Source organism: Globicephala melas, chromosome 3 (assembly GCF_963455315.2).
Source record: "Globicephala melas chromosome 3, mGloMel1.2, whole genome shotgun sequence".
Lineage (NCBI taxonomy): Eukaryota > Metazoa > Chordata > Mammalia > Artiodactyla > Delphinidae > Globicephala > Globicephala melas.
Window position 1 is genome coordinate 96,005,374 of NC_083316.1, and position 72,089 is coordinate 96,077,462.

Consider the following 72,089-nt stretch of genomic DNA (forward strand, 5'->3'; position numbering starts at 1 on the left):
TTTGTAAAGCAATTAATGGTGGAAATGTAATTGTCTCATGCTTTTTTGAGTGCTTGATCCTCAGCCTTTACTATATATTTGCTTTACTAGTGGGATTTTCCCTTTTCTGTAGATACTTACTTCTTGTTGTAGCCTTTTCTTTCCCACTTAGAGAAGACCTTTTAACATTTCTTTTAGGGTTGGTTTAGTATTGACCAACTCTTTTAGTTTTTGCTTGCCCGAGGAGTTCTTTCTCTCTCCTTCAATTCTAAACTATAGTCTTGTTGCATTGAGTATCCTAGGTTGCAGGGTTTTCCCTTACAGCACTTTGAATATATCAGGCCATTCCCTTCTGGCCCGCAAAACTTCTGCAGAGAAATGAGCTGATAGCTTTATGGGGTTCCCTTGTTTATGAGTCTTTGTTTTTCTCTTGCTGCCTTTACATTCTCTCTTTAACTTTTGCCATTTTACCTCTTATATGTCTTGATGTGGGTCGCTTTGGGCTCAACTTGTTTGGAACTCTCTGTGTTTTCTGTACCTGGACATCTGTTTCCTTCTTCAGGTTTGGGACATTTTCAGCCATAATTTCATCAAAATGCGTTTTCAACCCCCTTCTTTCTCTCTCTCTCTCTCTCTCTCTCTCTCCTCCTTCTAGGACCCCTGTAATGTGAATGTTGGTACTCTTGATTGTCCTAGAGGTCCCTTAAAATGTTCTCTATTTTTTTTTTTTTGCGGTACGCGGGCCTCTCACTGTTGTGGCCTCTCCCGTTGCGGAGCACAGGCTCCGGACGCGCAGGCTCAGCGGCCATGGCTCACGGGCCTAGCTGCTCCGTGGCATGTGGGATCTTCCCGGACCGGGGCACGAACCCGTGTCCCCTGCATCGGCAGGCGGACTCTCAATGACTGCGCCACCAGGGAAGCCCTCATATTTTTTTTAAACAATTTTTTTCATTTTGCTCTTCTGATTGTGTGATTTTTGTTATTCTATCTTCCAGATCACATATACTTTCTTCTGCGTCACCTTGTTGGCTGTTCATTCCTTCTAGGGTGTTTTTTTATTTCAGTTTTTGTATTCTTCAGTGCTGATCGCTTCTTTTTTATACTTTCTAGTTCTTTGTTAAAATTATCACTGTGTTCATATATTATTTGCCCTAATTCAGTGAGCGTTCTTACTGCTAATGCTTTGAACTCTTTATCTGGTAAATTGATTATTCTGTTTCATTAGTTGTTTTTCCAGATGTTTTCTCTTGGTCTTTCATTGGAAACAAATTCCTCTGTGTTCTCATTTTACTTAACTTTCTCTGTCTCTATGAAATTGGGTAAAAATGTCACTTGTGGTCTTGAAGGGGCATCCTTTTGTGGTAGCATGCCTATACAGTCTGTGTGTGCCCAGTGTCTTTGGTGGGAGAGCTGGATTTGACGTGAACACAAGTCATGTCTTTCCTGGGGTGGGCTGGCAGCTACTACCTTGGTAGGAGGCGGGGTTGGAGATGGAGGGACTAAGTCCAGAACCAGGTGTGAGCCAGGACTTCTCCTCTGCTCAGTAGCCATCACTGCCCTATCGGGTGGGGTTCCAAGTTGTGGGAACAGAAGCCCTCAGGGGTGGGTCTAAGCTGACTCCATTCCCTTTAAGTATGTGCTCTACACCCTCCTGACACTGGCACTGTTGCCTCAGAGGGAGGCAGTGCTGGAGCAAGAGGGCCTGGTGTGGGCACTTGGCGTGGGTCTGGATGTGGGCTGTGGCAGTCCAGGTTGCCGTCAGAGACCTGGAGAGCTTCTGATGCGCTGCCTACGTAAGAGCCAGTAATGGCCGCCCCCACCCCACTCAGATGCTGTTCCAGGTCTGAACCACCTTCATGTCTCACAGCCGAGATTTTCCCTTGACCATGGCAGTCATTGCCTCAGTGTGGAGCTGTGTTGTGTAGCAAGTGGGGCTGGAGTGGGTGCTCAGCTCAGACTGGGGTATGCACCATGGTGGTCCTGGAAACCAGCCAGCGACCCACGCGGTTAACGCACCCTATTCGGGGAGTAAGCAAGCTCGGGCAAGCTCCTCATGTGCAGAGTTCAGCCTTCCTACAGCCTTCCTGTTAGTCCCACTGGCCCTCCAACCAGCCGAGGGGGCTCGTCTTCCAGATGTTGAACCCCAGGGCTGGGCGCCCAGTATGTGGCTGAACTGCTCACTCCCAGGACATTACCCTTGTGATCCCTCTCCTCTGCTGACTCACCTCCCAGGGGCACGTGTTATGACCCGATCGGTTCTCTTCTCTTCATAACGGATCCCGTGTGGATCTTTCTTGCAGTCTTTAGCTGTACAGGAGTCTTCCTGCCAGACTCCACTTAGTTTTCAGTGAGAATTGCTCCCCATGTAGATGTATATATATATATATTTTTGTGATACACGGGCCTCTCACTGCTGTGGCCTCTCCCGTTGCGGAGCACAGGCTCCGGACGCACAGGCTCAGCGGCCACGGCTCACGGGCCCAGCCGCTCCACGGCATGTGGGATCCTTCCGGACCGGGGCACGAACCCGGGTCCCCTGCATCGGCAGGCGGACTCTCAACCACTGCACCACCAGGGAAGCCCCCTCTAGATGTATTTTTGATGTGCTAGTTGGTGGAGGTAAGCTCCGAGTCCTCCCACTCCACAGTCTGGATCACCTCCTTGTCTCATGCCTTTTTGAAACTATAAAATATGAGTATTTTAGTAGAGAAAATTATAATAAGAAGCCCATAATCTTACCTTTCATATAAAATAAACTGGCATGTTATTTGTATGTGTTTTTATGTCTATCTCTAAATATCTGTGTTTAGATAAGCCATACAGAAGGGTGATATATGAAGAGAGAGGCCTCTTTTCTCATACCCCAAAGTGCCTTTATCAAATATAGCCACTGTTAATCATTACTTGTGATTTCTTCCTGAAAAACATTTTGCGAATTTATGATAAGGATTGAACAAGTTTTACTTGTCTGCTGCTGAAAGTTTGTTTATTAAAATATCAAATATTTTTCATTATTAATACATAGAAATGTACCTCCACCTTTTAAATGTCTGCTTCTTATTCCTTAATTTGGACGTGTCATAATTAAATGGATTAGTATCAATTAGTGGACATTTAGGTTGTTTGTAAGTTTTCATTTTTTCTGAGCAAAAGATCCTGCAAAGGGCTTCCCTGGTGGCGCAGTGGTTGAGAGTCTGCCTGACGATGCAGGGGACACGGGTTCGTGCCCCGGTCTGGGAAGATCCCACATGCCGTGGAGCGGCTGGGCCCGTGAGCCTGCGCATCCGGAGCCTGTGCTCCGCAACGGGAGAGGCCACAACAGTGAGAGGCCCAGGTAGCGCAAAGAAAAAAAAAAAAAAATCCTGCAAAGAATATCCTTTCACATATATCTTGAAATAATTTTGTATGTAAATTCTTAGGCATGGCGTTGCTGTGTGTGTCTAAAAATTGAATAGGTATCATCAAATTGCTTTACAAAAACATGCAATTTATTTTACATCAGAGTATGAGATTGGCTATTTTCCTACAACTTGCTGGTATTGTACATTATAACTTAATGTGTCATTCTGATAGATGGAAGAATATTATCTTGTTTTAGTTTTCATTAATAATTCCACTAACCAAGCTATGACCCATTTTTTTTGGTGTATCATTGTTTTGTACCTCTTTGTTCCATAAAGCATCTTCTCACATTTTCACCATCTTTTCCCTATTGTGTTATTCATCTTTTTTCATACTCATTTTTATGGGCCCTTCATAAATTAAAGAAAATAAGCCTTTGTTATTTATTGCTAACTTTTTCTGGTTTATTAAGTCTTTTGACTGTATTTTTCATACCACATGGAAGATTTTTATTTTCTAGATTAAAAAAATAACACCTTTATTGAGGTATAATTTATATACTAGAAAGCTGGATGTATTTAATGGATAGAATTTTATGAGTTTGGAGATAGGCATAAACCCATGAAACCATCACCATAATCAAGGTGATAAACACACTCATGTTCTATTTAGAAAAAAACCCCTCTATTAAAAAATAGTAAATAAATTAATAATTTAAATAAATTAAATTGTAATAGAATGCCAGATTAGTTTCCTAGGGCTGTCACAACAAAATACTGCAAACTTAGAGGCCTAAAATAACAATTTTTTCTATCACAATTTCGAAGTTTAGACATCTGAAATTAAGGAGTTGGCTGGGCTTTGCCCTTTAGGAAGCATCCTTTCTTGCCTTTTCCTAGCTTCTGGTGGTTGTCAGACAATCCCTGATGTTCTTTGCTTGTAGAGACACCACCTCAGTCTCTGCCTCCATCCTTGCATGGCACTCTTTCTTGGTTCTGTCTGTGTCTTTGTTTTCTCTCCTATAAGGGCACCAGTCATTGGATTAGGACTCACTGTAATCCAGTATGACCTCATCTTTTCCCCAGTGGTTTGCAATACCATCCTTAGGGTTAACCAAAATCCCCTATTTATTAGAATTTATTGTGGCCTCTTTTCTGGTCCATTGAACCGCTTTTTATTTATAGAGCTCCAAAGTCCTCTAACATGTTAGTATAGGGTGGATTTAATAATGTTAATATGTCAAAAGTTTTAAAATTTATTGATATTTTACTGTCTAATAGGATTATTCCCTTTTCATCTGTATTCTTTTCTCAGAATTGATTTTGATATTTCCCTTTTTTCCCAAATGGGAACTTGATAACATTTTGCCTTTTGTTGTTTAATTATAATCACATTTCATTACATGTTAGTTTGGAGAGAATTAGTAATTTTACAGTGTTCCTAACCAAGAACACATGATATCTTTGCACTTACTTACATAATTTTATGACATTTAGCGTATTTTTATAGTTTCCTCCATATATGTCTTGCACATCATTGCTATCTTTATTTCACTGTATTGTATTTTTTCTTTGTATCATTGAAAATGGATATCCTTTTCTATTATAGCACTTATGTGGTTCATTTTTACATATGAATATGTGTATGTAATGATTGTATTACTATTAATGACTTCTATTATTTTTCCTAATATTTGTCACTTGACTCGAGATTATTAGGTAGACAATTGCTCGTCTTTTAAGCTTTTGTCCTCCAGTTCAGTATTTATTACTTTATCATTTTCTCTTGTCAGTTGGTGCCAGCTAGTTGTATCAATCACTGTTCTTAGATAAACATTAGCAACTGATACTGGTTCCTTTAATCACAAGAAGAACTTAGATAATTTAGATGATAGATTAAATGGAAGACTAGCAAAACCTGCCAGAACGACCAAAGTAAAATCATACCACACAATCGTTTTGGTGACAGCCCAGCTGCCATGGCTTAAACTGTCAATAAATACTGCCAGAACTTGATACACTACTTCTGAACCTGGAATTGCTAGTTTGCTGCCACTGCCTGCTTCATTTTCCACATCTTGCTTAATTTTCCACTCCCCTTGCTTTTTTTTGCATTGCAAACTCCTGCCAAAGTCGTGTGTCTCTTTTCTGTTGGTCACAAGGACTAAGGAAGACAGAAACTAGTTCTGCTAAGTGATGTGGGCTCTGCTTCATCAGGCGTTGGGTAGCTGAAACAAATAGCAAGTGCCCATTACATTAGTACTTCTAGGTTAGTGCTAACTAACTGTGGTAATAAAGCAGCATTAGAGCTACTTTCCTCTTTATTTTTTGGTTCTTGGCTTCAGTAGAAGAATTCTCATTTTTACCATGAAAAATCATGTTAACTTTGGTTGAAATACACATTTGTATCCTGCTAAGGATTTAGTCCTTTATTTGTAGTTTACTATTTTTTCTCTTTAAATCAGGAATGTATTTCAATTCTGACAAACGTCTGACTGACACTTATTGAGAAGATCATATGTTCATTTTCACTTGACATATTAACATTGCGTATTTCATTAATAAACTTCTTATTATTTACTTACCTTTGTATTTCTGTGAGAAACTTCCCATGATTCTGAATTATTCTTTTCATGTGCCACTGATTCCATATTTCTAATATTTAAAAAATTACCTTTAAAACTAATATTTATTTGTGAGACTAGTCAATAATTATATATGGTGTATTTGTCACATATTATATCAGTTTACATGGCTTCAGAAGGAAAGTATGAAGATGTACTTTTTTCTCTGTAATATGATACTATGTCAGAATTATTTATTGTTTGAAACCTTGAAGAAATTTTTGTGATAAACCACTTCTTTTGAAGTTTTGTTCACATGCTTCCACGATCAATTGTGACTTATTGTTGTTTCCATAGAAAGTAATTTATTTAATTCAGCTTTAAAAATTTTAATATAAAACTTTAAAATAGATCCATTATGATTATTTTAATTTCTTCAAGATCTATGGTCAGAGTCCTGTTTATTACCATTAATTTAGTGATTTTATTGTATTTCCCTTTATTCTTAATTATTGCTTTCCATGATTCATTATATACTTTTTTCTAAAACTACTATTCCTTGATGCAGACCCTTAGTTGACTCATTTTAATTTATCTGGTTCAGTTACACATGTACTTCTGGAGCATATCATTACCCATATCATATATAATGTGATATGTATCATTAGTTGGTAGCAATTTTGCAATTTGGGATTTGGTTTCTTCTTAAACCTAGGGATTGTTTGAAATGTATTTTGCCATATTATTTTTGCTTACCCTTTTGTTGTTATTAGAGAAAATTTTTACATTGAAGTATAATTTACAAAGTAATTACAACGTATTATTACAAATATAATACCTACACTTTGGGAAATAGGTGAACATTTCCATTATGTCCAAAAATATGGTCAGTTTAAAAAATACCTTATGGATACTAGAAAAGAATGTATATCATTTATTTGGGAGGCATAGAATTTAATCTGGACATTAGTATGTACATATACAAATAAAATAAATATAATTAAATAACATGTAACAAATATCAAAAAATATAAGTATAAATAAACACATACCTTTAAAAGTGCTACATGCTTTTTAGTTTACTAGATTTTTCACAATCTTATTGATATAAATTAATATCTGATATTGATATAAATATTGATATAAATATAAATATTGATATAAATTAATACATTGATATAAATTAATATTAATTAAATCAATATCTATTGATTTTTTGCATATTTCCTATATTTCAATACTTAGGTGTTGTGACACTTTATTTGTTGTATAAAGATTTATTAGAGTTATAATCTCATTGTTCTCCTTGCTTTGTTAACACCTTTTGCCCTGTATTAAACTTTCTCAAAATCAGTAATATTGCTATTTCTTTCTAAGAATTTGTTTGGTCTAAATCTGTCCATCTTTCTACTTTCACCTTTTCTTAAGCAGCTTGTTTCGTTACATGTTTTGTATAAAATATAGGGTGAATTTTATGTTTTTGAACCAACTTGAGTCTTTCTATAATGTTAGGATATTTTATGCCTCTTTGTCATCAGATTTTTATGTGCTTTTTCTTCATCAAGTTTTAGAACATCTTTTAAAATTTTATTTTCCATGTAGATTAGTCTTCAGATATGGGTGTGTGTGTATGCGTATATATATTTTGTGTATATATATATATATATATATATATATATACACACACACATATATATATATACATTTTCCCTTGCTGTGTTCAGTTGAATTCTAAGCTTTATTTTTCTCTCATCTTTTCCATTTATACTTTGTCTGAATCAATTATGTTGTTGTATTGTTTTCAAAAAGGGATCATAATTTCCCATATTGTTCATTTTGTTAAACGTTTTCTTTACATTTGACAATGTAAAACAATTTTTGGTTAGAACTATTCTTTTTCCCTCCAAATGTTGATACTGTTGCTATGGAGAAATTGGAGCTAGCAGCCCCGACACTACCCCTATCCCACCCTTCCCACAGCACCTTCTTGAAGTTTCTCAATTTTTTTCTGCCTTAAAACAGGAAAAAGAATATTTTTCCTGTTGTTCAAACCAGATGTGTCTTCACTGATTATTTTTTATAATTTGTTTTTCCTGTTAATTAAATTTTCATTTCTCTTTCAGTTAGCAATTTTGGTTATTTCTTTTTTTCCAGCAAATTTTGTTCTCATCTATCTTTGCATATTCTATTTTAACTTTTCCTTTTCCATTCATTGAGTTGTCTTCTGCAGAAACACTGATTAGGCTGATGTTTAATTGACTTTGCCTCACATATCTAAAGATTTGGTCCATCTTCTATTCTATTTTTTTTTTTTGGAGAGGGGATGAAAGGAGCAAAAGGGAAGTGAGAGCTGGGAAGAGCTTTGAGGCCTCAGGTCTAATGCCTTCAATTTTCAAAGCAGAAGTCTGAAGTTAAGAATTTAATGATTTGCCCAAAGACACATACTTTGAGAAAAGCTTTTGGGGAATTTGGACGAAGTCTTCTCACCCCTAACCCATGCTGTTGCTACATAATTTACAATTTTCATAACACTCTGTTCCTTTATCTGTCAAAGAGGGAAAAAATCTTTCATAGAATTGATGTGATCCTTACATGGGACAGTATATATTAATTTATTATCACAGGGCATAGCCTATAATTGGTGGTCTATAAAAATTATTGATATGAAGGTGGCAGGGAAGAAACTGCCATTGAAATATTGGCATATTGCTACTCCATTGACTAATGTGTATTCCATCCATTTGAGGCCAAAACACAAGCCTGATTTAATCTTTCATTTAATTGGAACATGTTACTTCAGCATCTCAGGTATCTCACTACTTCTTAGTCTTCTGACTTGAGTAATGCTACATTTTCCTCTTGAGTATAGCATCCAGTTTATTCTTCATTAATGCACTAATATAATTTTCATCCAACCAAAGTCGAGACCCTGCAGCAGATGACCTTCATGACTCACCATTTTGCCAGTGCAGTTAATACTCTTACCCAGCTGGCAGAATGTTAACTTGTTTCTATTCTCCATGTATATTTTCATGTTTGCTTTGTCTTCCTGAACACTATTTTAATTTTACTAAGAGTAGAAGCCCTGTATTCTTGTTTTGTGTTTCTTACACTGCCTAGTACAGTTCAATCCCTATTGTCAGTACTGGGCAAGAACTTCTAGAAGATGGAATAGCTACTTTTTCCCTTTCCTATGGATTTGCCCTCTCACTACTACATGATAATAAGGCACTGAGTGAATTGTCATTTTTATACAGATTTACACAGTTGAATATAAAAATTTATGTGTTTTAATATAGCACTTGTACAGAATCTCCCCTCAAATTTTCTTCTTTGCTGCAACAGTTAGAGTATCTCCAGGTAAGCTATTTTTATCCCTTTTAGGCTATACTGAATGCTCATTAAATGTGGATATATGTTTTATCCAAAACATTTATTTTTAAAATTCCTTATAGCTATAAGACAACTCTTAACCAGTTGACTTTTGATCTTATGTCCCTTGTAGGGTTCAGAGTAAGAGCACACAGCCAGACCGGTTGAGACCGTGCAGCTTTAAGTTGAGTGCTTTTGTCACTCTAGATAGGTCCTAATTTATGCTTTTGTTTACTTTATAATATTTACCTCCAAATTAACTTTAAACTTCGAAAATTAGAGGGTTCATTACAAATCTTTAATATCCCAAATTTTATCTCTACTAGTAAAAAAAAATCCAAGAATGGTTTAGAGAATTTGGCATTTAAACAGGATCATACTGACTTTCATAGGATTAATAATTCATATATTTTATCACATTTGGGGCATTTCAGTAAGTCTGTTTATACTTATATTTTCTGTGTAGTCAGTAAATTCTGTAGCTCTTAAAACCCACGACATAAAATATAGGTTTGAAAAGCCATAACACTATCAATACATTAATATTTATGTAGCTCTTTTCATGACAAACATTCTAAAATGCTCTCCAGCAAAATAAAATGAAATAAAGCATGAAGAGAATGTAGATTACAAGTCAAAGGGTCACTTTAAAAGGCAAATCAAGTGAATTTGGTTGGCAAAGTGATTGACCAGTTTACACAAAAGGAAGCAACTCCCGTTAGGTGACCTCAAGCTTGCGAAACTAGAGAATTAGAAGCAGTCTCTCAACAATCAGGAAAGTCAAATGGAGCAAAGCCTTTCTACTCGCTTAGGTAAGATAGTACCATTCCTATTGTACTGGAAACCACTAGGGCTTCAGCCTGTGGGCCATTTTCATAACTCTATTAATATGACTTTGCAGCTCTAAATATAAATAAGAGTAAATAAGCTGATAAAATGCAGTCGTAAAGGCATCTTTAATTTATTATAAGGTATTATTTTCTTCACACATCACAGAAACAAATTATTGATATAAATTATGCTAATTTCTTTCTGTGATGGGGTCATCCATGAGTGAAAGATAAATCTGGAGGACAAATACCCTTTAACGCATACCCACTGCTTCTCTAATTGTTTGTTGTCTCCACCTAATTTCCTTTTAAAATGAATGGTTCTACGGAAAGATATTCTTCAATTTAAGATGCTTTTAGTTCTAATTTGAATAGAATGTTCATCTCATGATGAAAACGGGGAAAACGAGTGGAGTAATAACACAGGTTGCTACCAAAATACATAGTATGGAGACGCAGGAATGAAAGAGGCTGGAAGAGCATATAATCATAAAATATTATTGCTAGAACATTTCAAAGAACTAAAATTCTCCTAATGATTATGAAAATTTACTTCTTCTTTCCTAGGTTTGACCCCATCATTTTGCAAAAAAGTTATTTTAAATATTGGTTGCTGACTTTTTCCCTTAATATGGGAAGCCCTAGAAAATAGGTGACCAATAACCGTTTATTAGCTACATATCCATTTATCTCTAGAGGAAGGACTAGAAATGAGAACCAAGAATGATCATCACACTTCATGATTCTGGCTTATTCCACCAAGTATCAGGGTTTTTTTCCTGATATAATTGCACATTTTAGCAATAAAACCTATTAGCTTAATTATCTCCCTTTCTTGTGAGCCAACATTCCTAAATGAAAATTGTATTCATGATAGGTCATACTTTCCTAATTAAAATAGGTTTCTAATACGTTGTCCTTGCAATGATTCCCTGTTTTACTGAGAATTCCAGTATCTGTTATTAATATTTCAAAGGCTTAGAAGATAAAATACACCATGATCTGGTTCCTTTATGAGTTTCCATCCTCATGTCTCATCACTCAGTTATTCCTATGTTACGCTCCAATAACATAATACTGATGTAAGTCCATGAATCTTCCATGCTGTTCCTCCCTCTATTTATCTGCTCCCTATCTGGAATGCCTTATGTTATCTTCCCCACCCCCTCCTATCTAACTCCTATTCTGCCTTTAAGACTTAATTGCAGTTATCACCTCTTCTAGGGTTATTTTATTACATTCCTTTCTTTAAGCCTGAGGTAGTGCCACTCTTGGGTAGGTAGTTTCACAATGCCTTAGGCAGTGTGTGCCTATATCATGTTATTATAACTGAGTCACAGAATGTGAGCTTTTGAAAGTAGGGACTTGAGTTGATTCACCTTTGCATTTGAAGCACCTACCAGAGTTTTTGATATTTAATAGAAGCTCAACACTTATTTGATGTCACCAGGCATAGAATTTAACTTCCCTTAGTTGCTACATAGGAAGACTTATTGCATCAGAGTTGTCTTTCCAGAGACACTCATATGCTTCTAATAGTCACCTATGACTGATAGCATTTCCAAACTTTTTGTATTTGGCCCCTAAAATTAAAGGAGTTTCAGTTTCTTCCCTAACAGTATTTACATTAGAACCAATACATAACCCCAGAGGCTATTTGGGTATTAAATTAAGATGCAAAACAAAACAAAATCTTGGGAACGATAAATCTATGTAAGGCATTTGGATTTGGCTGAAAGTTCTGCTCATGTTCTTAAATTTGTGGATCCCAGGCAGCCTTTTTGCTGGGTTATCATAATACTTGTTTATAAATCCAGAATGTAATTAAGCCTCTTTTTTAGCTAGGTATACCCTTTATTTATTGCAAATTATACACTTACTAGTTTAACATCTCTTCCTTCTGAAATGCTTTGCTTGGTAAATTATAAGCCTGAGTTTTTCAGGCAAGTTTTTACAAAAGAAGCATCGATTTTTGACACAGGTACTGACCTCTGTTTTATACTGACCTCTGTTTTACTGACTTCTGTTTTATACTTTACCAACTTGAGGAGTAATTGTTAATATTAACAAGATTGTTTAAACATTTTATTGAGCCCTATAGTCCTTTGATCAAGGATAGGAACTGGATATGGGCTAAAAACGTGGGTTGATGGTATTCATGGAGAACATACATTAACATCTACTGCAGTGGTTTTCAAACTTTAATTCCTGCATCTCTTCAATCCATATTACCTGGGATGACTGTTAAAAGGCAGACATTGGAACCCCACCAGAAACTAAATAGATCATAATTTCTAAGTGCAAGCCAAGGAACATACATGTTTATCAAGGGACTTTTAAAACTGTACCATTAATCTAGAAAGGCAAGATCCTTTATGTAATAGTAAGTATTTTCAGTGGAGTAAATTATGAATGTCTTATTTGGACATATATATCATTCAGTAAGTATTTGCTGACGATTTTCTAAGTGCCAACCTGTTTTAGTAGTAGGGGATATGGAGGTGAAAGAGGGAATTAAGAACCTTAGGGTTTGGGGAGTTCCCAGACAACATATGAATAAACAACTGAGTACATATTAAAAATAGTCTGTCACCCACACCCCATACACTTTCCCTAAAATAATGGAAGGTAAGCGTTTTCTTACGGGCAGATGGCAAGGTTGTAATACCAGACTAGAAACAGCCTTCTTAGTGGAAGGGATCACATATTAACTCTTCTAAAACTAAGATGTTATGTTTGTTTCAAAAGAACTCTATTTCCAAACTGTGTATAAGTAATAATGCTGATCTATAACAGGCCGTCTCCTCCAGCTCATGCCTAGGAATCCAGTGCAATAATTTCACCTTTCTAGGGCATATTAGGAAGTTCTATTGCACAAAGGTCTAGACTTAAAATGGATGCTTTCTAGAGATTTATTATTAATGGGCAAGGTAGGATGTTTGGCTTAAGATGCTTTGAAATTTTCACAGACTTAAACTGCAGTTCTGTTTTGTGGCAGAGAATTCGGGGCTCTCATCTGCCCTGTTGTCTGTTGTGGTAACGACTCTTCCCAAGGAGACCTTTTGTCCTGCTGGTGGGGTCTCCGGTAAGTACACTTAGAGCATGAGTGGCTTGGTTTTCCACACAAGCAGTCGCCGTTTACATCCTCAGTTTTGATAAAAGAATGGCAGTTCTTCTCCTGGCTTGGCAAGTTGATAACTTTTGGCTGTTCACTTAACTATCACCCTGCAGTTCAGGTACGTATTTGAGCACATCATTTGAACTGCACTGCCACATACTAGCTATTGAAAACCTGGTTGAAAGACAAACTATTCTCAGTAATGTAAAATATATCTTTGGATTAAAACAGATCACTACATTTTATCAACATCCGTGTGTTATCGATTTTATTATGATGCCCCTTTGACTTGTCATTAGCTTGTATTGAAAGATGTCATCAGAAACAACACGCTGGGCTCTGTGACATATGTGTTTACTGTAGGAATTAAATTGCTGGTTCATCCCATGATAGAGTATCCTTTGCATAGGGGTCTGGGAGAGAGATTGTTCTGTGCCTCTCCAGAGCAATTGGTGTATCTTTATCTTACAAACACTGTAAATTACATCACTAGCTATATTTTCCTCTTCCTGCTGACTGATAGAAAGAAAGTGACAAATTTGAGATCTCCCTTTACTGTGTGCATAGGATTTTACAGCATAAATGTTAACTTATCTCCTGGCACGTTCACATTTATTAACCTTAGTTTTTCATTGCCTCAACTTTCTTCCCAACTAAAAACATATTTTATTTTTCTACTCTATGTGTTTCTTCATGAAATGCCCTAAACTGTTTCTGAAACAATGCAAAATATACAGTTAGGTTTTGTTTGTTGGTTGGTTTGTTGAAAGAAGAGTGGTCAGTAAAGATTAAAAGTCTTCAACCTGTGATAGCAAAGAATCCAAAGATTAGTGAGATAAGAAGATGGGTGGAAGAGAAAATGAAGAGAACTGGGAACTTTTATAAAAGAATGGATTTTGGTAAGCACTTAAAGTTGAAGTCCATTTCAATAAGAGAATCTAAGGTTGGCTTTGACCAACCAGTGCCAGAAGGAAAAAGACTTGTAGGAAACAGAAGTGGTTACAAGAAACAGACCAAGGCTGTATATTCCTGCATTTATCAGAGATTATTTTGCACTGAGAAACGGGAGCAGGCATATACTTACCACATTTGACTTCTGTAGTATTAGCTGTTCTGTTTTCATCACAAATGTTTGTCCCTACAATTGAAAGTATCAGACTCGGGAATATATGAATTTAGCAATCAACTCTAGCGAGTTTTATCCAGTGTAGCATGGGCTGCTTTACTTGTGTTAGCTGCTGTTCCTATAATACTTGATAGTATTATGTTTGGCTAGTTAAACCTTAATTATAACAGGTCATATTCATGGGAAAGTCATTTCATACTGCTGTTTGAATCACTATGGAATATTACAGCTTGCAAATATCTTAGAGAACATCCAGTCTAATCTGTTTAATAATAATTGCTGAAACAGGGACTCAGACAAGTTATGTTATTTGCCCAAGGTCACAACCAGTTAATGGAAGAACCAGAAGTAGAACAGAAGTTATTTGGTTTATGGACCAGCAATAACTCAGAATGTCTCAGTTATTACAGGTCCCCTCATTGAGGGCTTTTTACCATTTGCTTTACAGAGACCAAATCCTATACCTATTAGTTGCTAAAACCAGAGAAAGAAACTACTGGTATTACTGGTTACTTGGAAATGCCAGTTACCATCCATGTTGTTTCCAGTGCCTGGAGGTGAGGTGGGATAAAAGTGGAATGTAGGGACAGGATGGTAGGGGCACTTTAATGATGGAGCTCAGCCAGAATGTCCCTAGTGATTTGAGGTAGATAATAGAGATAAATGCAGGGAAATCTATGCTTGCTTAAGTGCGCATTGAAGTAATTATCTTGATAATCTAGGTAAAGGACCATATTTTTTCCTAAAATTAAGATGAATGGGGTTTTAGGATTTTATTATCTAAATAATTATCTCGTTTCAAAAATTTTGTTCTGCTAGTGGAGACAAAGCCATGGTTATTAAATTTCTATAAGTTATAGATGAAGACATTTTGTGCTTACAAAGCAAATTGTGATTGAGAATGTAGAAGTTAGGGAATTTGTTTATTGTGAGCAATCTGGAGAGCTCAATTAAGAACAGTTTTGTTCCTTCAACACAGAAATTTTTTTTTTTGAGGTACGCGGCCTCTCACTGTTGTGGCCTCTCCCGTTGTGGAGCACAGGCTCCAGACGCGCAGGCTCAGTGGCCATGGCTCACGGGCCCAGCCGCTCCGCGGCATGTGGGATCCTGCCAGACCGGGGCATGAACCCGTGTCACCTGCATCGGCAGGCAGACTCTCAACCACCGCGCCACCAGGGAAGCCCAGAATTTTGTTTTTAATTGCTGGAGTTTCTAATAATTAGGTAATTGTCTCAACTGTATTTATTTTATTTCAATAAGCAGACTCTATTTACACGAAGCTGGGCAGAGGAACCTAAGGATTTTTCCTGGTGTTCGACTTTCAATCTCAGTAAGTCAGGAGGAAGTAACGTTACAGTAAAAAACAGTACTACTCCCCTTGTTCATAGCTTTTGGTAATAATAATGACCTCTCACACAGTCTTTTGAGTCTCATCACTTCATGAGGCAAGCAAGGCAGTTTCATTGATCTCATTTTGCAGGCAAGAAAGCTGAGACTCAGATAAGTGATTTCACATGTCTGAGGTCAGAAAGTGAGTCAGCAGCAGAATATGGACCAGAACCCAGGTCCCCTGAATCCTCGCCCAGCACCTTTATCAATCCCATTGTCACAGCCCTGGTCCTGGTCCATGAGACCTCTCGGCTGAATTGATTACAAAGGCATGACAACATGCATTCCTGTTTCCGGTCCTCTTCTCCCAGCTCCAACTCTAATTCACTCTCACATTTTAATGGAGTGAGGGTCCTAAAATTGAATTTAATATTGAAGACACTTGCCCTGGGGCACTGCTGATACCACAATGAGAGCCCGTTGGGTGTCCACACTCCCACACGTCTGACTTGAAAGTGTGTAGAAGTTAATGTCACAAGGAGAGGACTTTTGACCAATGAGAATTGGAAGCCATTGTGAAAAATTTCCTACTTTTCCCTCCTTTCTCCATCCATTGTCAGCCCATTCTGAAAGGATGTTGGATCTCTGGGGAAATGATGGAGCAATTGGTTGTATTTAGCGCACCAATTAGGAAATATATCCTCATGTTGGCTCTTCCCCTTTCCCTGCTTCACTCCTCTTAATCCTTTACTCCTGTTTCCTAGGTTAGGTAGCCTGTTTCCTAGGCTCTGATTTCTGGGGAGTCCAGGCTAAGACACCAAGTTCATCTCTGTTTCATTCTTTGGTGCACAGAGTTCTCCTCTACTCTCCCACTTGGATTACTTTAATGCTCCTGTCCGTTGATCCAAATCTTTTTCTTCATTGCTACTTCTTCCAGGATTGTTTTCCATGGTGTCCCTGGCCCCAGGTATTTTTTTTCTCTCAGAAACCTCCATCTTTACATTGAACGAAGAAAACCATAGTATGCCTGTATCTCCTATGACAAATATTTATAGATAACTTTGTATAAGCTGCTGTTCTTCATAATTCATAAACCCCTTTAAGTCCTTGGGTTATTTGTCTTATATCCACAGCACCTGGCATGGTGTGTTTGATTATTTTCCCACTGCACAAAAAAATGATTATTTTCCAACTGCACATAATACAAGGGAAGAGTGAGTTGCTCATTCTGACCAACTTCATCACCCGTCTAACTGACACAAGGTCACTTTGGATGTAACGTGTTTGAAGGAGTGTGATAGTGCAGTTCTGCTGCAGTTGGGTTATTTGTTCTGTGTTGATGTGAGAATAGTTAAAACTCATAAACCACTTCCTTCTTTATGTCATGTTTTCTTCATATGCAAAGTTTTTGGCTAAAACAAAGCATTTGGAAATCAAAGACAAGGAGAATTTTTCAAGTTGTAAGCATTTTTATTCTGCAACTCATATTAAATATAAGTCATCTAAACTTTTGTTTTATCAGTGAAAAATTAGGCACAAAAATATTGGCATAGCTTAAAGAGTACCCCATTGCCTTTACACATAAGAAGGTAATGCATAGTGGACATTCTAGGGACGAGATAAGCTCTGTTTAAACAAAGCAAGTTTAGCTATATTATAGCAGGGGTGGGATATTTAGGAAGGTTTATTTAAACATTAATACATATACAATGAACTGAGCAATGTAACGTGTGTGTGTGTGTATGTGTGTGTGCATGCATGCATGTTGCCTTTTTGCTGAGAGTAAAATATCAATCGTATGACAATTTTAAACTTCACCGATTATTTTTATTAACATATAGATAAGGCTAATATCAAAGGATCCATGCTAGTAGAAATATGGCTTAATGTTAGAGATTAAGGAGCTAATATTTTTTCTGATATTTAAATCACTTCTTCATATTAAATTTGGAACTTACCAAGGCAAATGCATTACTTCAGACTGTTGAGTTTCCATTTAGCACACTTTTTTCAATAGCATATTATGTGGGGAAAAGCACTTGCACTGGGGGCAGTGTTTCTCTTTTTCCCTTGGTGTCCTTCTTTCTCTGGAAGGGTGTCAGAGCAGTAATAGAGCTGACCTTTAAGAGCTGACTTACCTCTCAGAAGAAATGATTTATCTGACTGGAGACTTAGGGGTAAGTTGGGCCCACTCTGTGCAGCCTCTTGTTCTATTCTTTCTTTGGGAGCCAACCAGTGTCAGGATGTACACATTCTTCTCTGAGCCTCCACGCGGTGAGTTATAAACGTGAAGACCCAGCTCCTGCAGCTGGGCCTGTGGTCGGTCCAAACAGCCAGGGCCTGGAATGAGTGAGTCTTTGTAATTCAAAGGTGAATCCCACCTATGTTGTAAACCTAAAGAATAGGAACCAATATCAGTTTAATTAAGAATAAAGGTGATTTGAAAGCTCACATCTCTCTGACTCTCTATGTTGGTTCTGAATGTAGGCAGGTAAGAGAATAGGTAGTTATTTAGACTGTGTCAACCCTCAGCAGAGTTGTATTTACTTTTTCCATGTGGCAGGAAAGGTGTATGAATGCCCAAGAAACTGCAAATGCTCGTTGGGTAAAGGGTAACTCCACTGACTGCAACATCCCACAGATGATGAAGGAGTGCTGTGCTCTCAACAAGGAACTGTAAGTAGTAAATAATTGCATATGTACATAAGCCAGTTCATTAATTCTAAAATTAGTTATTTATCTGTGTGGGCAGCAGTGATAGATGTTAAAAATGTGAATGCTCCTCTCAAGACAAACAAAAATATGTTCCTTTTGTGATTATATAGATTGAACATTGAGTTTAAAAGACAAGATGGGTTGTATTGGAAAGCACAGTATCTAATGCTGCTAGTTAACTCTGCAACTTTATTCTGCGGAGTGATTTGAATTCATTTTTCAGACTAAACATTTGGTGTTGCCCTCCAGCTAACAGCTCTGGAGATGAAAGGTACCACTTATAAACTGGTCCCTCTTTGCCTTTGAAGGCACAAATTCCCTCATCCATCCCTTCCCTCAACTCTCATTGCCAGTGATTTGAAATGAAAAGGTTATTCACCTTAAAACAAGATCTTCTAAACATGAGAAATATTTTCTGGAATGATATGTTTTGTCTTTTATGGTACTGAGTTTTTTGTGGGGTTTTAGGAAGTGTTTCTACTTTAGACATTTGTGTTTTTGGAAAACATTATCAGTCCAATGTTTTTGATAACCTCTTTGCTTCAGTTCTTGGAAAAGTCTTTAAGACATATGCCAGAACTCTATGTACAATTTTACCGAAAGTAGGCAATGTTATATACTAGGTGCTTCAGTAAAGCAAGCACTGGATATTTGACAAACACAACCTTGGGTCTCAGTGTTTTTCTGTTTGGTCAGGAACATTCAGCAGAGAAATTGCTTTTATGCTTCTTTTCTGCCCACTCCATGCTTATACACCCATGATTAAAAGCTCTTGAAAAGACATCATTTAAATAGCCATTTAATAGGCAGGATAAACTAGTACTGAACTTTTGAGTATTTTGCACCAAGTGAATACTATGTACTTGATTATTCCATAACAAAAAGCATAATTTGCAAATATATTAATCACTCACCCCTCTCCGATAAGTCATTTTACATTTTTTGAAAAAAAGCTTGTTGTGACATGTATCTTTTGAGAATTTGTTTTCCTTCTAGCTTCTTGCCTCCTCTACCCCCATGCATCAACTAGATGCTACAAGTAAAACCACCTTCCTGAACTGACTAAAATGGAGCAATAACACTGTTAGATTAACCACAGTTCCTCCCCTGTCAACCCTAAAATATTCCCTTTAACACACACACACACACACACACACACACACACACACACACACGCACACCAACAACAACAAGAAGGAAAGAGTGAACATTTGACCTTTGTCTCAGACTTACCGGAGAAGGAAGGAAAATACTGTAGCATCTAGCTGTGTCATATATGTGATTTTGTAAAAGATCTTGTTTCCTGAGCTATCTTGATCCGTGGGACTTTTCGATCACTGGGGTAGAAACTGCTCCTGCACTCACATCTTGAGAATATATCACTCATGGGCTACACCCACCACTTTTGGGTGAGGAAAAAAAAAGGAAAATTAATTGGGCTTATGAGTTGGACACATGAAAATGCACAGATACCAGTAAGCTTTGGTTGAGCTAACCACTCTCTCGAATATAAGGCTTTGAGTCATGAAGAAAGCCCCCCTTCCCTCTAGAGGATTTTCATGTAGCTGTGATGGCCATGATCCTGTCCTTTCAGTCATGGGCCTGGTGAATGTGAAGTTATTTTGGTGTGTCAATCTGAAAGGCCTCCAGTGATTATGCTGGAATTATCAAATGGAGGTCAGAAGCAAGGCAGTTGTGTCTGTCACCTTTGGAAAAGACAACATTCAAGGAGAGCATCGTTGCTGAGCAGGATAATTCAACAGGATTGGGAATGAGGAGGGTCTTGGGGTTGGAATATAGTTTCTGCCTCTCAAAATGGGAGGGGGCACCTGGGGAGAAGGGAGTGTGGGCTGCTGCAGACCGCCCTCCTCCTTAGTAACGTTTTCCTCACTCTTGAAATACATTCCCAGGCCTTTCACTGTGCAAAAGTGATTTTAATCAAAATGCATTGAAAGTATAATGGAATAAATTGAAGAAATGCCAGTTTTCTTCTTGTAGCTCTACCCAGATTGAGAGTTTATTAAAGTTAGTATATAAAATTCTCTTAGAAAGAGTCTCCTGCATTTCAAGTAGTGTCTTTCTTAAGGAATGTCTTTTGAAGTTGAGTTTAACTACAATGGAAATACAACATGAAAACACAGCATAAATTAGAGTGGTTATTTCTTTGCATCACTTTGTGTGTTCCTATAGCAACACTTCCAATTTTACCTGCCCCTATTGACCAGATTTATTTTTAGTGACTGCTTACAGTGGAATGAAAAATGAAGAAGAAGAAAAAAAAATGGGAGAGGATATGGGAACCAAAGCCATCCTTTGTACTTTTTCTACCACAAGTTAACTGGATATACATGCCTCCATGCCTCAAAATAAGTGTTAAAGATTTTTTTTTCCCCTTGAATCAGTGCCCCCTAAGGTTCTGGGTCCAGGAAGTCCAGAGAAAGAGTCAGGCCCATATTCTTACCCAAAGTGTTTGAATTCTTAGACAAATGCAGGCCTATGACTATGTATGTTTGTCAAATGCAGGCTATATTTACCCAACCTAAGCTTGCAGCAACTGTGCTGTCAAGAGAAATGTAAATATTAATGAAGCATGTTTCTCAGGAAAGGATATTCAGTGAGTCTTCTTTATCTGTCAAAACTGACTCAATCAGTACACACTTTCTGGACAGATTGACTGTTTATAGAGTCATAAATTGACATTTATCTGACAATTTTTCTGTTCCTACCAAATGGCTTTCTTTATTATGCCTAGGCATTTCAATATAGCATTGATGGTTCTAAGGAGAAATTAAACATTATTTTTCAAATGAAGATAAGGGTGAAATGGGATTTATAGCTAGTGGGCCTTTCAAGAGTTTTTTGGATATTAAATGTGAATACTGGCTTAAATGAAATCTTAGTATAGAATTTCACCCTGGTCTGCAAAGATATAAAACAATCCTATTATAAAAGGACTCATTATTAAATTAATTGTGATATAACACAATATATATGTATGAAGATATGTATGTGTTATATTCTTCAAAATATTAACAGGTGATAGAATTACTTTCTGTGACGTTTTCCCCCTCTAAAATTATAAAAATAAACATACCAGAAATACCTTGTTTTCCAAAAAATAAAGCAGCTATTTTAGAAGAATAAAACTTCCATAATATATGCACACTCAGACACATTCACACACACACACACCACACACTCCAAGTTAAATAATTCTCAAGAACAGGAGGAAACTATCTTTTCTTGTGGTCGACCATGTGCCTGCTAAATGCCAATAAAAGCATATATTATAAAATTAGACATGTTATGTTTAGCTTATATTTAGCAAGATTTGTTATTGCCTCCCAGCATCAGGCTTATTAAGCAATTTCAGTCTACATTTACAATATATAGGATAGTTAAAATCCTAAAATGTGTCACAGAATTTTTGAAAGGATTTAAATATGAATTGGAAAAGTTGAATTTGGCAGCTGAAGACCCAAAGAGCCAAACACAGCAGAGAAGAAAGAGGTTTTGAGACAACATAGAAGAGAACCAATTCCTCCATCTCTTCTCCAGAAACGTCCAGGAGGCCAGGGAGAACACAGCCAATAAAAACATCTCCTGCCATGAGAGGTTATAGTCAAGTTAACAGAAACTTTATGCTGTGAACTCTCACATTTACTCAATCCCTGTTTAGGGTTGTTAAAAAGATATCTGGTAACAGAAATCAGGATGAATCTTAGGAGTAGATAGCCTGCTAGTAAGAATCTAGAAGGTCCCCAATAACACTCCCTTTCCCTTTTCTTTCTATTCCTACAAATACTTCTTGTCAACATTCACAGTCTTACCAGGTAATTAATGCCCATCATATATCTGTTCATAGGATCATCCATTTTAGATTTGATTCTTCTCAAAATGTAATTAATCTAGAAAACCTTGTAATTTAAGTTGGCATTTATGGCATATATCTGAAAGCAAGCAATTAGAGAAAACCTAAATGTCCTGACTAATCTTTCTGTATCTTCTACACACATCGCCATCAGACTTATTCCACTGTATTTTAATTTTGTACCAGATTATTAGTCCATCAGTGGACTTGGACTCGGCAGTTACTCATTGCTCAGAAATGTTTTGTTTTACTTTTTTGTTTGTTTTTAAGGATTAAGTATGTCAGAGGCTACAAAAAGTGTCGATCTCTCAGTCAGGGATTGTTTGATTCCCCCAAAACAAAATAGAGGAACACAGTAGATATCTTTTTACCTTCTTGGTCTGTTCAGCATCTTTTCCATTTAGAGATTTTCCTTTCCCTACCTGATGGAGTTGACAATAACATAGCTTCACTTTAAGTACGAAATTGCTTGGCAATTAGGCTGTCCAGAGTACCCTATCCCTGTGGAATCTTTGAGTGATTTAAGACAAGGCAGTCAGAATTCTTTTTGAGGGATTGATATGGACTTTGGAATTTAAAGTTCTTTCTCTAGAGATGAAGACTGTTGAAGATCGTTAAGGATTATCATTGCTGCCACTTTGCAGAGAACACCTTGGAGAGTGAGGCCTATGAGGGGTAAGGAGAGCCAAGGGGGAAGAGAAAATTAGTTAGATTTCCTAAGGACGTCATTAAATTCCTGGATCAAGCTGTAACCTGAAGATAAACATTCATAGCTATTCCAGACTTATGTGTCAATATGTTATTTTTGTTAGTTTTTGTTTAAGTTTGCTTCAATAGAGTCTGTCATTTATAACCTTAAAAATCTTGACCATTCCATGGGGCACCATGAAGTTTTCAAAAAATCCAAGCGTGGGAAGCAAGATACAGTTGGATGATACAGAATAGCTGAGGCAAAGTCTACCTTCTTGATTCCCTGTGGAGTTGGTGGCCTCCTGCCTCTGCTGCTTACTAATAATTTGCTTCCGTTCTTCTCTGTGAACCTGCTCTGTATGTATACATATGACTTCTCTGCTTCTGCATGTATACATATGACTTCTCTGCTTCTGCATAACAGTGGCTTATTCCTACCCTGTAAGCTAGAATGAGGAATGGGATTACTACCATTCCTCATGGTAGTAATTAGAATCACTGTTCTAATTTAAAATTCCCAGAAAAGAGAACTTGGTTAGATCCCCTAGGTGATGCCCTCTCTCACCTTCCTTCCTCCACTAGGCGTTACTTGTGTGGGATTATATGGTATGCTGGCTTTTCTGAGTTTACTCCTAGGGTAAGGACTGTGATATCTGAAAAATGCAGCATGATAGGAAAGCAATGGTTAGTATCTAAGATACGGATGATGATAATAATGATGATTATAATGGCCTTATCCAGAAACCAGATGGATCTTTTGTACTTTCTCAGATTCTCAATGAGTCATCTTTCTTCCACTCCCATAAACAATTTTTCTGCCTCAACTATTGTCTCGAATCACCTGGTAACTCCCTATTTGCTCTTTCCAAATATGGATGAAACGTACACCCTGAAATCTGGGTTCCCAGCCAGCCACTGGTGTGACTGATGATGTGAACTGAAAGCCTTGGGAATTAATGATTTTGGGAACCAAATTAGACCAATAGAAAATAAGAGAGGGGCATCCAAAAGAGGCATCTTCCCATCTTCTGTCTGTAGAACTGTTTAAGATACAGCTTTTCCATAGAGCCTATCAGGAGGTTTTTGTGCCTGGAGTAACCTGTCAAAGATTGGCTGCGTCTCTTTGCAGCTTCTCATGCAGAAGTGGCTAGGGAGGTAATGCATCATCTTTCAATTGCTTCCCGTCCTTTCTGGACCCAGTTTTCTTTCCTAACTTTTACTGATCGAGATTGCTCTCCCCTCAATAAAAGCATTCACACTTAAGTCTTGCCTCACGCTCTATTCCTTAGAGAACACAGAACATTAATCGACGACTTTGTACCACCAGTACTTGGCTATGTAATCCTCATTACAGTGTTCTGAGATGGTTATTAATATTATTCACATTTCAAATGAAGCCGTCAAGATTCCAGCAGGGAACAGTGTCACTCTCCCACTGGCATGATTCAGAGGGTTTATTTACAAATGAACTATTTAGAATTGTCGGGGTGGGGTAGGGAAGTCACATTTAGTACAGGAATGGGGACCTGGTGACAGAAGAGAAATTGTTACCACCTCTAGACCTGAAGGTATGAGGGCAGCAAGCAGTTAGCATAATTTGGAAGGAGAGAGCTGTGTCAAGAATGGCACGTGGGGTGGGGGGGTGGGGCAGCCACTCGTGATGAATGGACACAGGCAGGGAGATCAAGATCCTGACATCACGCTGCTCCTGCCTCCTGCTCTGCTACCCGAGCTTCCCTTTTGTCACGTCCAACCAGAGTCCGAAGGCAGTGGCTCCCGTTGATGTAACCCACAGGAGTCAGCATCCTTAGGCAGGACGGGATGGCAAAAGTGTGATCCAGAAGTGAATCTGAAGCTCAAGACAGCACTTATCTGATGGAATGCAGCAGTGGAAATTCTGGAAGAATGTAGAATCTGCCTAAGGTCATAGAGCTAATAGAAGTGTTGTTTCTTGGTTTAAAATACTGCCTTGCGCAAGTCCTGTTGGAAAGAGTCTAATTGACATTTGGGAAGCAGTCTGTATTGTTCGGCCTGATGCACTCTTTCACTTGAGCGGGATGCATGTTAGCAGACACTTCTCTGGTTAGTTTGAGTCTAGAACTGCAGTCTCCACACACCCTCGAGTGAAGCCTTATCATCATTATGCTCTTGGGTCATGGGGGTGGAAATTCCTAATGAGTGAATTATTACTCCATTCACAAAATTTTGTTTCTCCTTCTAAAACTTCAATGCAGCAACTCTTAGAGATTATTAGAATCAAATTAAAACAAATTTGACTCTTAAATTTGGAATTGTTGTCCATACAAAGTATACTTCAAAATTAATCATATGGAACATGATGTTTTTTATGCCTAAATGTAGTTTTCCATAATATATTTTTAATACATAGGCTTGCTGGAAATTTATTTCACCCTTTCCTCTTGGAAAGAGTACATTAAAATGTACTTGGCCTACTCTTTCACCTTTCAAGAGAATTAATGCTTTGCCATGGGCCATACCGCCCACACCATCTTTCCTTATCCCCTCACACAGAGTTTGCCCACAGGTAAATTAATTCCACCTAAGGTAATTTTTTTCCCCACATCTTCAGTCCTCTTCCACTTCAAGTAATCTTAGTTCCACATTTTAGTTAAATCTCCTATTTCTCTGAAATAATCCCTGAAAGGGGTTTGATGCCTGGAGCACACATTAGTGCAGGATTGCCCCCCAGCCCTTCAGAATCCAGCTTTGAAATATTTGTACTCCATGTGCCATTGCAATGAAATGACAAACCCATAGTTGCTCCTGAGGGATGAGTCTGAGGTGATTTTACATTATAGAAGTTTTATCCTTTTCTGTAATTATGTTGAGCTATATTTGCATTGTTAATAAGCTATTTTAGTTCCTAGAAACAGAAAGTTGCAAAGGTAGATCATCTATAATCCCTTCAGTTTCAGGAACCAGGACCAGTCAAGTAAGGTGACAGGTTAAAGGTCACATAGCTACTGATTGCTGTGTGATCGTCTCTTTTTTTAGAGTTTTTGGACATCAAAGAAAGTGTGTAATAAATTACAATAGCACAACATCCCAATATCCCAGAAGCATAAGTCACCATGTACTCAATGACTAAGGTCTGGGTGTCCCTGTAGAAATCCCTAGAGTTTCCAAAGCCAACATCACCAAGAATTGCTATGCCCAAACTTGATTTTATCTCCCACACATTCTTCTTCAAAGGCCCATCTAAAGGAATTGTTTTGGAGATTGAGTGTAAGCAGATCTCTTCACGTAATATACTTCTGTAACAGTAAAGAATAAATTACTAACCATATAGCAATTGCTAATTTGCTGCTGCTTCTGAATCCATGTGTCAAAGGCAGTTATCTCACGGATAATCGACCCCACTTCCTTGTTCTTCAACAACAGCAGCAAAGAAAGACTTTGCATGAGGAAGTGAGGAAGGTCCTTATTCCAGGACACATGCAAAGACCCTCAGAGATTTTCTCCTGCAGAGAGAGAGTTCTGGGGTTCTCCCAAATCCCATTCCTCTTATAATATAGCAGCAAGAGGTTGGTTGGCCTTCAATGTCTGTCTGACTTCAAGACTTTCGTTATTTCCCTTCCATCTTCTTGGCATGTGGTGAGGATTGGTGTGTTTGGAAATATTCACAAGAAATCAAAATATAATACAAATATGAAAGGGTACAAAAAAAACGAAAAACGTACTTTAACCTGACTAGTATTATCCCTTTGATTTCCTTTGTATTCAAGATTTTGTATATTTTTTCCCTTTGACACTGATGGCCCTCCCTCTTATACATACCCCAACCCTTTCAGGTTTCAAGGCTCACAGTTACATTAAACTCACCTCCAGACTGCATCATTCTCATGTTTTCATTTAAAATCTCTTCTCTTCCAGTTCTTTGGATAGTCTGACTGGGTGATATATTTTCTTAAACTCCCCCTTGATTTTGCTAAATCTCTCTCTTTTCTCTGAACGAGGATAAGACTCTGTATTAGGCATAGTGCTTTTCAAAATATTGCTTGAACAGATCTGATTAAGTATGATTAATTCCCTGGATGTTTATATTGAGTACACTCATGGTTGCAATCCTCAAGCCATTTACAGTCTATCAGTGGAGATTTTTTTAAATCTCTTTTACCGCTTTATAAAAAGCTCAATTTATGTCCATGATTTTTATACAATTTGTCAGTGATTAATGTGAAACAGATACTCAGTAGAATTGTTGAGTTGAGTTCTATCATGTCATATAATTGGCTCTTTAAGTTAACACAGTGCTTCGGTATCTCATAAGGAGTGACAAAAAGAAAAATTGTATGTGGATATGCTAGTGTCATTCCTTTTTTGGGGGGCAGTTTTTACCACTAATTATTTGGGACAAAAAGTACATTTCTTTTTTTAATTTCAGTTTTTATATACATTACATCTTAGTTCTTATCCTCTTCTGATCTTTGATTCAACAGTCTCTATTTTGAGTAAAATAGAGACTGTTGAATCAGAGTAAAAATGTGTACTCTGAAAATAAAGAGCTCTGGAGTCCATCTCTATCTTTTTTTGGTGGGGTTTAAATCAGTATATGACTTTGGATCAGAGAAACCTATTTTTGTCTCATACTAGTCAGAATGGTATTGAAAAATTTTACTCAAATTCTCTCAATCTGTTTCTTCATCTGTGATATAGGGATAATATTAACATTCTCTCAAATACTGAAAATGAAGTGAGAAGATACATTTAAAATCCCAATTTATAGTATGTATACAATAAGCTAAAATTTATTATTATGTAATAAGCAAAGTCTATACCCATTTAGAGCACTGGCAAACTTTCTCTGTAATGGGTGAGATAGTATGTATTTTCGGCTTTGGTGGCCTTATCTCTGTTACAACTATTCAACTCTGCCATTGTAGCATAAAAATAGCCATATGTAAAAAAGGGAGTATGATTGTGTTCTAATAAAACTTTATTAGAAAAATAACAAGTGGTTGTCTGGGTTTGGCCTACGGGCTGCAGCTGAAGACCTCTGATTTAGATTAGTGCACCTACCCTTTTCTATTGTCTCCTTATGTACCCCATTCCTACTTACTCTCCCTAAGTAAATTCAGTAACTGGCTCATAAAGATTTTATTTTTTCTTATTTTTATTTATTCATTTTAATTGAAGTATAGTTGATTTACAACATTAGCTTCAGGTGTACAGCATAGCAATTCTATATTTTTATAGATTATACTCCATTTAAAGTTATTATAAAATATTGGCTATATTCCCTAGTGTACAAAATGTCCTTGTAGCTTATTTATTTTATACATACTTGTTTATAACTCTTAATTCCCTACCACTATCTTACCTTGCCCCGTTCCCTCTCCGCACTGGAAACCACTTGTTTGTTCTCAATATCTGTGAGTCTGTTTCTCTTTTGTTATATCCATTCATTTTTTAGATTCCACATATAAGGGATAACATAGAGTATTTGTCATTCTCTTTCTGACTTATTTCACTAAGCATATACCCTCCAGGTCCATCTTTGTTGTTGTAAATGGCAAAATTTGATTCTTTTTTATGGCTGAGTAATATTCCATTGTATGTATGTATCCCGTCTTCTTTAACCACTCATCTGTTGATGAACAGGTTGCTTCTATGTCTTGGCTATTATAAGTATGCTGTTATGAATATTGGGGTGCATGTATCTTTTCAAATGAGTGTTTTCATTTTCTTTGGATGTATATATACCCAGGAGAGCAACTGCTGGATCTTTTAGTAGTTCTATTTAGAAATTTTTGAGGAATCTGCATACTGTTTTCCACAGTGGCTGCACCAATTTACATTCCCACCAACAGTGTACTAGGCTTCCCTTTTTGCCACATCCTCACCAACATTTGTTATTTGTGGTCTTTTAGAAGGTAGCCATTCTGACAGGTGTGAGGTGATATGTCATTGTTGTTTTGACTTGTATTTCTTAGATTAGCAATGTTGAGCATCATTTCATGTGCCTTTTGATGTGTCTGTCGGGGAATGTGGGTTCTGCATCCTACTCCACTATCTTGATCTCTCCTCATAATATCTTTTAAATGTATTAAAATGTATCAGATATAAAAGTGTACTCATAATAATGAATCAAATACCTATTAACAGCCACCCAGATAGAATAATATAAAATATTTACAAATATGGACTGAAGTGGCCTAAGTATCCTTTCCTAATTCCATTCAACTCCCTATACTCAGAGAAAAATGCTGTCCTCATTTATTGTTCATCATTCCCTTAGGTGACCTTATGCTTTTGCCAATTTTTTTGTATATTCTTAATAAATACAGAGTTGTGTTTCACTATTATAAAATTCCGCATGTGTGTGTAATATAATACCTATTGCATGTATCCTGTCTTTTTCACTAAATATTGAGTGTTTAAGATCAATCTATGTGGATATATGTAGATCGAGTTTATTAATTTACACTGCTGTATTATATTCTAACACATGAATATACCATTATATATATATATATACATATATATCTTAGTCCATAAAGATTTATGTTACTTCTACTTTTTTTTTCTGTTGCAAATACTTTTGCTATGCACATTCTTATACACATCTTTTGTATGTGTGAGGATTTATCTAGAATATGTACGTAGGATTAAATTGCTAAATCATCTTGTACTTTTCATTATTTTGCTAAATAGGTCTTCAAATTGACTATAGCAACTTGCCCTCTACTAGTATATATTAATGTTTCAGTGCATTTACATGCATTTTTTAGTGTTAGATATTCACTATCTGTTGGGCACCAAATGGTATTTTATTATGGTTTGAATATGCATTTCTTTGATTACTGGTGCTCATTTTTTCATATATCTATTGATTCTTATTCAGTTTAGATTCTGATTCTGTGGAGTGACCATATGTAACTATTGTCAGTTTTTCTGTTGAATTGCCTGTCTTTTTCGTATAGATTTAAAAGTGTTCTTTATATATTGTAAATTGCAATCTCTTGGGATTTACTCAGTTTTAAAATAATCTTCCAGTGACTGAGGTTTAACATTGTTTAATGCCTTTTGATGCACAGAAGAATTAAAAACTTCATATACTATCTAATTTAACAATGTTTTTCTCTGTGCCTATATTTATGTCATTTTTAGAAATAGTTTCAGTATCAATTCCATAAAAACATTCCTTTTAAAAGTTTTAAAGTTTTTTTGTTTTTTAACCTGTACATTCGTACTTTTTATTTGGAATTGATTTTTGTGTTTTATTTTATCAGATAAGGATACAATTTAATTTTTTTCTATGTGAATAAGCTATTTTCCTAGTATGATTTATTAAATAATTAGTTCCCTCTGCCCATGATTTTCACTGTTTATTTATTTATATAATATACTTACCTATATGAATTTTCTGTTTCATGAGTCAGTTTCCTTGTGTCTGTGACAATACCATGTTTCTTAATTACTTTAGTTTCATAATAGCCTGATGTCTGTAGGACAAATAGTTTGTGTCTTGCCTATTCTTGGTTGTTGGCTTTTTTGTGTAAATTTTCTTGACAGGTTTCCTGAAAAAATCCCTGACTCTCTGCTTTTCTATATACTTTTTTATAGGTTTCTTAAAAAAAAACCTGTTGGGGATTTTGATTGGAACTCCATCTAATTTTAGATTAATTTGGGGCATACTGATAGCTTTATGCTATTGAATCATTTTATCTGTGAACATGTATTTGTTTCCAATGTTTAAATTTACTTAAGTAGAATTTTATGATTTTTCTATTGTTAAAAAAGTACTCACTATTCACATCCCTTAAGTTTAGTCTAGTAACTTATACTTGCATTGCTATAGAAAATGATATATTTTATTTAACAAGATTTTATATTTTACTTAATAAGATTTTACCACTCTATGTGGCCACTGTGTAGGTATGTAGTTGATAGCTGCCTATTATTTTTATATGCAGCAGTCTTGCCAATTACATTACTTATAATGATTTCTCTGTAGAGTATGTTGGATTCTTTCATTCAGACAATTTTATCAAATACAAGTAATGACAGTTTTGTGTCTTTCTCTCCATTCCTTACATCTTACACTATAGTGTTGGCATATTAGTCCCATACAGGCCTTTGGTCTTTTTTTTTAATTTATTTTTTATTTTTTTTAACATCTTTATTGGAGTATAATTGCTTTAAAATGGTGTTTTAATGTGAGGGAGAAATCAACCTTGGACTTACTTTATTAATTAATTTATTTTTGCTGTGTTGGGTCTTAGTTTCTGTGCGAGGGCTTTCTCTAGTTTTGGCAAGCGGGGGCCACTCTTCATCACGGTGCACGGGCCTCTCACTATCGCGGCCTCTCTTGTTGCGGAGCACAGGCTCCAGACACGCAGGCTCAGTAGTTGTGGCTCACTGGCCTAGTTGCTCCGCGGCATGTGGGATCCTCCCAGACCAGGACTCGAACCCGTGTCCCCTGCATTAGCAGGCAGATTCTCAACCACTGCCCCTGGATTAAAGTAAGCCCCTGGACTTACTTTAATCATTGTCATTATAGCAGAAGAATATAATTCCTAAAATTTCTAACAGATACACAAAGATTGTTTCTGAGATGGGGATGATACAGACAGTGCTTTGATTTATCAACTTTTAATTGCCAGACCATTTGGAGAAAGAAAATTCTGTCTTTTTGCTTGGATTGTTAAACTAATAGATGATACATTTAGAGATATAGCAGCCCATTGTTGCCACTGGCTTAAGCTTGCCTGTAGAAGAAGCTAACACAGGAATGTAGATCCCAGAGGAAAGTGAGAAATAGATTCATGATGACATCATGAGCATGACCTTGACTACATTTTTCAGTTATGCAAGCCAGTAAATTACATGTCTTGATTAAGTCTGTTCAAGTTGTATGATTGTCACTTAGGCTAGAAGAATCTGCCCCAAATCTTTCCCAGGCCTACTCATCTTTCTCAGCAGCACTCTGTCTGTTGCTTAATGTCTCTCACCTTTCTCTAAGGCTTCTGATACTATGTTCCTCTTGCCTACCCATTGGGCTGCCTCCACTATCTAGGTTCCTCAATCAGCCTAATCTAACCACCAGAGTAAACTGCCCTGCTCTGTTTAGGGAGGCCAACTCTTAGCCACAACTGCCCAGGATACACTTGAGTAGTCAGCATTACAATATTATCACCATCCATGTTATTTACACATCTATCTTGCAAATGAACAAAACGTCTTATTCAAAATTGCCCATCATAAAATAACATTTTTCGTTTGTATGTTCTCCATGAATTTCATAGTTTGTTAATCTGTTTATCTCTTTTACTAAACCAAGAAATCCTTGAGGTTGTCCATATGTAGCCTAAGGACCTAATCAGTGCTGGGCACCCTGGAGATAGGCAGTGGTGGTTGAATTGAAATTACTGACCATTCAATATGATCCTATAAAGATATCTAGTTTGCACATAAAAGATTGTGTTTTGTACTTAATAACTAATGTTAAGCAAATTCCACGTTGTAGACAGAAGAAAAAATGAATTTCAAAGGTCCTCTTTATATTGGGAAATATTAGGTCTTTCCCAGTCAAAATTTTGAATAAACCTCGTTGAGAATACACCAATAATTTAATTCAGTTTCCAAGGGAACATTTTGTCACAGCAAAAGTTGTATACAGAATTCTCCTGTGCCTTCATGTATGTTCCTTTTCTCAGGGAGTGAAATACTTGAGATTTAAATTCTGACTACAAATTGGAATCATTTATTTGTGAACATGTAGACACAAAAGCAAAAATGGAACAGGACTAAAAAGAAACCAGATTTCCTCTGAGACTTTACTTGGAGGTTTTTTTTTCCCCCCCTCTTGCAGCTTTTAGAGAAATAATAAATTGCCTACCATCCTGTTTCTTTCCTTTCCTTTTATGTGTACGAAAGCTTGGGTGATCAAGGAAGAGTGAAAACCAAGGCTGAAGCATATATCCATTACTGCAGTTGCCTTCAACTAGCAAGTCACAAATTCAATCAAAACACAACCCTAGTGCATTTACCTTTTCATCCTTTCTTATACACTTATTTTGTAACTACTTACAAATACATGTGGAATGCTTCAGGTAGTATTTCTGCTATTACCAAATCTTTCTACTGATTTCTCATCACTGTACACTTGGGTGCAACATTCAAAAGATAATGGAGTAAGAAAAGAGAAAAGAAGCAAACTGTGACATCAGTAATAACACTTGGGCCTGGATACCTCTGGACTTTCTCATCTTTTTAGCTGTAACACTAAGTAAGCTATCTCTTTGATCGTAGCTTAGTTTGTTTTTTCATAATTTTTCTCCTTTGAGAGTGTGACACTATTTTCTTACTGAACATTTTTTAGGGGTCATTGATTGACTATTTCCAGAGGCTATAAATCTTTTAAAGACAGCAGAAATCAGTGAGGCATAAGGAGAAATTTATATTGGATCAAATATAATTTACATATGAATAAAATATAAAAAGCTTGGATAAAAATGTAATTGAACAACTCAGTGTGTCATAGTTTGCCATCCACAACACTGCTCTTGGTAAATAAAATAAAGTAAGTGAAGAAAAGCAAAATGAATCCTCTAAGTGAGGAAACCATTGATTAAGGTTAAGGATTCCGGAAATTTTTTCTGTCAAGCATCATTTTGTTTTCCTTAGAAGGATACGCTGTCAAACCTCTCTGTGTCCTCTATAGTTGAGTAAATCTGTTTAGAAAGTGACTAAAACACCAATAAAATGAGATTTCAGCTGGGTTTTGAATATTTTTCATGGTAATTATTAGACCTATTAGGTGTTGACAGAAAGGAAAAGCTATTGGGCTATTATTAGTTCTAAGAATTCCCCTAATTTTCCACAAAGATTCATCAAAATAGTGAGTGTTGTATTATTCACTGTTACTGGATGATGCTAGAGTCACTGAACAATTTATTGTCCATGTGTATGTATACACATGGTAGGAAAATCTTTTCCCCATCATAATATTAATCCAATTTTGTGGTAATTAATTACTTAATATCTGCCTTCTCTGTTAAGCTGTAGATTCTAAATGGACAGGAATTAATTATTATTTTTTTGGTTGTATCATGTAATCTGGCACACGTTGAGTACCCAGTAAATAATTCTTGAATGAATGAATAAATTGATGAATCAAAGAAAAAATCATTAAGTGGGGTTGCCCAATAATATTTTGGTAATTCATAGGAATATTTAGGATTGACTGCGCTTGTACATAGGTAGGCAGTATAATTTATTCTTTTCTTTTTTTTTTTTTTTACTAGGTAAACATTTCAGGACTCCCTACTATAATAATGGAGTCTATGATAGAAAGACTCCATTATTATTGTAGAATATAAAGTATTCTGTATACCTTACATAAAAATATATAGAGTATAGTATAACATATGTAGTATAGTATATTCTATACTCTGTAGAGATATAAAATATTTTCAGGTGACTGTTTCTCTAGAAGAGGAGCCTGAGATTCCGAGATGTTATTCAGCTTCCTTGATTCCTTGCTAGAACAGAGTTAAAACTGTACCCCAGAGCCTTTGCCTTTTTCAGAAGCCCTGTACTAATTTGAAAAAGTTTTAGGTTGGAATGCTACCGGTTGGAAATGATACAGGAAAAGGAGCTCTAATCTCATACTTTACTCTCAAGTTTTACCTCAGAACATTCTAGAACCTAGGGCAACAGAGAGAGCCCTTTCACTAGGAAGCAATAGTATTTTCAAAGGCCAGATTTTATAGGCATAGTTTTTTAGTTTGTTATTACTGTTAGAGAAAAACTCTTCTTCAGGGCAAGCAGCTTTTTGCACACTACTTAAAAATACAATTAGCCTTGATGTAAGTTTAACAATACTGTCTTTTTCCACTTGCCATTCTTAGCAATAGAAAACCAATTTTTCTTCAGAATACATTTCCATTTCTTCCAAGGCAGAAAAATAGGAAAGACGTACAGAGTGAAATATTAAATTCTGACCCAAGGATTATTTTTACAATGGTAGCATAAAATTCTAAAGATAGGTATTTATGATGGAAAACCTGACATATTTTCACCTCACAGAATCACAGGAAGTAGTAGTAATATAATTCTATTCATTCATTTTCCCCAAAACTAATTATTAGGGTCAAACTCCAAAGGAATATTACTTAGGAAAGGAGAAAAGACAGAATCCACTGATTTCTACATCACTAGAGATGAGCAGTGAATAACAATGAATATAGAAGGGCCATTTGTGCACCTCAGAGGAAGAATCTGTTCAAGTTGACAAGGTCCTGAGACAAAACAGAAAGCACTTTATAAAACAAAAGCTGCTTATTCAAAACATTGTTGCTTTATTCATCTCTTGTTCTGTAAAGTTGTGTACTTGGGATGGATGATAATGACTCTTGCTAAATAAATGTAAGATAGAACAAATAGTGAATATTCCATTTTGTTCAGAGCAGATCCCCTGCAAAGAAAATGATGGCTGTTAAAAATGCCTCCTGCGACTTTTGGAGGTGGGAATGACTGCTAATGCATCAATTAGATGCCTTATCTTCCGTTCCCTTTGTACTAAATAGTATTGAACAATTAACTTGCATCACACAGTACCTGAAATACCTCTGGATAATAAATGGCACTTATAGGAGCCCACGTTATTTCTGAAAATGTGGGGGGGGGGTTTTTTGATTCCTAGTAAAAATTTTAGGGCAGATATTTCTGGTGAAATAGTTAATGTATGTATAACTAAACAGAAACAAATGTCTTCCAGAGAAATTTTTTTTCTTCATGCATCAGTTGGCTTTGTAAAACTGCTGATAGGAAGTGCCTTTAATCTTTGAAACTTTGCTAAAAATATAGAACTTACTTCTCTATCTCTGAGACAGGACTTTCAATATGAGTTTGAATTCAGGATTGAACAATAACCTTAATATAAGAGATAGAAATTTAAAAATTTTAGAAATTTTTTGAATGTATTACTTTTGAATATAAGCTATTTTCCTGAAGCGCTCGTAGTATTGCATGTTAAACACAAATATATTTAACTTTTAAAATGACTTAATTCTTGTGATCATCATGCAGTCACTTTTTATTATCAACAATTTGGAGAGGCTACTATATATAAGATATTGGATAAAATAAACATAGTTGTTTCAGTGAGGGTCCTTCTAAACAAAATGCTTTTAATCCTACATGATAGAGAAAAAAATAATAATGTTCATGTCAATGAAAAAATGACTATAGTTATTCAGAGAAAGGAGATATTATTTAAAGTTGGGGCTTGGATAAAGAAGATGGAATTAGAAAATAATAGTTGTACTTTTTGTAAAACTATTTCAGAAATGGTTTTCCTAGGTTTTTCTTCTATGTATATATCATTATCAGGAAGCCTTATTAATTTTTCTTTCTACAAATCTTCACCATGAAATCACCACAAAACCAGAGAGTTTTGCATTTCCTTAAAATTTCAAACTTGATGTAGGATTCAGTAAGATGCAAATACTGTTTTTCTTATGTTTTGATGAAAAACTGACCTTTCATTCACATAACTTGGCTTGTTTTTCTTTACCAATGTACTAAGTAGTCCTGATTGAAAGAATGCACCATAACTATAACCAGTATTGATAAATGGTAGCTTTTGTGTTACCTGAGATAGCAACAGATTCATTTCGTCTTTTCTGGAGATCTTTTATGAACTCCTGTGAGTTTAAAATACTTCCATCCTTTCTCCACTTTCCTCTTTCCCTCACTTCCCTTCTTTTCCTCCCTTTGTTTTTTTTTTTAAATGAAATTCTATGCAAATCTTCTGCAGTTTAAATACTGGAAACTAAGGCATCAAATTGCATTAAGGATGTCAAATGCTTCTTCATTTTAAATTCATTTTGAATTCGGAGGCCCTGCCAAATGCAATCTGTAGCTCAACGCAAAGTACTTGCAAGTGTGACTATCTAATCCTTTTTGGGGGAAGGTTTAATCAGATATAGTGTTTGAAGTAAGTGGATAATTTCTTTGTCCACAGATAATTCACCAAAGCAGATATTCACCACATGGGTATCTCTATTGACAGAGTTTTATTATGACAACTAATTATTCAGGATGTTCTGTATATTTGGCTTATTATGGGACAAACATTTGAGAACAGGCAAAACAAAGTACATACAGAAGGCGTGTCTTAAGCAAACTACTAAAGGAATATGTCACCTTATCCTGACTCAGGATTCTGTTTGGACTCAACTATGCCAACAGAAAAAGATTTGGCAATGATTTACATGAACTTTACATGGTATATCATACAGATTCTAAGAGAAACAACCTGAATGACTGAGCTAATCCAAATATTAAGCTGATATGTGTATAGTTTTATTCTGAAAAAAAATAATTTCAATAAGTTTTATTTTTACCAGGTTACTTGATATTAGGAGATCTACAGTAGGCTTCAGTTGTCTTCATTAATCCTAACTATTCCATTATGTACTGAAAACCACCTTCAACTACAATGATCTGCCTATTTTTGTTTCTTTTCCTGCACTGGAGGAAGTTTAACTTTGAGAAAATTCACTGGTTAAATTGCCTATGACTTTGGGATATCTCTTCTCTCTGCACATTTTTTCCCAGGGTAGCAGTTTGCTTTCTCTCCTCTGAGTTATGTCCTACTTTTTATTTATTTATTTTTTCTTTAGATGTTGGGGGTAGGAGTTTATTAATTAATTTATTTATTTTTGCTGTGTTGGGTCTTCGTTTCTGTGTGAGGGCTTTCTCTAGTTGTGGCAAGCGGGGGCCACTCTTCATCGCGGTGCGCGGGCCTCTCACTATCGCGGCCTCTCTTTTTGCGGAGCACAGGTTCCAGACGCTCAGGCTCATAGTTGTGGCTCATGGGCCTAGTTGCTCCGCGGCATGTGGGATCCTCCCAGACCAGGTCTCGAACCCGTGTCCCCTGCATTAGCAGGCAGATGCTCAACCACTGCGCCACCAGGGAAGCCCCTATGTCCTACTTTTTAAAAGATGTTTGATTAACATTTATCTTGCCCCAAACCTGTTCATTTAACAACCTCACACCTATGCCCCTTTGTTCTAGGATCCTTTCAGCACATAGGGATGGAAATCTATGTTTACAATTTCATTTGTGTTTTTCACTGAGATTTAAATTCCGAGACCGTCTCTTCTACTTTTACTATATTTTCCCAGGGTACATGTTACACAGAAATGTGGAGATGGTGGGTTATCATAAATGTTACCTGATGGACTGATGTAATGAAGAGTTCACCATCACCCCCTTGTTTTTAAGAATTCCCATGTGTATGGCATTTTCTTGTACCACTTCTGGCCATAAAGCCATAGAAGCTGTTTCAAATGTGATGATTATTTTTGGATTGACTTCTTTCCTTAATAATTCATTTTGTAATCATGGTCTCTTACATATGTACTTCCCTTTCTCCTGGGTGGCAAGGGTCAGAGGGCTCAGATTCTCACAGAGTGAGAGTGATGTCTTGGTAAGATTCCCATCGCTGACTGGAATAATAAGTGAAGCTCATATGCAGAATGTATGATGTCTAATTAATATGAAATAGAGGCTAAAGATGTAATTTTAGTTTAGTTACTTCTGGATATGTTTTCCTGGGCCTAAGGCTGGTTACAAGAGAGAGAAAGAACAATTGTATTTTTATCCATATGGTTACTGTTAGTGTCTGATTATTACCTAAAACTCCTTGCCCATGTTTCAGCAGAGAATAGTTGCTCCCAGAAGGCCAAGAGTTCCTTTCAGGCACTGAAATTCAATTGACTCCCCAGCTAAAGCCCCAGTGGGAGCTGCCCAAGAGTATCTGAGGGCAGGATTTGGACACTTGTGAATTACAGCCTGTTGGTTTCAGGCTTCGCATTTGTTGCTCTTAGTTCCCAAGTGGCACGTATTGCCTTTGTCCTACTGATCGCACTATTTTATGGATGTAAGACAAATGGTTCCAGGTTCTCTGTTAGCAAAGCAAAGGCATTTTTAAAGTTCATTTTTAAAGTTATTTTCTGTTCATTTGGAGTATCACAGAGCTATATTGACAAAATCTATAAACTCACCATCTATAGGGCTTCAGTGGTAAGTTACAAAACTCCTGTTGCTGATTGATTTTTATTTTCAGCATCCCATCCCCTTCATTACTTGACATATGCTATCCCTTACTGCTCTAGTGCTTAAACATATCTCTACTGAAACATTGTTTTAGCTGCAATGCAATTTTTATCATCATTCAAAATGTATAATGATAAAGTTATATAAAACTATTATCTTCTCTTAGGTTCCAAGCAGTAAATAAAGACCACAGGTAATAGCTCCTAAGCTAAATATTGTCCTAAGTCCTGAATGTAATGATATTTAAAGTTACTGTAAAATTCAGGCTCTTGAGTTAGGACCATCTACTCAGAGAAATTATACTTTGAAAATACTAGGTTATCTCAGAGCCTTTACAATTAAATATGAGGAAAGTAATCAGAATAACCAAAGTCTTCTTTCCCATGGGAGTTTTGTTCTCCTTGCTGAGTACCCTTGAGAATGCCACTTTGGGGGTTGATAGGAACCTTGCTCCCTTCTACTCTTACAGACGTATCACTTACTCGTAGTTCTGCCACAACACGTGAATTATTAGAGAGGCCAAGGGGGTAAGGCCTTTGGATAGGACACTCCAATAGATAATAGGTTCAAGAGCTGCGACTTGATGAATAGCTTTATTTTCAGACTCTTAAATAAGTGGAAAAGGATCATATGATAGACTTCCCTATCCAGAAAGGTCACACACAGTACAGCTTTTCTCAGCATAAAGTCTGTATCTATCTGTTGTACAGAACAAACAATTGTTATTGGTTTCTATCACATCTCTTCATCCTTACCCATGGTGGTTGTTAGGATAGAACTCTGTATTAGTCTTCTAGGGCTACCATAACAAAGTACCGTTGACTGGGTGACTTAAACAACAAAAATTTATTTCTCACAATTTCAGAGGCTAGAAGTCTGAGATCAAGGTGTTGGCATGGTTGATTTCTTCTGAAGTCTCTATCCCTGGCTTGTAAATGGCTGTTTCCTCTTTCCCATGTCTTCTTCTGTGTGTGTCTATGTCCTAATCTCTTCTCCTTACAAAGATACCAGTTAGATTAGGGCCCACTCTGTTGACTTCATTTTAACTTAAATCTTTAAGAACCCTGTCTCCAAATATAGTCACATTTTGAGGTACTAAGCATTAGGACTTCAATATATGAATTTTGAAGGAATACAGTTCTTAAAAATTTTACATTACTTGTGATCCTGTTAAGCACTGTCAAAATATGCAGTTGTGTGGCTGATAAAGGCAACACTCTATATGGATTTTTTTTCTTAATTGCTATTTTTAAGCTTATATTTAAATATAAAGTTCCTTTGTTTTTCTGCTTTGTGTCTGATTTAGTTGTTTTCAAGGAACAGAGAAAGTCAAAAGAAACCTTTTAAAATGTTGAGCCACACACACCCCCAAAGTGGCCTAGATAATTAACAAGATTGTGGGATAGTGGAAGAAGCATCAAGTCTTCCCAATGAAAAAAAATTTCCCTTAATTAATTAAAATCCAGGAACAGTGTGGAATATTATAGATTTATTTATTGCTCACTCAGAAAAGGAAAATGGAAAAAAAAAACCCTTTTATATTTGAAGATATTCTCTCAGCCATTACATTTGTCTGACCAGCTCAAATCTCTGTATTTGCTTTTTTAACATTTGTCTCTCATCCCTTTTAAGACAATTTACAGATCTTTAAAAGTCATAAGAAAGTGGAAAAATTCAACTAATTGGTCGATAGATTACTTCCTCTAATATTTAATACTTTTCAGCACTGAAGAAAAATAAAGAAGGATTACTCATTCTTACATTAAAAAAGAGATTTTATTATTTGTTCTAAATTGCTTACTGTCTATTCTTCATGGCCGGTTAGTCCACTGATATTGTGAACTACTCATATGGTGTTTCAATTTTGCTAACTTGCCCTTCTTATCTTGCTGTGTTTTTACCTAAAGTTGCAAAAATTTATAATTTCTATACCATTTCCTCTGGTGTGTGTGTACATATATATTTTCCCCCAGCATAATTGGCTGAACTGAGGGAATTGGCTATCGGGAAAGGTATTATAGATATTTTCCTTTGAAAATATTCAGTAATTTCTGAGACATTCACCTTAATTCATTAAAGAACCATGATTCAAAAGTATTATATTAATCAATTGTGCAGCTAATTATACTACAAAACTGTCTTTCCTTGTCCCCGTGTGTTTTTGAACAGTGATGAAAAGAATAATAAAGCCTAGGCAGAATATTACAAATATTACAGCAATCATTCCACATGTATTTGCCTGTAATTTTGAGTGAGATGTGGAAAAAGGAAGTTGAAGAGAATAAATCAGAGTTATAAAAGAGGATTGAATTTTCAGGGGATAAAATAGTTCCTACCTCATTTATTAGCAAATCTTTTTTTTTTTCTCCCCTTCCCTTCCCTTCTTCTATCCCTTCTTTTAAAAATATATTTGTATACTCTGTTTACAATGTACCAGACTAGAACTCTCAGCAATATCCTTGGGCTTTGACAAAGTTGACCAACGCCATTATCTTGCTTTTGTTTTCTGACAAAATTCCAGCTCAACTCAAGTTTTGGTTAGGAATAACACTGCAATGAGGAAGAACCACTGAAGGCTGTAGCCTGCAAAAATTTTACACACTCTGATAAGATTTTAGACTGGAGTGAAACTGAGGCTCTTGTAAAAAGAAGAAATGCCAAATGAGAGTGGAGGGTGCGTGATAATCTGTTTATCATCAGGATCACAGCAAAGGCCAGGAGAGTGAAGCAACATGGACTTTTGTTTTATTCTATTCAGCTTCCACATCCCAAGGATTGGCATGGCCTTCTAATTTAACCTTTGGTAATCTAAAAAGGGAAAATGAAGCTCCGATGAATTTTTTTAGCGGAATAAACTATTTTAAAAAATATGTTTTCAGCAAAGGCAGAGTTGAATTAAGTAATGGTCTGAGAGGGCTCAAGTATCATTAGCTTAGTTGCCCAAAAGGGATGCGGTTTGTTTGTAAAGGTGCATTTTTATAGATTTTGGGCTGGGAAAACAGATCCTGGTTTCTGAAGAATTTGTGTTAAAAACAGCACTAATAGGGAATGCTAACAGTAGATAGCACTGACTGACAGATGTGTGCATGCCATCCTGATAAATGTATTTTTCTTCTACAAATTGCTTTATAATAGCCCCATTTTCTTTATTAAATTTTTTTAAAATTTTAGATTAGAGTATAATTGAGTTACAATGTTGTGTTTCAGTTGTACAGCAAAGTGATTCAGTTATACATATACATGTGTTTATTCTTTTTCAGAATCTTTTCCCATTTAGATTATTATAGAATATTGAGTAGAGTATCCTGTGCTATACAGTAGGTCCTTGTTGATTATCTGTTCTATATATAGTAGTGTGTAAATGTTAATCCCAAACTCCTAATTTATCCCTCCCCCCATTTGTTTTCTCTTTTGTAAATAAATTCATTTTATCTTTTTTTTTTAGATTCTGCATATAAGTGATAACATATGATATTTGTCTTTCACTGTCTGCCTTATTTCACCTAGTATGATAATCCCTAGATTATCTATCCATGTTGCTGCAAATGTCATTATTTCATTCTTTTTTTTTATTGTCGAGTAATATTGCATTGTATATAGGTACCACATCTTATTTATTCATTCATCTGTTGATGGATATTTAAGTTGCTTTCATGTACTGGCTACTGTAAATAGTGCTGCAATGAACATTGGGGTGCATATATCTTTTTCAAATTATGTTTTTCTCTGGATACATGCCCAGGAGTAGAATTTCTGGGTCATATGGTAGTTCTATTTTTAGTTTTTTAAGAAACCTTCATATGTTTTCCATAGTGGCTGTACCAATTTATATTCCTACCAACAGTGTAGGAAGGTTCCCTTTGTTCCACACCCTCTCCAGCATTTATTGTTTGCAGACTTCTTGATGATGATCATTCTGACTGGTGTGAGGTGATACCACATTGTAGTTTTGATTTATATTTCTCTAATAATTAGCGATGTCAAGCATCTTTTCATGTGCTTTTTGGCCATCTTATGTCTTCGTTGGAGAAATGTCTATTTAGAGCTTCTGTCCATTTTTTGATTGAGTTGTTTGTTTGTTTTTGATATTGAGCTGCATGAACTGTTTGAGATTAATCCCTATCAGTCACATTATTTGCAAATATTTTCTCCCTTTCTGTGGGTTGTCTTTTTGTTTTGTTTCCTTTGTGGTGTAAAAGATTTTAAGTTTAATTAGGCCCCATTTGTTTATTTTTGTTTTTATTTTCATTATTCTAGGAGATGGATACAAAAAGATATTTCTGTGATTTATGTCAAAGAGTGTTCTCCTTATGTTTTCCTCTAAGAGTTATAGAATCCAGACTTACATTTAGCTCTTTAATCAATTTTGAGTTTTTGTGTATGGTGTTACAGAGTGTTCTAATTCCATCCTTTTACACATAGCTGTCCACTTTTTCCCAGCAATGCTTACTGAAGAGAGTGTCTTTTCTCCATTATATATTATTGCCTCTTTTGTCTAGATTAATTGACCATGGATGCATGGCTTTATTTCTGGGCTTTCTACCCTGTTCCATTGATCTACAAGTCTGTCTTTGTGCCAGCACCATATATTTTTTTTTTTTTAAGAAAAAAATTTTTTTTAATTAATTAATTTATTTTTGGCTGCGTTGGGTCTTCATTGCTGTGTGTGGGCTTTCTCTAGTTGCAGCGAGCGGGGGCTACTCTTTGTTGCAGTGTGCGGGCTTCTCATTGCGGTGGCTTCCTTTGCTGTGGAGCACAGGCTCTAGGCATGCAGACTTCAGTAGTTGCGGTGCACGGGCTCAGTAGTTGTGGCTTGCAGGCTCTAGAGCACAGGCTCAGTAGTTGTGGCGCACGGGCTTAGTTGCTCTGCGGCATGTGGGGTCTTCCCGGACCAGGGCTCGAACCCATGTCCCCTGCATTGGCAAGTGGATTCTTAACCACTGTGCCACCAGGGAAGTCCCACCATATTGTTTTAATTACTGTAGCTTTGTAATATAATATGAAGTCAGGGAGCCTGATTCCTCCAGCTCTGTTTTACTTTCTCAAGATTGCTTTGGCTATTCAGGTCTTTTGCATTTCAATACAAATTTTAAAATTTTGTTCTAGTTCTTTGAAAAATGCCATTGGTAATTTGATAGGGATTGCATTGAATCTGTAGATTGCCTTGGGTAGTATAGTCATTTTATATTAATTAATTAATTAATTAAATACCTAGGTTTATTCCTAGTTATTTTATTCTTTTTGATGCCATGGTAAATGGGATTGTTTCCTTAATTTCTCTTTCTGATCTTTTGTTGTTAGTGTATAGAAATGCAAGCGATTTCTGTGCATTAATTTTGTATCCTGCAACTTTATTGAATTCATTGAGGAACTCTAGTAGTTTTCTGGTAGCCTCTTTAGAATTTTCCATGTATAGTATCATGTCATCTGCAAACAGTGACAGTTTTACTTCTTCTTTTCCAATTTTGATTCCTTTTATTTCTTTTTCTTCTCTGATTGCTTTAGCTAAGACTTCCAAAGCTATGTTGAATAAAAGTGGTGAGAGTGGACATCCTTGTCTTATTCCTGATGTTAGAGGAAAGGCTTTCAATTTTTCATCAATGAGTATAGTGTTAGCTGTGGGTTTGTCATGTATGACCTTTATTATGTTGAGATATGTTCCCTCTATGCCCGCTTTCTGTAGAGTTTTTACCATAAATGGGTATTGAATTTTGTCAAAAGCTTTTTCTGCATCTATTGAGATAATCATATGTTTTTTATTCTTCAGTTTGTTAGTGTGGTGTATCACACTAATTGATTTGTGAATATTGAAAAATCCTTGCATCTGTAGGGTAAATCCCATTTGATCATGGTGTGTGATCCTTTTAATGTATTGTTGGATTTGGTTTGAGGATTTTTGTGTCTATTTTCATCAGTGTTATTGGCCTATAGTTATTTTGTGATATCTTTGTCTGGTTTTGTTATCAGGGTTGGTGGCCTCATAGAATGAGTTTGGGAGTATTCCTTCCTCTGCAATTTTTTGGAATAGTTTCTGAAGTGTAGGTGTTAACTGTTCTCTAAGTGTTTGATAGAATTTTCCTGTGAAGCCATCTCATCCTGGACTTTTGTTTGTTGGGAGTTTTTTAATCACAGTTTTAATTTCAGTACTTGTGATTGGTCTGTTCATATTTTCTATTTCTTCCTCGTTCAGTCTTGGGAGATTGTACCTTTCTAAGAATTTGTCCATTTCTTTTCGGTTGTCCAGTTTATTGACATATAGTTTTTTGTAATAGTCTCTTATGATCCTCTGTATTTCTGTGGTGTCAGTTGTAACTTCTCCTTTTTCATTTCTAATTTTATTGATTTGAGCCATCTCCCTTTTTCTTGATGAGTCTGAATAATAGCCTCATTTTATAGATGAGGAAAATGAACCTTGCAGAGCCTCTGCAAAATATCAGGTCATATTATGGAATCAGAATTGTAACCTAAGCAGTCTGACTACAAAGCCCAATATTTTAACAGATACTCTAAGGAAAAATACAAAACAAATCCTTGAACAGTTGAGCTACGCTTTGATGCAGGGACAGAGTAGACTCCCTTTCCAAGTATGGTTTATACATGTAATCATCACCATCTGTCACTTACGTTGGTTAAAAATGTAGAACATTGGTGAAGGGTACCCCTTAGGAGTTTTAAATATGCTTTGATAGGAAAAAATAGGGGGACATCTATACTGAGAAAGCGAGTGGGTCGGTGAGATAAACAAATAATTAAGATTCAGGTGTCTAAGGTTTACATCCTGGCTTTTCTGTACACCAAAGCCCACGTGACAGCTATGACAGTGCAATCTGTTTATCTCCAACTACAGGGACCATAATTGACCGAGGGCCTCAGGGAGGGCTGGCTATATAATTTGCAAGACCTGTTACAAAATAAAAATATGAGGCCCACTGTTCAAAAGGCAAAGTGTCAGGAAAGGTACTAAAATATAAATCTGTTTTCTTTCTTCTTCAATCTTCCTCTTGACTTTTCATGGTGTTTTTTAAATTTGATATGTCATGTTGTCCTAATTAAAGAAATACTTAAAATTTTAAATTACTACCTTGAATTTCACCATTTATGTTGTGTAATACCAGTTTTAAATACAAATATAGGAATATTTAATTTATTGCAGGATCACTGAATTGTGCAATTTGTGTTTTGTAGCTTGTACATGCATATGTATTTTTTCTCACCAGAAAAATGGAAGCTGCACAAAAGTTGCTCGAGTGTTTTTATTTTACTTCTTGATATGCACACATCCTACCAACATTCTCTACCTTCAGCTTACTTATCAGTGAAGAAAAACTGAAAGGAACAGGAACTATGGATTGCTCTATCTTTTCTTTTTCTTTCTATGCCATCATTTTCAGCACAAGTGATTGTTGAATACGGAATAGTCACATAAGTGATGATGTGTTTCTTCTTTCTGATTTGAGGCAAGTTCTGGTGGCCTGTTGGCTTACATCAGTAACCCTGCTTACTCAGTCATAGACATAACAAACTTACCTCCAACTAACTTTGAGTCTGGCTTAAACACATCGTGGGTCTACCAGAATCCTGTGCTGTGGGACATCATGAGCCCCATATGTAAATGGGCAGCAAGGAATGGCAGACATGCCTATTGCCTGTTTCCTCTGTTAGTGCACATACTCCATTGTCCCTTACAAAACACAAGTTCAAAGATAAAATTCTTCAGAATGTCAAGACAGTAGCAGAGCACTTAAACAAGGGCAGGTCTCTGCCAAGTGCAGGGCCCTGTATGATTGCCAAGCTGGAGCCCATGATGCTGGCCCTGAACCCAGGTGCTTTACTCTGAAGTCCATCCCCACGTTCTGGTCAAGGGCATGTTTCCAGTGGGATGCTCCCAGACAGGGATTGAGTGCAGCTGGGCAAATAAAGACCCATTCATGAGCTACAAGGGAGTTTATTGACAGCTGATTTTGGCTTAAGGCCTCCTGAATGGTCTTACCAAACTTTCCTTAGACTGCTCAGCAGTCTAGGTCTCTTTCACCCAGACTTCTCTCTCCTCTCCTTTATTTAGAGTCACACATCATGATCTAAGGGCTCTCCCCAGCTACCTGGCCATATTCTTTCACGTAGATTAAAATAAGTGGTACCAAGTGGTCTGAGAAAAACAGGTAGTAGGATGGGGACGTGGGAATGCCTCACCTACTAACTGGCAGGTGAAGAGGATGCCACTCTACTCATTGGATGGGGCATGGGTAGATGACATAACTCAGTCAATAGGGTTTTCCCAGTAATGATCTAGGAAAATGTCACAGTGGAGGAAAATGCTGTGGCAGGTATGTGATACATTTGAAAAATTGAAACTTTGAAGAATTGAAGCTGCAGAAGTCTCTTCCAAATAAGGCAATAAGTATCTCCCTTAGGAGCTGCCTCCACCTTCTCTCCTGGTTCTGAATCTGATAATTAGGGTTAAACCCTAATATAACTTGGGTAAGGATCTGCTGAGATTTATAAGGAAAAAAAGAGTCTTTTAACCTAAATAATTGCAAGAACTGGTTTGCATATGCCAGCAGGAGCCAGGAGATTAATACCGGGATTAGATTTTGAGGATGTTTGATCAAGGGGCAGGAATGTAAGTCTGGATCAACAAGAACTATTATTTTAAGGCCATTCTCTTGGGACTTAGTATTTAATGTTCTAGCAAGAATCCCAGGAAATGGGGCAAATTATCAGTGGGTTAGCTGTTAAGATGCCTGGAATAAACAGTAGCTCACTCTGAGTGACGTGAAAATGCCTGAGTTACCCTGAAAAATGATAGAGGGAGGAATAAAGCGAGAGAGAGGCATGGACATATATACACTACCAAACGTAAGGTAGATAGCTAGTGGGAAGCAGCCGCATAGCACAGGGAGATCAGCTCGGTGCTTTGTGACCACCTGGAGGGGTGGGATAGGGAGGGTGGGAGGGAGGGAGAAGCAAGATGGAAGAGATATGGGAACATATGTATATGTATAACTGATTCACTTTGTTATAAAGCAGAAACTAACACACCATTGTAAAGCAATTATATTCCAATAAAGATGTAAAAAAAAAAAAGGCAGAAAAAGTGGGTATGTTGGAATGGGTATATTATATAAGTCCAGAAGAGCCATCAGAGTATGACGTTCCACGAGGAGGCCCAGAGAACATTCAGTTCACCAAGACTATTGGTCATGTGTGGTGGGAAGGGTACTAGTATCACTAAGAAGTTTGATGGTACGCCAAGGCTGATGATAGATGATGTGGTCACAGAATTGGGCTCATTATTATTCATGGGTTGATGTGAGTTTAAAGTAAGAATGACCAGGTGGCAGTGCTTCATTTCTATAAGCCAGGAGACCACAGTTAACGTAATGGTTGGTAAGATGAGGAACAGCCAAGGGTCTTTACTAGCCAAGAGTTGTGAAATGGTTAATAGATAATAGTATCTCAAGGGGGTATAGTGTCTGAGGTGCTGCTGAACAAATACAATTTTTTTAAAAGACATAAATGTAGGAGCAAGAGATAAAGAATGGTCACCTCAATAAAAAGTTATGCTCAAGGTTTCAGATCCAAAACAATTTTTGCACTGAGAACCCTTTGAGGAGGAAGGACTTTACAACATGATGTCAAGTATACGCTCTGATGATTTCCCCAAGTTTTTCTCAAAGATCTATAGCCATTTACTCCCATGAATATACCATGGGGGAGGGGGACTAAACCCAGACATTTCTAAGACTTCTGAACACAGTTTGAGTTGGCATTGTTATCTGTCGACTCAGCCGTCATCATAGTACCCCTGTTGGAGCAGAGGCATATGGAGGCCAGAGAATCAATGGAGTTCTGGCTCACAGCGAGTACACTGGGCCTACAGACCCATCCTGTAGTCATTTCTCCAATCCCCAAGGATGTAGTAAAAACTGATATATTTGGTAGTTGGATTAACGCTTCTGTCCCTAATCTGTGAAGAAAGAGCTATCACTCTGAAGAAAGGCCAGTTGAGACCTCCAAAACTGCCTTCCTTGGATAAGATAGTAACTAGGAAACAATATGAAATCCCAGAGGGTGTGGCAGAGATTAATGCTGCAACTAAAGACCTAAACAATGCAGAGTAGTGGTCCCTATAACATCTCTGTTTAATTAGCCAGTCTGACACCTTTGGAATCTGATGGACATTGGAGAATGATTGTAGACCACCACAGACTTAAAAAAGTATTAAACCCTATCACAGCTGCTGGGGCAAATGTGGTGTTATTTCTTGAACAGATTAATAATAACTTGGGTGCATGCTATGTCAACATTGATTTGGTATGTGCTTTCTTTTCCCTTCCAATCAGAAGAGAATCAGAAACTGTTTGTATTCATGTGAAACAAACAGCAATATTCACTGACAGTTTTGCCTCAGAGCTATGTTAACTCTCCTGCCCTCTGTCACAGTCTGAAGAGATCTGAACTGCATGTATATCCCACTGAAAATTATACTGATCCATCATAACATTGATGACATCATTTTGACTGGACAGAATGAGCAAGAAGTGACTAGAAAGCTGGAAACATTGGTAAGACACACGCACTCCAAAGGGTGAAAGATAAATCCTATGAGGATTCAGGGAAAGGCCACATCAGTGAAATTTATAGGAGTCCAGTGATCAAGAGTGTACTTGGACATCCTCTCCAAAGTGAAAGATAAATTGCTGCATCTTGCCTCCCTTACCACAAAGAAAGAGACCTGGCTTCCCTTTTTGGACTCTGGAGGTCCAGATAGCAGGTGATGCAGAAGGCAGCCAGCTTTGTATGGGGCCTGGAGCAGGAAAGAGAACTGCAGTAATTTCGGGCTACAGTACAAGCAGCCCTGCCACTTAGCCTATGTGATCTCTAGGCACTATGTTATTAGAAGTATAATTGGCACTGTGGACCTTTGTGGCAAACTTCAGTGGAAGAAACACAAAGCAGACCTTGAAATTCTGGAATAAGACCATGCCGTTCAAGGAAATAATCACATACCCTTTGAGAAACAACTCTCGGCTTTACTGGGCCCTGGTGGAGATGGAATGTTTAACCATTGGGCACAAAGTAACCATGCATCTATAATTTTCTATTATGATCTAGGATCTGTGGGACTCACTAGGCCATAAAGTTGGATGGGTCAAACATCAGTCAGACCATTGTAAGATGAAAATGGGTACATCTAGGATTAAGCCCCTGTAGGATCAGAGGCCATGAGTAGACCCACATGTCACCTACTAACAGTGTTCTTCACCTTGCTTTTACCTGTAACGTATGGGAGATTCTATATGATCAACTGCAAGAGGAAAGAAAAGTGTGAAATTGGTTTATGGATGAATCAGCTGAGTTGCTGGGTGCAAGCCAAGAATGAATGTTGGCTACATTACAGCCACATTCAGGGATGATCCTTAAAGACAATAGAGGGCAGAAAAAATCTTCCCAGTGAATAGGGCTGTGAGCAGTGCACCAGGTTATATGATTTGTGTGAAAGGGGAACTGGCTCAGTAAGGAATATTTATGATTCTTGTCAGTGGCCAATCACCTTGCCTTCTGGCAGTAGCCTGGAAGACGAAGAATTGGAAGATCAGTGATAAGCAGGTCTGCAATGTGGATGGATATGCAGAAGTGGGCACAAAATGTGGAGATTTCTGTGTCACACAATATTGGCCACAAGAAAGCATTCACCATAATAGATGAATTGAACAACTTAACCAGTTGACATAAGCCAACTTTTGCCATTGGCTGCCCCAGAGCTGCCATGATGGACACATGAATAACATGGCTATAGTGGCATAGACAAAAGCTATGTAAAGGCTTCACAGCATTTTCTCCCACTTACAAAGGCTGATCGTGTTCCTGCTTCCTTGACGTATCAACCTGTCTATAATAGAGAAAAACTTTGAGCCTCCAATATGGTACATGCCTTGAGGAGACCAGCTTGGTAGAATTGACCACATTCCATGACCATGGAATCCACTGGAGGAATCACATATTTTATTACCCAGCCTCGTAGAATGCTGGAATGGCCTCCTAAAGGTATACCTGAAGTGCCAGAGCAAAGACTTTGAAATGATGAGGTGACATCTTTGAGGATACAGTGTACTTATTAAATCAGAGGCATCTGTGGTTCTCTGTGTCCCCAAAGGAAGGATACATGGGTCCAATATTCGTGGTGAGAGGTGAACTCTAAATAGAATATAGCCCTCTGTATTCACATTTCAAGCACTTGATTGAGCTGCTTCTTCCACTTCTAGGCAAAGTTGCAGAAGGCCTGCACGGGAAAGGCATATAGGGCATAAAATAAATTCCTAATTGAAAAGGGCCAACGCTATCACAAGTGAACAAACCTTTTCTTTTTCTTTCATGAGAACCCTTTGGCTACAGATGATGTAGGCTTTGTAAAGAAGCAGCTGCTCAGATAATCACCTTTGGCCATGATGCAACCTATTAATTACTGTGCCATCCCATAAGAGGCTCCACAGAGCCATGTTGTCTTTTGCATATTAGCTATCTCAAAATTATGATAATATTCCAGTGAACTAACCTCACATACAAATTTACAAATCACCATCTTCCACCTTCCCCTCAAAGGCCAATTATCTGTAAAGCATTTGATCAATCTCCAGGTGAAAGAGGCTGTGGAATTGCCAAACATATTTGTGATTGCCTGACTGTTTCAAAGAGCACCCTGGTGGTTCACACCAACAAAAGGATGAAAATATATATATATATAAATATATAAGCATACACAGATATTCCCAATCTTCATGAAGACCCTTGGTAACTGGCATGTTGATGACCAGCATATATTAATATAAAAAAATAAAACATCCATAATCCACATGGCTGGCTGCCCTGAGTTCTGAGAAGAAGATTTTTACTCTACAATTCCTACCCAGAACCCAAGTTCAAATGTTGTTTCTATCATTGTGATTTTACTCTTTTATAGGATATTTTAACAAGATTACACAATCCAGAGGTGCCTATAGCAGGCACCATATGGAATACCTTTTCAAATTTTAATGTAAACACAAATCACATTCCTAAGCACAGAATTTTTCTTCAGTGGGTCTGGGGTGGGGCTTGGAATTCTGCATTTCTAACCAAGCTCCCAGGTTCTATAGATACTTGGAGTAGTAAGATCATAGGGTCTATTAGGTACCCCACTAATACCCGTTGACCTCTCTTCTCCTTATTAACAGAAATGTTTTCTTTGTTCCCATGTCTTCCCCATTTGAATCAAGGATGAGTCCTACTTGGTGGAATTCAGTCATGGTGGTTCTGTTCATCTTGCCAGGGAGGGGTTAGAGGCAATCTGACCAATGAGATGTGAGGGGAGATCTGCTAGATCTCGGAAAATAGTTTTCACATGTAAGAATGAGACACCACAAGAGAATATCTCTTCTCTACTTCTGCATATGCTCTTATTTCTGCATATGATGACTGGCATTAGTGCAGTATCTTGCAACCAAGCTATGGATGAAGCCAGCACCTGGAAAAGATCAGAGTCGAGATAATGAGAGAAAACCAAAGCAGCCTACTTATAGTTATGCTGTCTTTGAACTTTTCCTTATTTGATATACTGCCTTACTGTTTAAGACAATTTCAATCAGGACTTGGGCTTGAGAATTATCTTGACTACAGAAAGAAATGTAGAAATCAACTTAGTTCAATTCTATATCATATATACTAGATCTGTGTCTTTAGACATGATTCGGTTTCCTCATTTATAAAACAGAGATGATTATAACAGTGACCACCGTATAGGATTGTTGTGATTTTCAGATAGGCTTTTGCTTGTTAACCATTTATCAAAGTGCCTGACATATATTACATATTCTAGGAAAATGATAAATGATGGTCCAAATTCTACCTTGTACTGCTAGTGCTGGGGAGCTCACTCAAGTGACATCCTACTCCTTTGTTGAGCAGTCTCCATTGTTCAAAAATGGTCTCTTTTGTTGAGCTAAAGATCTATTCCCCTCTTTCTTTCAGACCTAAATCCTAGCTCTGACCTCTGTTGCACAAAAAATAAGTATAGCTTTCTTATTCATGACAGTCCTCAAAGGATTTACAAATAGTTTTCATGACCCACTGCTAAACCTTCTCTTTCCTGGCTAAACCTCCTCAGGCTTTTCAAATGTTTCTTCCATGTCATGTCTCCTAGATCCTTTTCTAACCTACCTTATTTTTCTGGACCTTTTTCATTTTAGTTAAAAACTGTGTGCTTAATGGTACTTTTTTGTTTTCAAACTAGAACTGTGGCTCACACTTCTGCTTCCAAGAATAAAATACATGTGTTGCTTATATACAAATTTATATTTAATGAATTTAAATTGTCCAATATCCTATAGAACATCCACTATGTTTTTTAGTTCTTAAGTGGTCTTCTTTAAATGGGGTATGTGCTAAAGGTAAAAACCATCTATGATTACGGTGTATATTTCTGGTTTGCCCGTGAGAATCCTATTGTATTCCTGCTGTCTCAGTATAGTCCTTAAGCCCTCCTTTTACTTTTAAAAATGTCTCCGTTTAGATAATAAATTATATGATCATCCTAGTTTAAATCAACTAGTATAGTTGATTTAAAATGTGATGTCAGTTTCAGGTGTACAGCAAAGTAATTCAGTTATACATATACATATATCTATTCTTTTTCAGATTCTTCTCCCATATAAGTTATTACAAAGTATTGAGTAGAGTTCCCTGTGCTATACAGGAGGTCCTTGTTGATTATTTTATACATAGTAGTGTGTATATGTTAATCCCAAACTCCTAATTTATCCCTCCCCACCTCCTCCACATTTCTCCTTTGGTAACCATAAACTTGTTTTCTAAGCCTGAGTCTGTTTCTGTTTTGTAAATAAGTTCATTTGTATCATTTTTTTTAGATTCCACATATAAGTGATATATGATATTTGTCTTTCTCTAACTTACTTCACTTACGATGATAATCACTAGGTCTATCCATGTTGCTGCAAATGGCATCATTTCATTCTTTTTTTAATGGCAGAGTAATATGCCATTGTATATTTGTACCACAACTTCTTTATCCATTCATCAGTTGATGGACGTTTAGATTGCTCCCATGTATTGGGTATTGTAAATAGTGCTTCAGTGAACATTGGGGTGCATGCATCTTTTCGAATTGTGGTTTTCTTTGGATATATGCCTCGGAGTGGGATCACTGGATCATACGGTAGCTTTATTTTTAGTTTTTTAAGGAAACTGCAGACTGTTTTCCATAGTGGCTGAACCAATTTACATTCCCACCAACAGTGTAGGAGTGTTCCCTTTTCTCCACAGCCTCTCCAGCATTTATCATTTTTAGACTTTTTGATGATGGTCATTCTGACTGGTGTGAGGTGGTGATACCTCATTGTAGTTTTGATTGGCATTTCTCTAATAATTAGTGACGTTGTGCATCTTTTCATGTGCTTTTTGGCCATCTGTATGTCTTCTTTGAAGAAACGTCTCTATAGATCCTCTGCCCAGTTTTTGATAGAGTTTTGTTTTGTTTTGTTTTTTTTGATCTTGAGCTGCATGAACTGTTTGTGAATTTTGGAGATTAATCTCTTGTCATTTGAAAATATTTTGTCCCATTCTGTTGTCTTTCCATTTTGTTTATGGTTTCCTTTGCATTGCAAAAGCTTTTAACTTTAATTAGGTCCCATTTGTTTATTTTTGTTTTATTTTCATTACTCTAGGAGGTGGATCCAAAAAGATATTGCTGTGACTTATGTCAGAGAGTGTACTGCCTGTGTTTTCCTCTAAGAGTTATAGTATCTGGTCTTACATTTAGGTCTTTAATCCATGTTGAGTGTATTTTTGTGTATGGTGTTAGAAAATGTTCTAATTCCATCCTTTTACATGTAGCTGTCCAGTTTCCCAGCACCATTTATCAAAGAGATGGTCTTTTCTCCATTGTATGTTCCTGCTTCCTTTGTCATAAATTAATTGACCATAGGTGTGTGGGTTTATCTCTCAGCTTTCTATCCTATTCCAATAAGCTATAAATCTTTATGCCAGTACCATACTGTTTTGATGACTGTAGCTTTGTAGTATAGCCTGAAGCCAGGTAGCCTGATTCCTCCAGCTCCACTTTTCTTTCTCAAGATTGCTTCGGCTATTTGGGGTCTTTTATGTTTCCATACAAATTTCAAGATTTTTTGTCCTAGATCTGCAGAAACTGCCATTGGTAATTTGATAGGAATTGCATTGAATCTGCAGATTGCCTGAGGTAGTATAGTCATTTTGACAGTATTGATTCTTCCAATCCAAGAACATGGTATAACTTTTCATCTGTGTCACCTTCGATTTCTTTCATCAGTATCTCAGTTTTTTGAGTACAAGTCTTTTGCCTCCTTAGGTAGGTTTATTCCTAGATATTTTATTCATTTTGTTGCGATGGTAAATGGGATTGTTTCCTTAATTTCTCTTTCTGATCTTTTGTTGTTAGTGTATAGAAATGCAAGAGATTTCTGTGTATTAATTTTGTATCCTGCATCTTTACTGAATTAATTGAGGAACTCTAATAAGTCTTCTGGTAGCATCTTTAGGATTTTCTATGTATAATATCATGTCATCTGCAAACAGTGACAATTTTACTTCCTTTCCAATTTGGATTCCTTTTATTTCTTTTCCTTTTCTGATTACCTTGGCCAAGACTTCCAATACTATGTTGAATAAAATTGGCAGGAGTGGACATCCTTGTCTTGTTCCTGATGTTAGAGAAAATGCTTTCAACTTTTCACCATTGAGTATAATGTTAGCTGTGTGTTTGTCATATATGGCCTTTATTATGTTGAGGTATGTTCCCTCTATACCCACTTTCTGGAAAGTTTTTATCATAAATGGGTGCTGAATTTTGTCAAAAGCTTTTTCTATGTCTATTGAGATGATCATGTGAATTCTATTCTTCAGTTTGTTAATGTGTTGTATCACACTGATTGATTTGCAGATATTAAAAAAAATCCTTGCATTCCTGGGATAAATCCCACTTGATCATGGTGTATGATCCTTTTAATGTATTGTTGGGTTTGGATTGCTGATATTTTGTTGAGGTTTTTGTGTCTCTGTTCATCAGTGACATTGGCCTGTAACTTTCTTTTTTGTGATATCCTTGTCTAGTTTTGGTATCAGAGTGATGGTGGTCTCATAGAACAAGTTTGGTAGTGTTCCTTCCTCTGCAATTTTTTGGAATAGTTTCAGAAGGATAGGTGTTAACTCTTCTCTTTATGTTTGATAGAATTCACCTGTGAAGCCATCCGGTCCTGGACTTTTGTTTGTTGGGAGTTTTTAAAATCAGAGTTTCAGTTTCAGTACTTGTGATTGGTCTGTTCATATTTTTTATTTCTTCTTTGTTTAGTCTTGGGAGATTATACCTTTCTAATAATTTGTTCATTTCTTTTAGGTTGTCCATTTTATTGGCATAGAGTTGCTTGTAGTAGTCTCTTATGATCCATTGTATTTCTGTGGTGCCTGTTATAACTTCTCCTTTTTCATTTCTAACTGTATTGATTCGAGCCCTCTCCCTTTTTTTCTTGATGAGTCTGGCTAAAGGTTTATCGATTTTGTTTATCTTTTCAAAGAACCAGCTTTTAGTTTCATTGATCCTTAGAATTTTAATTAATACTTCTTGACTGATTCATCAAAAGACTATTCACTTTCAATCAGTGACGTATAGTTTCCATCTTTGGAAGATACGTCACTTACGGAGCAAATAATAAGAGTGGATTGCCAACTCTAACATTTTCTAATAAATCTGCCAGCATTCCAAGTACAGGTTTTAAACACCCTCACAATTTCTTCACCTTTTAATAAATTCAATATGACTTTTTAAAAAATCTATTTTGTTCAGTAGTTTTCTATTTTGTTCAAATGGGATGCCGACTGATCTGATCTGTTTATTTAGTATGCTCTCGTAACAGTAGTTCAGGCGTGCAGAAATGAATGACTCATTCCATTCACCCAGGGAATGGTTACGGCAGACTGAAAAAACCCAGTTGATGACTAATAAAGGATATTAGTCTGAAAGAAAAGTTTTTACTCTGTGTTAATTGCTAAATAAACCAGAAACCAAGAAGAAAGCCTCCTCTATTTTGGTGAAGCATTCCACTTAATGTATTGGGCGATTATCCAGGTGGCATTTATGCCCATGTTGGAACTCAAAGTTCCAGAAAATTTTCCAACAGGCTGAAACTGTCAACTTCATGGAAATGAAAAGTGTCAAGTTGAATTTTATTCTGAGCAGTGTAGAAGGCTTAGAGCTCAGTTTGAATGCTTAGGTACGATATTCTTAGCAGTCACCTGATTTTTGCTTCTAATGAACAAATCAGGTCGACATTAGAATGAGACTTCCATTCTTGAAAAGAACAGAAAGTTGCACCTTACAGTGGGTATCTGGCCTAAGCAATAAATATCCAGTAAACGGGGAATGGTACATCTTTAAATTCCTCTCAGCAAAAGATAGCACTTTTGGGGGGTCTTATTCTTATCCAGTATTCAAAATTGTGGAATAGAATTGTGTTGTCTCCTTTGAGGCATGTAACAGAATAGAAATGGAGATTTTGAGAACAAAGTTCTCATTAGTAACTGCAACACATATTGAATATTGTTTCATGTAATGAGAGCTACCACACTGATTTCAATTTCGTATGATTAACCAAAAATTGTTAGGAAAACTTTACTGATTAATTAGTTACTTTATTACAACTAAAATTTGCTTTAAAATATGATTGTAACAGTTATTTTGCCTGTATTTAATATTTGACTGAAACCAAAACTTGGGCAGTAAATAGGACATATTTTACTTTTATGTTTGGCAAACACGTTTACAGTACATAATAAAACTTTTAGAATTCCCCTCGATGACTGAATTTGGTTTTTATGCTTCTGCTGTGCTTGCCACTGGGAGAGTTCAGCAGAAATGTATGAACTTTTGTCTGATATTAGGGAGAATTGGAGTGGAAATTAAGATTCACCCTGGCACTGGGTAAATTCTCGGTCTCTAGAGTTTAGATAGACTATGATTCAATGAAGCAGGATTGCCACATCCACAGACACTCTCAGTGGGCAAACAAGATGCACAAATAAAAAGGCTATGTGGTTGTCCGTAGCCTTGTGGTTCCGTAACCCTCTGGATCCAGTAGGCATACAAATTCCAGGGTGAATTTTGAAGAACACATTACAAATTTGGGGGGATTTTCACGGTACTTTATCATATTTGTTCTAAGAAAACATTAGTGAAAGATGTCTGTTAATTTTCAGATTGTTAGGGCCTGGGAAATTGTCAGTCCAAGCTCTAATAGGTGGCAGGCATGACAGTGGGTTTCATGTGGGAGGGCAACCTCCAGTGACTGGTTAGGCTAAAAGTTTGGTACCTGAGCTCCAAGCAGTAGTGAGATATCCCATCCGGTGGACAGAGCACGGCCATAGAGTTCTAGGGTGGGCAATACAAACCATGGCCTTGGGGAAAAGATTTGGTTTAGAAGAATGGGTTTGAAATTACAGCCTTAGCTTTCATCTGTCAGCTATATGACATTACTTAATGTCTCTGAGCCAGAAATTTCTCACTGAACAAAATACTGATAATGGAATCTACTTTATAAAGTGGTTGTGTGGATTAATTGAATTTTATATGTAAACCTCTAGGATCTTGCCTAGCTCAGTGCTTAATAAATGGCAGTTCTCTTCAGCCCCCAAGGAAGGATGCTGGTAAGGGCAATACAGAGCCCTAATCATCAGATGTGAGTGAATTAATCTAAAAACCCAAGCCATTTGGGTCTCTTGCACAGACTACTGCCAGGGCTAGCTATATAATCTGTGAGGTTCAGTGCAAAATAAAAATGCAGGGCCCCTTGTTCAACAATTATTTAGAATTTCATGACAGCTACAGCAGAATTAAGCAAGGAGCAGTGCCCTTCTAAGTATGGGGTCTGGTGCAGTGGCACAGTTTGTGTGCCTTGAAGCTGGCTTTGACTATGCAGTTAATTTCTGTTTTCCCTGCATTCATTCTTGTTCCTCTATAATCCATCCTTTCCACAGCAGATGGGGTGAACTTTTCAATTAATAAAGCAGATCCTGCTGCAACATGTTTCAGTCTTAAACTGAGAGGCAGTATAGCATAGGGAGAAGCTACATAGCATAGCAGTTAAGTGGGTGGGTTCTGAAGCTAGAGATTCTTATCTTTGTTTGCTGTTTTATCCTATCTGTGATCTTGGACATATTCCATAAATTTAGTTGACTGTGTTATCAAATGATCATGATAATAAATACCTACCATATAGAATTATTGTGAGGACTTAATGAAGTAGCTCTTGTAAAACACTTGGAATACAGTTTGTTATCTAGAAGTCACTTGCTGTTATTGCTATTATGTTAAGTAGATCTATACTTGAAAGATGATATTAACCTGCCCCCCAGCCTCTCCATCATCTGCCTGTGTTGACCTCTCAATGCTCATCACCTACAGCTTTCCTCTACTCTCATTACCAACTAGGCACACGTGCTTTTTGTTTGTTTGTTTTGTTTTCCATTTCCTTGAGTTAGTCACACTTTATTTATACTGCAAGATCTTTGCTGTTCTCTCTACACAGAACACTTTTTCTCAAACTTTTATCTTTTAGGTCTCAGCTCAAGGATTCATTTCTTAGAGAAGGCTCCCACAGATTGCAAATCTAAAGGACCTCTCTTTGTTATAATCAAGTACAATACCATATTCTTCTACTTTGTAGCACTTTTCATAATTTGAACTTAAGTATTTAATTATAAGTTTGTTTAATGTGTGCCTTCTCATGAGGGTGGAGGGTCATATGTGATGTCTATAATACATTATCCCCGGCACTCAGCAAAGCACCTGGCATATGGAAAGTAACCAATCAGTGTGTGTTGAATACATGAATGAATAAAGCATAGCAGAAACTTAGAAAGCAGGATCATTTGGATAAATTAGGATCCTTGTCTGAGAAGCAGGAGTTGGGACTAACATAACATAAAATATTAGGAAGCCTAATTAAAAAGACATTAATGCTATAAACAGTTGCTTAAAGAATTTGCCTTGGAGATAATAAAATTGTTACTTTTTTTGAGTCCTTGCTATGTGCCAGGTATTCTGTTAAGCATGTTAAACATTTCATTTAATTTTTTTTTAGTCCTAAAAAGTAATTAAAATTATTATCCCCCTTTTGCACAACTTGGATGTGGTGAACTGACATCTTAACTGTTTCACTTTACTTTTAGCAGAAACTGCTCTTTGGGAGCTAGTGTACACGTTTGTTACTAATTTTTTTTAACCTTCTTTTCAATGATATCTGGTCTAGTCTGTTATCCCCTTGATAGAAATTTCCTGAATTTTTTTTTTTTGCGGTACGCGGGCCTCTCACTGTTGTGGCCTCTCCCGTTGCAGAGCACAGGTTCCGGACGCGCAGGCTCAGCGGCCATGGCTCACGGGCCCAGCCGCTCCGCGGCATGTGGGATCTTCCCAGACCGGGGCACGAACCCGTGTCCCCTGCATCGGCAGGCGGACTCTCAACCACTGCGCCACCAGGGAAGCCCTCCTGAATTTTTAAAATCAGCTTTATTGAAATATAGCATAGCACCACAAAATTGACTCAATTGAAGTATACAGCTAGATGATTTCTGATACATGTACAGAATTGTGTCATTACATTAAGATATAAAACATTTTCACCCCCACAAAAAGTGCTTCCTGCCTCTTTGCAGTTACTCCCTCCCTTTTCCGAACCCTGGCCCCTGACAATCACTGGTCTACTTTCTGTCTCTCTAGTTCTCCTTGTCCTGAATGTAGTATGAGTGGACGGATAGTTGGAACTCATATGTAGCTGACTTCATTCACTGAGCACAATTCCTCTGTGCTGTAGTGATATCATAGTCCATTCCTTTTTCTTGTCCAGCAGTATCTGTTGCATAGGTATGCCACATTTTCGTTATCCATTTACCAGTTGATAGATATTTGGGTTGACTCTAGCTTTGAGCTAATATGAATAAAGTTATGTGAACATTGGCCTTTATTTAAATATGTAACTATTAAATTTTAAGTAGTGATGTAAATGTGTTTGAAAATTGACACAAACTAGTTCTTTAATGAGTTAATTTAAGGTGGCTCTTTAAAAAACAACCATTAGTAGTTAATTATTCAACCCTATGGGATATCTCTTTTAAATGGAAACGTTTTCTTTACTGTTATTACAAAACACGACTTTCAAGCCAGGAATGTCAATATCAAAAAAAAAAAAAAATCAATCACTTTAATACCTTGGAAGTTCCTTTTTTTTTGGTACAGATCTCCTTTGCTCTCTCTTTTTTCACCTAAATAAGTGTGGTACACAGTAATAACTTTTCATTTCATTAATATTAGTAGAAGGCTTTATTTTAAATGAAGCTAGGTAGGATTTACAGTTTGACATTGTGCCTACCTATCTCTTTAAGGACAAAGAGATAAAGTAGTTTATGATCTGAAGGTGTGTATCATGAGCAGCTGCAAATGGGAATGGGGGGAGTCAAATGACAGTTCTTACCCATAATACATTGTTCCTCATGGTGCACTAGTACCTCTGCTACAATAAGCTTTGTCAAATTATAAAATGGGTATAAGAAAAGCAGTATCAAACAGGAAAATGAAAGATGCACTCTAGTAACATTTCAAATATTAATATATACCAGATATATTTCACAGCATCCTGTTTTATTCTGAGTCTCTTGGTAATGAAACATCAATAGAGGTAATTCGGCTCCAGACTCCACAGCAAATCTCATCCTGTGCGATGTATGAAAGCTAAGGATGAACAAAAATGAAGGGTATTTTTATTGTTCAGTATTTCTGTTTTCCAAAACATACTACACATTGTCATTTCTCCCTGGTTAAACATAAAGGGAATCACTTGGGGTTATCTGAGAGTTATGGCACCCTGCAACTGACCAGTCTCTTCCTGTATATGTTTCCATTCTGGAACTCCATCTATGGAGGTAGAGGTGCTATATAACTAGTGAAGCATCGCGGGTCTCTTTGTGACTGTAGGATTCTGTGACAAGTCAGGGCTTATCAGGAGCCCAACCACAGAAGGGAGTTCAAAACCTTAACCCCCAGAGAGAACTCTTATAGCAAGGCATTCCATAAAGTAGCAATATAATTTCCAAATCCATTGATGTGCACTTTATATTAGGAATAAACTAATACCCAGGGTATTTTGATGATATTTAGAAACTATTTAAAGATCTTTTTTAGAAGATGACTTGGTTAATAAAAATGGGGGCAGGGGGGAAAATGATAAACTTTCAAAGTAAACATAGTATGATTTAAAAGATTAATTATGAATTTTTATGAGTGATAATATCCATGTGAGTTAAGCTCATTCTTTGAGAGAAAATATGCTTTTGGGTAAGCCTTAAACTCCTCAAAATTCATTTTGCAGGTAATTTTTTCCCCACAAATCAATCAGTATCATTTTCCATATTAATTGGCATTGTATTTCTTCTTTGCTTTTGACTGGCCAGGGGTTAAAATGAAGGTTTCTAATGTATCAAATGGTATATGTGTTGGAGAAGAACCCTCAGACATTTGCTTTCCCAGGAGACTCATTTCTCCACTTCCTAATATCCTACAAAAGTCAATCTCACACGTCTATTTTTATATCCACATGCATAATAATTTCTGTGGATTTTGATTGTGACATTTTGAACCCTTTTTACTACAAATACATGAAAATATCTTTGTTTTCAAAGTAATCCCAGTTCTAGGAAAAACATATTGAGAGAGGCAGTATTTAAATTGTTATATTTGTTCTGCTTTACTGTCTAAAATTTTAATATGGGGAACGTGATGCAGGAAGAAATGAAACAAAAGGAAAATTCACTCCGCTCTAAATTTCAGAGCAGTTTCAATAGGTATTTAATCATAGAAGCAGAAGCACCAAGCTGTGAATGAAGATTGCTCTATCTTTTACCAGCTCTTTCTTTCTTTCCCTCTCTGTTTCTTAAAAAATATATGAATAGGGGACAAGGTCAGGCAAAGGAACACTTATTACTAGCAAGCATTTTGGCCCCAAACCGCACGCAATCTCTTGGTCAGCAGGTAGGAGTACATAAAAAACCAAATGTGTTTAGATTTACAGCCATATTACTTGGAGCACCCTCTTTTAAATTCCTGTGTCAGGTTTTATGGCTTTGGTGGTAAAGAGTGTCCAGTCTAGACCACATGAGGTAAAAAGAAGAGTTTTCCTTTCTGTCTAGAAAAGAGCTTGACTAGATGACCCATGGTCCGCTCAGTTTGAGAAAAAGGCTACAGGCCCAGCTTACCTTGTCAGTCACAGGAGAAAGAGGGATAAGGTAGCTGGAGGAAGGGAAGATAGAGGAACCCAGGCCTCTCACCACACACTGTTCCTCAGTTCAAAGGGCTAAGCATTCTTCTGCCCTTTCTTATCCCTTAAGACCCATGAAAGGAAATGTACAGTAAGAGCCAGAAAATGGGCACTTGCCACAATATGGTTTCCTCTCCTCCCACTCAATCCCATTCTCTGATTCATCCCAATAAATATCTGCTATCTTGATTGCTCAAGAAGCAAAAGTCTTCTTTCCTAGGGGTGGAGTGAGGAAGGAGACAAGTTTTGAACTGGCTGCCCTAAATCCAACAGTTTATGTTAGGTTTTCTGAGCCTTGAGTGTCATACCATCAATTATCCACTACTACGATTATATCATAGGCTTTTTTGTTTTGAGATAAATCATAGTTCTAGAAATATTTATTCATATGTAAGTTATTGGTTCTGTTAATCATCTAAAACTTTATTCCAGTGGGTTTGATCATGAAAAAGATAACTGAACACCAGTTCTTGGAAACCCTAGCATGCTTTACATTTGGGGCATCCACGAGCCTGTCTTACCCACCTACAGAGGCAGCCTGGGAGAGCATCTAAACAGATTTCACAACTCATAGTTTAGTGTCTTAACACAAGTCCATGACCCTTTCTCTGGGGTAGCAGATGTTAGTGCTCATCGGTAGCCTGAAGAATAACCTGGATTTCTTTTAGGCAAGAAATTTTTATATTTGTATTAATTTATATGGCTGCCTATTAGTTTATGGGATATTCAATTATTGTTCTCAACTAATGCATGGTTTCCTAGGTCTTATGTGGTATTGGGAATCCATTTTAGCTTAAATGTGCTTTGAAGTTGCATTTAATAAAATGTATAGGTCTTTGGTGATGAGAGGAAAGAGGGATGATAGAATCAAATGAATAGGTCTAGAGAAAGTAACTTAAAACTTTTTTTTTAATATCAGAACTTCTGCACAGCAGTGTGATATAATCAAATAATTATACACATTGAACATTTTCTTTCTCTAAACGTCACTCAAGCCGAAGCCATGAAACTGATGACAAAGTGGTATTTTATCTGTTCCTGTGTGTCAGCTGGGCTGGCTGTAACTGCATCCCAGTGATTTCACCTTTTTTTTTTAACTCTCCATAAAGAAAACGTCAGGTTTTTTTTTTCTTAATTCAAACTAAATTCACACAGTGTACCATGGCATGCTTCTTCAAATACCTAGCTTTCAAGTACTTTCCAATTAATAGGAATGAATGAGGTTTTGTGTTTTTCTTTTTAAAGACATGTCATTGAATCCACAGCTCCTCATTTCTGTTGCTGTTTATGCCACCTCTTGGAGATTTTAGTATTAGGGGTTTTGTCTGTTTGTTTGTTTCGGTCAGCTCTGTGTGAAGTCAGTTATAAAAATGAAACTGTTCCTTTTAAATGATCTAATCCCATAGGATTAGAGTGAGCAAAGTGCTTACTAAATTGAATAAATATTCTACTGCCAGAATTAAATAGGATGATTTTTAAAAGTGCTTTATAACGGTGAAACATGAGCCATGTAATACTAAGATTAAGAAGTAGTTGCAGAGAAAGACATACTGGAGGGATAATCTTAGGAGTTAAGTATTACTTTGTTCAGAGGAACAGAATAAATGATCACTCTTTTATTACAAAAATATTTCAGCATGTTACATTATCTGCTCAATCAAATCAATTAAATTCTTCTTATTAAGGAAATACTTCTAGGGAATCTGTGATTTGCTATCCAAATTTGGGGAGATTTTCTCTTTTGATAGCTGTACAGATGTTATCCATTACTTTATTTTCTATGGTTTCTAGTGTTACTTTTATTCCTTTTTGAATTGCATGTCTTCTTATTGTTGTTTTCTTCTGAAATATATCCTTTAGTGAATTTTAAAGGAAGAATGCATAGGAAATCATATTTCTGAGTCTTTTCATGTTTGACAAAGTCCTTACTTCCCTATTTTGCCTTCACACCTACTGATATTTTGGCTGGGTATAGAATTATATGTCAGTAATTAGCTTTTTCCTCAGAGCTTTGATAGGTTCCATCACTGTGTTTAGAAACCAGAATGGCAAATAAGATCATTGACATTAAACCTGATTTGTGTTCCTGGAGGTAACCATATTTCCTCCTCTTTCTTTGGAATATTTTAGGCCATTCTCTCTAACCTGTGTATTCTGAAATGCTACATTTTAGTTGGTAATCTCTTTTTCATTCATCTAACTTGATCTTTTCTATCTTAAGATAAGGATCTTTGGCTTTGGAAATTTTTTATCTATGAATTATATGATTATTTTTTTCATCTTTTCAGAACATTTTTTCAGAATGCATAATAAATGGATATCTGTAAACCTCTTAAATTGGTCCTCATTATCTATTACACTTTTATTTTCCATCTCTGTTTCTCTCTCTCCCAACATTGTCTGTTCTGGTTGTTAGATTTGTCTTTTTCTTTAAATAATATCTTTTTGTATACATTTTACTAATTTAAAAATAAAAATACGATGACTAAACAATGACATGAAACATAAATATCTCTCTTTTCTTTTTGTCTAACACTGAGATACATCTTTTTTTAACCAAAATGGGAGCTTAGTATGGTAAATAAATTTATCTGCTTTGTGTTTTCCCCCCTTACTATATTTTGTACATAATTCCCTTATAGTCTATATAAACAGATCCATTACTTATTATACCACTGAATTTAATATAATTTGCTTTTCAGTTTTGATGGCAATTTACATAGATGTTAGCCTTGGCTTCCATAAACAGTGGTACAGTTTGTCAGTGAGTATCTTTGTATGTATAGCCTATGTGTTTGTAAAATAAAATCCAGAAATAGAAATACTGTGTAAAAAGATACTTGCATTTTAGTATCTTGTTATATATTTGCTTAATATTTTGTCAAGTTGTTGTCCAGAGAGGATTCACAAATTTATATTCCTATGAACAAGGAATGCCTGTTCCCAATGTGTTGCCAATGCTGGGTATTAATTTAATTTTTGATATATGCTGTTCACATTGCTAAAAAAAATTGGCCTTTTCTTTTTGTTTTGACTTACATTTTTTCAGTGTAAATTTGAACTTTTTCAAATACTTCAATGCCATTCGTGGTTTTGTTTTTCCTTCATGTGAAATAACTTTTATGTCATCTGCCCACTTGTTTCCTAAGAATTATTCATTTTTTGTTTTAGTGATTTGGGACCTATTTATATTGAATAGAAATAATTTTGCATATCTTATGTGTTACTGTTCTTCTTCTGGTCTGTAATATGTTTTAAAACGCTGTTTATTGCCTTTTTTCCCATGTCGAACTTTCGTTTTCTATGTCAAATATATCAATCTTGCCTGTTATGGCTTTTCTAAGAATACTCTGGGTATGAATATTGATAAAGATATAGATATAGGTATATAGATGTGTGTGTATAAATATCTATCTATTTTTACAAGCATGAACACACTGATAATTAGCCTTTTACAGCTAAAGCTGAAAAGCAATACGCTTATCAATTTTTATTTAAATTTAAAAGTAAGAAATACTACTTGAAAATGTTTTAATGCATTATTTATCAGAAACATAATTAGTTTGATAATAAAAGTGTTTTTAGTTTAAGGTAATTCTCCACAAATTTTGGTACCTATCATAAATTATGAATCAATGCTTTATGTGCCTATAAATTAAGCAAGAGGCAACAAATTGGGTGTCTTTAAGATGAAGACCTCAACTCTCTTCTCTCAGGGTTATATGCCTGAGAAACTTCTAAGGCTCTGAAAAACCAAGAGCTATAAACAGCCAAGATTGATCCTCACTACATGTACCAGGTATCCTTAACTGCAACCTGGGTAGTTCTTCTGCCTTAAGTGGTTATTCACCGAGATAAGTGTAGCAAAAGTTAGTTCTAATCTCCATTGAGTGTGAACTACCTGTCAGGCATGATGCTAAGAAGCTGTGGACATACATCTTCCTTTCTTAAGCTGCACAGTGGCTTGCTTTGGTGGGTACTATTGTTGACTCCACTTTACAGGTGAGGAAACCAAGGCTTTGAGGCATGATGTAATTGCTCAACATCACAAATCTAGCAGGAAGCATGAAAAGAACAGATGCTAAGTTTTTCAGACTCCATAATTCTGTGCACCTATTATTTCACACTGTCTGTAATGTTTGTTACCATGGCCATAAGCCTTTACAATAGGGGATTCAAGAAGGAAGTAGTTGATTTGTCAGGTTAATTCTTTTTATCATAATTAACTCCATATTTTTTATACGTTAAAGACTTTAAGAATAAGGAAGTTGCTACGAGTTTGTGGTCAACTAGAATGTACGATCATTGATCATTGGGTTTTATATTTAAATTAAAGATTCCATTGATCATTGGGTTTTATATTTAAATTAAAGATTCAAGCTCTAGATGCAAACAGACCTAGATTCAACGATTGTGAACTTAATCAGGCAAATTAATTAACTTCTAAATTCCATTATGTTATCTTCTAAGAAATAGGATTAATAATAGCACACACTTCAAGCAGTTCAAGCGTTGTTAAATAAATGTAGCTTTTCAAGAGCAAGGGTTTTTTGTTTTGTTCATTTTTGTACCCAAGCACCTAAAACAGGGCGTATACATAGTAATTGCTCAATAAATATTTGTTGAGTAAGTATAAAAAGTTCCTAATACACTGTCATTGTATTTGCCACTATTAGACAATACAAATAATAATGGTACATATTTAGAATTCTCTTTAAATGAGAAGCGTGATTTGAGATTCCTAATAAATAAAAATTCTTTAGTGAAATTGGCATAGATGAGATTCTGTGAGAACCATAGTACCTTATCATCCACTAGCCTTTAGCTGCTTGTATGTATCTGAGAGATGTCCACCCTTTCCTCATTGGGAAAAGAAGAAAGGACAATTAACTGGTGACAAATTTTACTTGAATTTTTAATGTTGCATATTGGTATTTCACTTAAGAAGTGCTTTGAAAATGCCACAATTTACTGAAACAGGTTTTAAGGTCACATAACTCAGAGTATATTTCAAAGAGAAAGACAATGGGAGGGAGACAATTTTCAAGAACTGTAAAGTGAGGTTGGAATGCACTTTCCCATTTTAAAAGTCATATTGGGACTTTCACAGTATTAATTCCAGAGGCAGGAGAACTCATTTCACTGCCAGTCCACTGAGTACCCCCCTCTGCCCCAGGCTGGAGGTGGTTAGGGAACTAAGAGTCAATGCTCGCATCAGGGTCCCCACCCAAAGACCCATATGGGTAAATTCAGCCACTAGAGTATAGGATCAACTTGGGGCAAGAAACTCTGTCTTGTTTATTATGATTTCTCCAACATTTAGAAGGAAGTGATCCATAAAATTTGTTAAGTGAAGGATTGAAGTCAATGACAGCTGGCCTTTATGCAGCTGTCCTTTTTAAACCAATATTTATAAAATGTACATTTATTTTTCCTTTCAAGGGAGAAACACAAGGAGAGCATAAATATTTCAGGGAATTTTGTAGGAAATAAAAATTTTATTTATTTATTTTATAAATCAGGGGAGATCTATGGAACATGTGTTTTTGATAAACTTAATTTTGAATTGAAGTAAAGAAATTCTATAGGCTTAGACACATAATAAATCATTAACACATATTGAAAATGAAAAAACTGTAGAGTCTCCGAAGACAAATGCCCTGTCATCCTGCATGATCTGCTGCAGAGCTGGAGCTCTGGAATTAGTCTTTTAGGTCAACATTTTTTCTAGAATGTGCATCAAATTAGTTTCAAATAATATAAATATAGCAAATTTGTATTTTCTGTGTTATAGTGATTTGGATTTTTCGACATGGGTATTTCTTTCATGTTATTTACCAATATGGGAATAAAACGTAGCACATTCCACAGCCTTGGAGAATATTTCTGATATATGCATGCAGGGGTCTTGAGCACGCATGTGTAACTACCTCACATGGGTGCAAGATGAATTGCATTTGGGATTTAAATCACTGTTTTGTAACCTGTCAAGATGCTTTGACAGACTGTTAAGACTGAAGCTACTGTGAAAACTGTTCTCTCATTTACTTTCCATTGCTCAATTATTTTGAGCCTTACCCAAAACAGGGATTCATTACCTCCAGAGAGACGTCAGAAGATGTCAGGATGTAGATTTGTCTTTTTTATCCTTTCCTTGCAAATGAGATTCAATTGTCAAAATGACAGAAGATTCAAGCTGGAAAGAAGCCCCCAGTAAAATGTCAGAACTTCATCACAGTATGAGTTGCAACCGGCACATTAATAAGTATTCATTCATTTGGGGCTTGACCTGAAGCCAACAATTAGACTTCTGGACAGAAATTGCATAACAGCCAATCAAACATATGGGGTACATAAATTATATAGGGATATAATTTAAAAGGTATGAGACATGTTCATTACATCAGCTATTGATTTGTCCTCTTTTGAACTTCAAAGAACTTCTCTAGTATGTAACTTTGTGACATGGAAGCCAATAAACACAAAAAAGTAGTGTTGTTTATAGTGACCTCATTATGCTCGGTGTTCAGATAATGATCTGCGTCTTGCAGAAAAGACTTTGATCTGGGAAATTGTGCTAGAAATCTTTCTGAACCAAATTTTCTTGAGGCATTAAAATCATTTTGTGCTGCTGTGTGTGTAGTAAAACAAGCTTCAGTTGGTTAAAGGGGCTCTTTATCTGGCTTTGTTTACTCTGGATGTAAGAGCATTTGATTCTCATTATCAAGAGAAGTGTGTGTCCTGGGCACTGTGGCTGACTCAACATTCATGTCAGGTCAGACTATTAGTCTAAGTCAGCCATGGGAATTTCATTCCCATTGCCAGCAATAGGTTTACTTGGGGCATGTGACTGAATTCTTGCTAATGAGAAATCAGAGCTTCAAGATAAAAGAATCTGCACTCCTACAAAAAAGCCCCAGGTACCTGTCCCACATCTGAACATTGGCAGGGTAAAAATGACCCTGGGGACAGCTGCAGCTTCCTTGTTACCACTGTGAGGAAGCAGCTGACATGGAATGGCCTGGAGACAGAAAGAACCTGGTCCCTTGTTACCATCAGTGAGCTGCTGGATCAATGAACCCTGGAACCCACTGTACTCGTCTTCTTTTTACAACAGATAAAACATTTTCTTAATCCTTAATACAGTTGAAGCTGATGTTTCTGTTGCTTACAACCAAAAAATCCTAATTGAGGTAGATTAGCTAAATGAACCTGTATTATGAACTCTAGACTGTGATTAGAATATGGGTGTTCTAATTTTAGACTTTATGAGGAGATCAACAGCATTAGAAGTAGTTTCTGCAAATAACTCTAAATGACAATTGCATGCTTTTATATCTACCACATTTATTAGAAATATTTTCAATCAGTTCATCATCCCACTAACCCATGTGGCTAAGGGAACTCCTGTGGCTCAATCTTCATACCCCGGCCATGTGCCCCAGTGGCTTGTCCCACCCACTATGCACTGGAATAGGTGCTTCTGGATTTAGGACATTGATAAAGATGATGATGATGATATTGTAGCCAGACTGCATCAATTGGTTTCTAGCTAAGCGTTTGCTATTTTAAGGTCTGTCCCATCTTAAGCTCAATAGTAGCTGTGATCCTGCACTTTTATCTTTCTCTTTTGAGTACGCTGTGTCCTCTGTGTCTATATTTGTGTACTGTTTGGCGGCTGCATTTTCTATATGAGACCACAAGGGTCATTGGGTATTGGGACACTTGATGGTGAATTTTAATCCTATTTTGGCAAGAAAATTTACTTCCTGCTTGAAAAAAAGAACTAAAAATGAATGTTACATTGTACCAAACATGAAGGCCATAATGCTTCCTGTCCTAGCCTGGGTTTCCCCAGTGACAGGGTGACAGTCACGGGCTTGCCTCCAAAAGGTTTACTTGTGAAACAATCCCAGGGAGCAGAAGCAACAGACTGCAGACAGTGAAACAGAGGAGGGAAAAATAATTTTTGAAAGGTGTACAGTCAAGTTGCTCCCACTATGAATGACTGGGACTTGATCTTGTTGTGACCTTCTGACATATTGAATGAGCCTCAGAACTGTCTGCTTAAGAAACATAGGGAGGCATGTTTATCCATTAGCTCTCATGCCTCATAGGTCGAGTCACCTACGTGTAAGTCTCTCACCCTTTCAGACTCCATATATGTGTACCATGAGAGTTTCCACAGGTATCTCGTGAATCAGGATACTCTAGAGCTGAGATGCTGGTCGGGTACACATAGCTGAGTTTGCTACTGCAGCAGTGATTAGAATAAAAGATGGTTTGGGAGAACCTGAGGTGGGGAATAAGAGGTGGCCAACAGACTTTCTTTTCAATACCGTGAACTAATCTTATCTTCCTCCCCCATAAGAGATAAGTAGCTCAGAGACATTTCTGTTTCATTATCTCATGCTTAATATTTCATGGGCAACACTGATTCTGGAATGCAAATAGCTAAAAGGAGGACCATGAGAAAAACTGGAGAAAGAAGCAAAATGAATCTGAAGGCAGGAATAATAAATCATAGACACACATAAAACACTAGGGAAAATATACAGAATGTACAAGGGCACAGAATATTTCTCAAAGTTATTATGCAGAAGTAGTGGGAAGGATTTGGAGCCAAGGAAGCAAGGTATTATTGAGTGGCCTGGGTAATTCGGGAGGTTGAC